The 72,089-nt window shown below is 40.1% G+C and overlaps 2 protein-coding genes, 1 long non-coding RNA gene and 1 pseudogene across 5 annotated transcripts in view; 2 read left to right on the top strand and 2 right to left on the bottom strand.

The window, feature by feature from the left end:
* LOC121394912 overlaps positions 1–315 on the bottom strand; it is a 12,290-nt gene extending 11,975 nt beyond the window's left edge. Inside the window, exon 1 of the long non-coding RNA XR_005962088.1 lies at positions 173–315. This is a non-coding gene — a long non-coding RNA (uncharacterized LOC121394912). The remainder of the gene's footprint in view (positions 1–172) is intronic.
* Positions 316–424: 109 nt separating this feature from the next.
* On the top strand, positions 425–4,417 carry c22orf39.L (chromosome 22 open reading frame 39 L homeolog). The gene is given in 3 exon segments (NM_001097796.1): positions 425–472; positions 1,084–1,251; positions 2,463–4,417. Coding segments are annotated over 3 exon segments (321 nt in total). The 5' UTR covers positions 425–448; the 3' UTR covers positions 2,592–4,417.
* Positions 4,418–4,457: 40 nt separating this feature from the next.
* On the bottom strand, positions 4,458–9,793 carry LOC108705549 (annotated as a pseudogene).
* Positions 9,794–18,693: 8,900 nt separating this feature from the next.
* hira.L (histone cell cycle regulator L homeolog) lies at positions 18,694–63,033 on the top strand. 3 transcript variants are annotated; one of them, XM_041567044.1, is made up of 25 exons: positions 18,694–18,921; positions 19,703–19,765; positions 20,421–20,531; positions 20,719–20,809; positions 21,460–21,554; positions 21,713–21,808; positions 22,240–22,400; positions 25,182–25,349; positions 27,577–27,690; positions 28,713–28,783; positions 36,571–36,676; positions 36,966–37,181; positions 42,411–42,496; positions 42,645–42,833; positions 43,010–43,168; positions 44,155–44,353; positions 45,125–45,229; positions 52,776–52,924; positions 54,029–54,190; positions 58,313–58,371; positions 58,450–58,555; positions 59,046–59,168; positions 59,878–60,041; positions 60,946–61,034; positions 62,238–63,033. In XM_041567044.1, exons 1-25 carry the CDS (start codon positions 18,885–18,887, stop codon positions 62,352–62,354), a joined length of 3,036 nt encoding a protein of 1,011 aa, XP_041422978.1. In that variant the 5' UTR covers positions 18,694–18,884; the 3' UTR covers positions 62,355–63,033. The 3 variants fall into 3 exon arrangements, with proteins under 3 accessions (XP_041422978.1, XP_041422976.1, XP_018097934.1); XM_041567042.1 differs by having other exon boundaries at positions 42,636–42,833; XM_018242445.2 differs by lacking the exon at positions 27,577–27,690 and having other exon boundaries at positions 42,636–42,833.
* The last annotated feature ends 9,056 nt before the right edge of the window (positions 63,034–72,089 follow it).

Below are 72,089 nucleotides of genomic sequence, written 5' to 3'. Positions count from 1 at the left end.
CACAGTAAATCAGAGGCACAGTGAAACCCCCCCCCATAGCCCACAGTAAATCAGAGGCACAGTGACATACAAATAACCAGTGACTCAGTAACTGCCCCAAAATATAGATTAAAGTTTGCAGTCTGTTCTAAACCTACATTACAATTTGGTGGCCGTGGCCATTAAAACTTACAGGATCTGGGAAATTTCCTCTGTCTGCATTAGCGCTTCTGTATGCTTGAATTTACCGCTCAATAATGGGTAATGCGCAATGGAGCGGTCACATGGTATCATCACATGACCGTTCACGTCACGAAGGTCCCTTCCGAGGATAGGAACTAGCCGCTACCTTTGAAGAAGGCGCCTCATTTGCGCCGAATGTCACGTGACGGAGACGTTCACGTGTTCGTGACGTTCACCCACGACCTCTTATCAACTGGGAACTGGCAGCTGCCCTGTAGAAAGTAGCATGGCTGACTCGGGTTGCTGGAGGGTGAGTGAGCTTGTGCCTATTTAGTTGGTTTTATTGAAAAACTGGAGGTTCAATAGACCCGCAGCAATTAAGTGTTGGGGCTCATCCTACCGCACCTGAGATGGGGTCAATTTTATAGTAACGCTCCTGTGCAACAACAAGAGCAGCAGGTTGGGAAGCCTCATAGCAAATCATTTCACAGTTCCTACGTAAGACATTTCTTTATAAACTCCGTTATAAGTCCGTCAGTGTGCCGCTGAGTCCATTCCCCGAGAAGCTCAAAGGCTCCTTCCTGGGATTCTGCTACAGTGTTTCATGTGCTAAATGCATTCTGTGTCATATTAGTATTATGTGGCGGGACAAACAGAATACCGGAAGTTGTATTCAACCTTATTTTGTTATAAGTTCAGGAATCATTTTGCTGCATTTTTCCCCATTTCCTCAGTATGGATTTGCATGACTGCTTGCAATGGGAAGAGACATTGGAACGTCCGTTCCACAGGTTATGATAATACCACATCTGCCCCACTCATTGAGGCTATTTTGTGAATGCTGCATTTAAACGAATGAACTCAGCAAGAAGATGCAGAAAATATGCATTGTTTATAATTGGACTTTTTTTATCCAATTAGCCACCACGCGACTGTGACGATTACTGGTCTGAATGGAAACACTGCAAGAGTCTGAGAAACCGCTTTCATAATTATTACACCTATGGAAAAGCACCCGAGTGTCAAGAGTGGAAAAGAGACTACATGACCTGCAGAGACTGGGAGAAAACAAAGAGCAATAATCTCAAGGTACAGCAGACAAAGGGTAGAGATGGAGAAAATGTTGGGATTATGTGCAATGTGTGGAAAATAAAGATACACATTATAAATCGAGTGCTAGTCTTGAAATTATTTCTGTGTATATATATAGAGAGAGAGTGAGTGTGCTGAAGGTGTTAGCAATAGACCCGTACTGGCACGTAGTGATACGCCGCTCTACATACTTCTTTAGTTTACTGTACTGGCACGTCAGTGCGTCTATTGCACCTTCAGCACTAAAGACGTATGTGAGAGCGACGTGTCACTACGTGCCAGTACTAGTCTATTGCCAACACCTTCAGCACACAGGCAGCAGTATAGACCAAGTTGCAGATCATTTCACTAATGTGCCCAAATATTACTGCTACAGCTACACGATTCCTTGTTTATGATGTTAACGGTTCAAAGAATGTCGGGTTTAATGTTCGGGCCCCCACACATTTTCAGTAGCACTTAAAAATAATACATTTTCAATTCAAGTCAAACTTATTGTTCTCCTGCTGGGACCCACAGGTTAGATGTAGGTCAGAGTGGGGAAGAACATTCCTCCTCTGCTCCCGAAGATTCCCTGTCTTGGAACCAGAGGGAAAATATGGGTTGACTGCAGGTCCTACAATGGTAACATTTCGTGTGTTGGGGATGGGTGCTGGTTGAGACTTTTTCTGACCCGCACGTCAGTACTGGAATCCCCTTTTACTCTATAGCTACAGCACAATAAGTTCGACATCCATACTTGAAAGGTTTAATTTACCCTTACTTCAGTTATGTATCTACACATTTTGTAATTAAGAAAGGTTGTCATATGATATATAGATATGTATAGATATATATATATATATATATATATATATATAGATTCAAACTGTATTCAAACAGATTCCAGTCTCTCATTCAAACCACTGCCTGGTTGCTAGGGTAAATCAGATCCTAGCAACCATATAGCTGCTGATGGTCCAGAATGAAGAGATGCTAAATAATCCAAAAAGTACAAAAAAATTTGATTCCTAATCATCACAGAATATCACTTATCTACATGATACTAAAATTAGACTACCCCTTTAATGATTGGGCTAGGACATTCCTGCCTCTCAATTTTATGACTGGTTTTATAACTTGCAAATAAATGACTACAGACTGGACAGCACTGCTTTATAGATTTGCTGGTGACATTGCACTAAGACTGTTGATTCTTTCTGATACAGGAAGCTTTGCAACAGAGTGAAAAGACAAGGCTCGAAGGCAAGCAGAATAACTCTCCTGTATGGACATTGAGAAAAAATCCCCCACCAGACTGGTACCTACCGCTAGACCCTGGAAAACCTAGACAATAAAGAATCATGAATTATAATAAGTTCTTGTTTTTGTTATAGTTTAGCAGAAATCTCACAGTTTCAAGTGTCTCTTTTGCAATTAAAGGACTACTCAACGCCTTGCTTTTTATAAATACAGATATCACATAGTGATTTACAAAAGCTGGTTTTAAGTAATAAGAAAGCTCCTCTACTCTTCTTGGTGTTGTAATTGGTCAAGTGCTTATCTAAATCGAACAGTGACATACACCTGTATGGCTGCTCATGCACTGTCCATCCATTAAGCAGATTAGAGTACAGTACAGTCTGCATGCACTCTGCCACATTTACTTACCGAGGCAAGACGTTCTATTTTTTTTTAACTTGTCTTCTCTTATCTGATACACAATGTTACTCAAAGAGGAGAAGATACTGTTTAAAAAATAAGTCCTCAGATGTGCACCAAAAGTATTTTTGATCTAATATGTCTTTGCACTCACATGAATAGCACCTGGCTGTGAGAGGCATTTAGAAATTGATTGTATATGAAGTTGTGTTTTTGCAATGCACCATCAAATCCAACTCTATTTCATTTGATCTGTTTTAATAATGATCTCTTGAAATATATACATGACATGTATATAGACATGACAAAAGCCAACTGCTGTTAAGATGGCTATAGGTCTCAATCTATTTTTTCCATCTGTTCAAAACTGCAGGAAGTGAAAAGAGTAGTTATGGATGAAACTGACCAGTTTCACTTTGCTGAAAAGTCACCAAAATGCATTCAAGTCTATGGACGACAATGTTTTTTTTCACCCATTAGAGTCTATGGGGCAAATTCACTAAGCGCCGAACGCTAGCATTACTTCGCTAGCGTTAGGCATTTTCGTTACTGCGCAAATTCACTAACGAACGATGGCGTAGTTTCGCTAGTGTTACTTCGCACCCTTACGCCTGGCGAAGTTTCGCTAACGACGTAACTACGCAAATTCACTAACGCGCGCAGTGTACTGAACGCTACCTTTTACGCTAGACTTCCTTCGCCACCTCAGACCAGGCGAAGCGCAATAGAGTAGATAGGGATTGCTTAAAAAAAAAAAATTTTCCTAAGTCCCAAAAAACGCTGGCGTACATTTCCTGACTCATGGCAACTTACCTAGACAGTGGGCACATGTGTAGGGCAAAATAAAAATTTTATTTAATGTTTTGAAGCTTTTCTAGCCATTTGTAGTGCTGATACGTATTCCTCCATTGAAATTTGAATTTGGCGCCGTATGCAAATTAGCCTTCGCTAGCTTAACTTCGCTTTACTTAGCGAATCAACGCTAGCGCAACTTCGCAACCTTACGCTACCCCTGAGCGCAACTTCGGATTTTAGTGAATTTGCGAAGCGCTGGCGAAACTACGCCTGGCGAAGTTACGCCTGGCGCAACTACGAATCTTAGTGAATTTGCCCCTATGGGTGTTCACTGCAAAACTTGGTTGAAAATTTCACTCATCACTAGAAAAGAGAGTATGGCTCCTCTTCACCTCCCAATGCACCCGCTGACCTGGGGCAGTGGCAGATCAAATTTTCAAACTAGACAGATCATTTGTGATGTGACCGGTTTACAGGATAGTCTGCTGAAACCAAGCCTCAATGTGCTATACATGGCTGCCCAGTCAGAATGGCTGCAGAACAGCTAAACTGCCCAACCACAACTGGGCATGTATAGTCACCTTTAGTGTGCAGTGGGACACCACAATGGAACACATTTTAAATAAGAATTATTAGCAGTTCTTTACTAATGTGAACAAATTATTGCTTGGCAATTTGTATGGGTGCTATTCTCCAATATGCATTAAACTGTATGTGGCTAATTGCACTTATTCTCCCATGCTTTTCTTCAATTTAAAGTGGATGAGTTTAAGAAATTGTTATAACTTTATTTGTTGCTAGCAATATTCATATACTGACAGAGGATTGAAGGTGAATATTTTTTGAGGCAGCTCTTGAGTCTCTACCTAGTCAGTGTGCTCTCAAAAAGTTTATGCTTTCCTGCTGAGATAAGGCATTGCCTCTAATATGAATGCATGCAGTCCTTATGCAGTTTTATTGTGTGTACACTTTAGTGATATCATTGTACTTCCCATCAGGTGCATTATATTGAGGTATAGGAGGAGTGTTGCAGGGCCCCTGACTCTCTAATGCAGTGATCCCCAACCAGTAGCTCGTGAGCAACATGTTGCTCCCCAACCCCTTGGATGTTGCTCCCAGTGGCCTCAAAGCAGGAGCTTATTTTCCAATTCCAGGCTTGGAGGCAAGTTTTGGTTATATAAAACCAAGTGCACTGCCAAAGAGAGCCTCAATGTAGGTTAAAAATCCACATAGAGCTACCAAATGGCCAATCACAGCACTTATATGGCACCTCAAGAATATTTTTCATGCTAGTGTTGCTCCCCAACTCCTTTTACTTCTGAATGTTGCTCATGGGTTCAAAAGGTTGGGGATCCCTGCTCTAATGGAAGTAATCCTGGATCAGCGAGTATAGCTGCATTGTACAACTCCTCTGACTCGAGCCGCAGTTCTCGAAGAGCCTCTTCCTGAGCCTCCAGGAGTGATTCCAGTCCACGGTTTTCTTCTTCATGTTCTTTTTGCTTGCTTAATGCCCATGTCTTCATTAACAGTGCTCTTCTTTCCTGTTCTTTTGGTGTAATTTGAGGTGGGGTCCTCACTCTGTCAGATCAAAAGCAGCATATGTTTAATAAGATACAAAAAGCTCACATCTTATTTACAAGCAGTTCTGCAAGAGTGTAAAAATCTCTAATTGGATTGGCTGTAGTATTCACTCAGAAAACGGTGCGCAAATATGCAATTTGTGGACAAAAGTTTTTTTATGCACACACAGAATCTACTATTGGTTGGAACAACCCATCATTCTGTGGTACAGAAATGAGATACATTTTGCATACTTGGCCAATAAGAAATTAGAGGAACCACTGATTGTTCCATGTATGTAGTTGGGATCTGATTAGCAACTGCTCTAAATGTGCTTTAAAATCCAGCGGGTAAATATTATCTTATAGAATAGTAGAATAAGAAAAGGATCTTCTCACACTCAAAATGCTTTAGACCATGTACAGTATGTAGTAACAGATCAATTGCTCTGTCCATGGCCCATTGTAAACAAATCGGTCATAAACACAGTAATAATTATTCCACTCAAGTTGTGGCTCTGCAATACTTTGGTGATATACCGTATATACTCGCGTATAAGCCGAGTTTTTCAGCACCCAAAAAGTGCTGAAAAAATTGACCTCGGCTTATACGCGGGTACCTCTTCTAGATGAAATACGGTAGGAAGGCTGCCTCACCGGTAAATTTCAGGAGGCGCCACCCCCGAGTCCTCAGCCCGAGTCCCTGGAAGCCCCACAGCTCGAGCAGCAGCCGGACGCCCCCCTCGCGTTTCCCCGCAATTTACACCCGATCCCCGGCCGCCTCTGCCTTGTGCTCCCGGCCGCCTCACCTCTCTCTGCTCTGAGCCATATCTGCGCAGCTCTCTCCACTTCCGCCGGGAGCGTCTGTGTCTCTCCGTGGCTCTTCCCTCGTCTCCAGCTGCTGCCGCCGGGTCTCACCTTCCGGCCAATGGGGGAGGAGGAGCCGGAGAGTCGGGGAGAGCGACCTCAGCAGCCCCTGGCAGTCTGTGTCCGACACAAACAACTACCGGTATTAGAAACTTTCTCAGCTCTGCATTAACATACCGGTATGTTATCAGCCTTGTCATTATTGTGTGGGGAGTGTGTGTACGGTATATAGTGTATGATGGTGTGGGTAGAGAGTTTGTGTGTGTATATAGTATATGTGTGGGGAGTTTGTGTGTATAGTATGTGTGTGTGATTATTTTGTGGGAAGAGTGTGTGTGTAAAGTATATGTGTGTCTATGTGTGTATAATTGCTAGTGGAAAGTATATTTTGTCTCAGCTGAAAAATATCTGTAATATAAATCCACTGGGGGGGGGGGGACAAATTTTCAGTGATTTCGTTTGCGCTGTAGTGATTGTAGCATAAAGGGTCTTAGTTGTGTCTAGGCTTATACGTGAGTCAATACGTTTTCCCAGTTTTTGTTGGTAAAATGAGGTACCTCGGCTTATGCACGGGTCGGCTTATACACGAGTATATACGGTACTAATAGAATTTAGAATTTATTATACCAGTTCTGTAACAATGTATAATTTATATTAATATGTTTTACATTTGTAATGGCCCTTTCCCTTCCTGCTGTTTTGGTGTATAGCATGGAAATACCACATTACAAACAAAACATGATTCCGGAGGATTTTGGGAGTTTAGTTCAGAAATAGCTATAGACCAGGTTCATTATCTTTCTCATAAACATTAAAGAAGAAAAACAAAGCAAAAACAATGCATTAAATTTGTCCATAAAAAACTGGGAACAGTGAAATCAACGTGCAAATCACCCCCAGCTGTTATATATCATTAGATGCTGGCTGACAGACAATGCAAAGAGTTGTAGCACACAAACACTATTTGAATATATGTATAAAATTTAAAGTTTCAAGTCGTATATACATAGCACCTCTTACCTGGTTTCATCAAGAAACTTTGCAGGCTTTATGAAGTCCTCAATGGGGATGAGTTGAGGTGGGGTTTCGCTCCAGTTTCTTTAACTTTTTCTTCATACGTTCCCGTATTGCTTGTTCCCTTTTAGGATCCACTTTTTTCTTCTTCTTAGGCTCTGCTCTGGAACAAAGAGCACATATAAAGATATTTATGACATGGAAACAACAAAATACTTATTTATGCAGTTGTGCTTATGTTACAGTTACTGAGCTATTATGGTTTCTGAAAAATATATGTTCATTTTAAATTTGTTGCCACATAAAGTTGGGACAGGGCCATATTTGCCACTGTGGTGCATCACCTCTTCTGTGAAAAAGAAATATTGTCTCACTCTTGCCTGATATAGGATTTTAGCTGCTCAGCAGTTTGGGGGTCTCCTTTGTTGTATGTGATTTCATTGTGTGCCAAATGTTTTCAGTAGGTGACAGGTCTGGACTGCAGACAGGCAAACAGATTGTTTTTTTCATTATTATGGAATGATGTTATTATAATATGTACATAATGCACATTGTCCTGCTTAAATAAGCAGGGGTTTTCTGCAGTCCTTAGAAGATTTGTGGATGACCCGGGTGCTGCCTTCACTGATCGCAGTATTAGGGAAACTAATCATGCTGAAGAATAATACAGGCATGATGAAAAACCCTTTCAAGTGCGGCAGTAACTGGCTTCCGGTTTTAGAAGTAGTGGTGCTAGCAGAACTGGAGTGCGCACATACGATGTAGCAGAGGGCATGTCGCCATATTGCACTATTTGTGAAGTTACTGCACAACCTGAAGCAGAGTTTTAGTAAGGTCATTTTTAATAAAAGCATTAAAATATTTAACTTGCAGGGTGGAGGTGTTACTGAAGGGGGGTTTTTTTTTTTTTTTACTTAAATTTTTTTTTAGTGTTACAGTTCCTTTAATGGTGCCTTCCAAGATGTGCAAGTTACCAAAGCCATTTGCACCCCAATACCATCACATATGCTGTCTTTTCCTCTCTGGATTATATTTTTAGAAAACAACTACATTTGTTTCAACATTTAATGTTTGCAATTATATGTGGGGTTTGAATGTGCATTTTACACAGTGTTTCACCTTCTGCTTCTGATATCAGTTGCAGGCTATTACACCAAGTCAATCATGCATCGGGGGCATATTTGGAGAACTTTTATGTCACAGAGCTGTTATAACTGGGTGTTGGTGCAGACACACTGTTACATGATAAATGCCAAAAATAAGTTAATTAATGGCTTCATTTGCCCTTTAATTTGATTTTAACAATAAATTATTTCACTGAAAAAGAACTACAACAATAATTAGTTTCATTGTGCTATGATATGTGTCCTATGTAACCTTGTGTGGCCAATACAAGTATACAATTGAGCTGCTCCATTAAAGAGAAGAATTACAGACATCCAACCCCAGTGTTTTGGCTTTATTATAAGGCAAGTCAAACCCAAAATAATAATGTTCCTAATAAAAGAAAACATAACTCTAAGCAACTTTCCAATATACATTTATTACAAATTTGCAGGGCTTTTAAAGTTATTTGTAAAAACAATTGAAATTGAAAGCAGTATTGGCTTAACTTCCAGTTGTTACTTTTTAAACAATGTTGCAACAGTCTTGGTTTCCCAGCAAAGACAGGTCTGTTAATCAGCTGCCTTGTCTTACATTGTATCAACAGTCTAAAGCTGTCCATAGATGCAAAGATCTGATCGTACGAACCGTGGACAGTCCTGACATTTTTCATCCGGCGGAGATCAGTTGTTTGGTTGATCGGACAGGTTAAAAAATTTCTGTCGGCTGCCGATAATATCTTTGCGTGTATTGCCGATCGTACGATTTTCAGTGGGAGACTGTCACTAGCTTTTGTCTGATATAACTTTCGTACGATTGCTGTCAGGGGCAGAACATCGGCTGATCTGTTCTTTTGTACTTTATTTAATCGGAATGGTTAGTGGCAGGTCGGGAGATGGGGAAGTCCAATCGTACGATGATTCGTACGATCGGATCTTTGCGTCTGTGGCCAGCTTTAGACATCAGGGCAGAGAATAGAAAGGGACAGACAAACACTGCTTTCAACAGCAATACATATACAAATAATTTAAACACCATAGAAAATGTTTAATGAATGTATATTGCATTATTGCTTAGAATAATGTTTTATTAGGCAAATTTTTATTTTCTGGTTGACTTGCCCTTTAAATAAAGATACACCCTTAATTTTTGGGGATTTTTTTTTACATTTTACCATTACCCACACTTTAGGCAGAGACGCACAGTCAGATTCGGGGAGATTGCCCTTCCGCCAGCTAGAATGTAAATTGCCGGCGGGATGGCACTCTGTGCACTTATTTTTCCGAAGTTGCCTCACAAGGAAAATTTTGGTGGCTTTGGAAAACTAAGTGCTCCGAGTGCCATCCCGCTGGCGATTTACATTCTAGGATTGTGTTACCCATAAAGTAAACAGTAGAAAATGCAAATTAAATGGTGTTCACTGCTGTTAAATCAGAGGTGTCACTATAATATAGACACACTCTCAAGAAAACATGTTTACCTCATAGGCATGGATAAGCGTAGGGTCAGCAGAGATGTTTGCCAGTGACTCTCTCGTCTCCATATCCATGGGGGACTGTAAAAAAAAAAAAAAACCAGAAGAAATGTTTGTGCTGATAATGAATGTTGTGTTACAAGTACATGTACCTTCAACTTTAGCAAAAAAATCGATTTTAGAACATACATAAAAATACAGTACTAAAAATGACCTGATATACTGAATATTCATTTGCACCAACTTTGTAATTAGATGTTGGGAGGGGCCCTATATTATCTATAAGACGGATGTTTAGCCCCATCTACTGTACAGAGTTGTAGAATATGGTGGTGCTTTATAGATACATAATAATACCCTGGTAGATTCTCCCGATGGAAGGCCCCATTTTGTCAGCTTTCAGGCAGTGCACCATTGTTTACACACAAGTAACCATGACAGCATCTTAAAGTAGTGATCTGACATAACTATCCATGCCTTTATTTTTTCCCCCACCACCTGGGTGGAAAATATTCTGTAATGTGCTCTGCACATACTGAAAAATAACACAACATATTAAATCTGATCGGTAAACTACATGACAAATGCACATCTGTCAGAAGGAAATGGTGTGTTTTGTTCTGACAAGATTAATAACTGTTTCTCATAGAAATACACTGACTGTATACACATGAGAACATGAAATTGTTTGATTTTGATGAGCTTTACACTAAAGCATCCCACAAAATGGTGTACTGGTGCATGCAGTTTGTGGGACAAATAAAAGTGTGACTACATTTTCCTTTGTAGTTCCACTCTTAAACTGGCCATTTGTGTGTGTGTGCCTGCTTCACCTTTCAGTTAACTTTTAGTATGTTGTAGAATCACCAATCCTAAGCAACTTCTCAATTGGTCTTCATTGTTTGTTTTTTATCATTTTTGAATTATTTGTCCTTTTCCTCTAACTCTTTGCAGCTTTCAAATGGGGGTAACTGACCCCATCTAAAAACAAATGCTCTGTAAGGCTACAATTTTATTGTTATTGCTACGTTTTATTACTCATCATCTATTTGGACTCCTATTCTAGTCTCTTATTCAAATCAATGCATGGTTGTTATGGTAATTTGGACCCAAACAACCAGATGAAATTGCAAACAGGAGAGCTGCTAAATAAAAAGCTAAATAACTCAAAAACAATAAAAAATGAAAACCAATTGCAAACAGTCTCGGAATATCATTCTTTACATCACTGAAAGTTAACTCATAGGTGAACAGCCACTTTAAGATAGAGCCTGTGTCTTATTTACCTCTGCAAGGTCCAATGGTATTATCTACCCATTGGTAAGAATACATTGACCAATTGAAGTGGCCATCTCCTGAGGGTCCCAATTATAATTAGATAGTTAGCCAGGGAGCAAACCATGGGATCAGCCTGATCAGAGATTGTAAGCTCTTTTGGGCAGGGCCTCCTGCATTGGGATATTGGTTGCTTTGTTTGTATGTTCAACTTATTATTGTTCAGCACTGCTGAATATTGAAATTATTAATTGAAATAATTTTCCAAGAGCAACCTTCCCAAACTAATATACCTCTATGTGTTACTCTGAACACAACACAGAGTTCAAATGTTAAATGGACCGCTATGAATAACGTTATGTGCAGATTGTTGGCTTTGTGTGACCCACAGCAGCCCATACACCCCCATGTTATCTGGGGATGATGGACACAGTACAGCTGACGGTGTAAGGGATTTGTCAGGCCTCTATTAACCAACAGTGAGTTCTACATGATGCTCTACAAGTCTCTTGCGAGGGCAAGTCTCCTCGGGATAAAATGTGGCATTTCAGAGCTATGGTTAAATAAACCAACCAATGTATGAGCTGCTCAGCCGTGTAACACTCACCAGCTCCTGCTGCCTTGTCTGCACACCTGCAACAGTGAGCCACACGCGGCAGAGTTCATGTCCAATTGATAAATGTTAAGGTTATAAAAATCGCTATGGGGCTTCCGTAACCTCAAGGTAGCTGCTAAAGCCCTCAAACACACTGCGTCTGTACAAAAGCGGCCCGAGCGGAAACGAGCAAGAGCTGAACAGGTTCCATCTTATTCAACGTGCGGAGACGACACTTCGGTTCTGCTGTTGCTACTGTGCGCTGGGAGATGTGTCCGAGGGGTGTTGTTGAGCCGCAGACTGAATATTACTTGTGAAGCAAAAACCGAAAAGACATGAATAAAAAATCTAGTATCCTGGATGCCCTGCCTAAAAAATAATTCAGTGTCCATCTCTGCCTCCGCATTCTGGGTGTACTTTGCGTCAATGGCTTGTGAAAAGGATAAGAAACATTGTGACACGTAACTTTTGCTTTCAGGCAGAAAAATACAGCAGTCGCTTTTACATAAACTATAAAATGTGCTACATTTATTCAGAAATTGTGCAACTATAACAAAGAGCTGTTATTAAATGATCCATAATTTATGTATTACTTTATCTCTCAGCTGTTTTTGCAGGATTCAGATTTATTCAAAATCCTTAGCGTTTGACCGAGTCAAACCTGAATCCAGGCCCGGACTGGCAATCTGTGGGTTCTGGCAAATGCCAGAGGGGCTGCAGTGAGGCCCCATAGACAGTCACTATTTAGTGGGCTGGTGGAGGACTGTTTGGGCCTCTGTGTACTAATGTCAGGGCCTATTTTGACTCCCAGTCCAGACTAACCCATAAGTCTATATCCTATATATTGAATAAATATTGTTTTCTCTATTCTAGGGTTATTCTCGTTTTCTCCTATAGCCTGTTGGCTATAGGAGAAAACGAGAATAACCCTAGAATAGGTTTTAAACATGACTTTTTATCATCCATGCAGTACAAAAGCAAAACACTAAAAATATGATTAAACGGGAACTAAAGTCTAAAATAGGATAATGCTAGAAATGCTGTATTTTGTATACTTATTAAACATAAACATGAACTTACTGCATCAGAAGCCTAATTAAACAAATGATTTATGTTTTCAAAGTTGGCCACAGGGGGTCATCATCTAATAACTTTGTTAAACATCTTTGCAAGACTACAGACATGCTCAGTGTGGTCTGGGCTTCAGTTGGGAGGCTAAGCTTAGGAATTGTCATATATTATCAAAACAGCATAATAACTGCCACAGAAGCTGATACAGCAGCAAGACTAATTAATCAGAATATGCAGACTGCACTGGGTCTGCAGATACAAATCTCTACACAGTCGCCAGCTGCTCTACAAGGAAACAAACAAATCTGCTCGAGTTCTGGGAAGTAAGGTGTGGGGGGGGGCTTCCCCCTGCCGTTTGAAAGTATGATCCTTTCAGCTAGGGACCGTCTGATGTTTCCTATCCTCAACAGTAAGCGCATGTAAAGAGAAGGGGGGATTTCACTGCATACAGTAAGGTTTCTTATAAAAGAAGTGGTAGACATGTTTTAATTAAAGTATATTGGAGATAGATTTCTTTTTCATTAAAGAAAGTTAGAATGGGATTTTATTTTTTTTCATTTACATCCCCTTTAAAGGAACATTTTTAAACTCTTTCTCATGTGTGTTTGAAAATATTTTGAGGCCAGTGCACACAACAGATTGTGGTGTGTACAAATTATTTAGGTTCTCACTTTGCCTCGTGGCAAGAGTCATAGTCAGACTGGCCTAACAGCAGAGCTGTCTACTCCTCCGATTATTTGGGGAGTTACCAGATTTTCAACTCTGTCCTCCAGTCTCCCATATCTCTGCTGCATCCCCCCCCCCCCGATTACAGATTGCTACCAATTTCCAGGCAAAAATCCGGTGTGAGAATGCGCAGAAGATTTCAGTGAGAGGAGAGGTTCTGCGCATCGCATGATGTAACTTCCGCTGTTGGCACATCCGCTGTCACAGCCCGGAAAATGTTTTAGCCCATCACATATCTCCTGACTCTCTTTATTTCAAAAGTTGACAGCTCTGTGATTTTTCCTAGTGGGCCTGTTTTGGAGCACAGAGCATTAACTCATTACTGCAACTTATTTTTTCATTTATTCCCAGCAGTGGGCAAGATAAGAAAAAAAAAGTTTAGGAGTCTGTGATGGGGTCAGTAAGGTCAAATGTATTGCCACAGATAAGCAAAAGAATCCAGGGAGGCTAATAATTATAAAGAGCTGGCAGGGAAAGTGTCTCATGAAGAATGTGCACAGTTCAAATGGAAGAGTAACAACTGAAACAGCCCCAAATAAAGAGATATTCAATTTACACACTGTGTGGCTGTGCTTTCCTCTGCAGTCTGACTGTATCCACATTGCATTTCTCTGTGTTCTTACATAGCATGTACCAGCAATAATGCAACAAACAGAAGACACAGACGGGCACAGATGCCCACACAGAAGACATATAGGATAAATAAAAAAAAAACTTCATTTTGTAGGCAATGATGGATACTATATGGTGCTCGTTTTACTATTGGGTGTAAATTAATATTACCTTAAAAAATGGCCCCTTTATTGGATCTCCCTATAGATCAGCTACAGTCCGTGTCTGAGTTTCAAATGAAGAGTAGTCTTGTCATTAAAGTCCCTGCCAGAAGCACAGTAGGAGGGAGAGAGTCAATCACAGCCCTGTAGTCACACAAGCAAAGACAGGCTTCAGTTCCCTATCAGGTCAGCCTAGCTGCTGATTGGTTCTTATCCTACAGTGCAATGTGTTAAGTGCAGCCTGCTCCCCTGCACAGCCTGGGAAAAGAGGGAACAAGAAGTGAAACAAATGGGTGGGACTAGTTGGATTTTTGCAGAAATTTTCAATAAAGTAATCAGAAACACAACTTTTTAAAGCACATTCCTTCTATATCTAAAAGATGTGAATGCAATGGCACATTCTTGCTTTTTTCCATTTAAATGTATCTTTTTAGAAGCTACAACACTGGCTGGTGTGATAAACATAAATGTCAGTGAACTTGAACGTAAACATAAACGTCAGTGAACTATTATCTAATGGGAAAAACATGTTTATTCTTGGATCATGTAGTTATATTTAAACAATTATCCTCTCAAACACTGGCAAGTGACATACCAGTGTTTTTTCCCAGCAAGAATAAAATATAGGGCACTGACTGATGCTCTTTGATGTCAGATTCTCTGGTGGGCCCTCTGGACTCTAGTCCCACCACCGGCAGGCAGTTCCAGGCCATTCCACCCTTTAATGCTGATTGCTTGCAAACCCTGGCCAATCACTTGCAACTTTCCTGCCACTGATTGCTTGCAAATCCACCCCACTCCAGCCAGCATCTAATTGCTCTCAACTCCACGCTGCTTCATGCCTCCTTGCTTGTAGGGCCATTTTTGCTATATAGGCACCCATGAGCCTATGCTTTAATGGGGTGGACCTCGGTAAAAATGTAATTAAAAAAAATAAATGATCTCCCTAGCTCTCTAGCCGTCGCCAGATCTTACTGTCCAAATCAAGGGGGCTCATTTATCAACAGTGGGCAAATTTGCCCCATGGGCAATTACCTGTAGCAACCAATCAGTGATTAGCTTTTTAAAAGCCAGCTGCAAGTAGAACAATGAATGCAGCAATCTGATTGGTCGCCATGGGTTACTGCCCATGGGCAAATTTGCCCAGTGTTGATAAATGACCCCCCTTGTCTGAATTCTTGCTCAGTTTGCTGACTGTGGGGGCATCCTTAGGTCCAGTGCCTTGGGTGCACCGGACCAAAATACAGCACTGCTTCCCCACTGGCCTATTTACTCACTCTCTCTCTCTGTTCCAGCTTGTGACTTCCAACCTGTTGTGCCCTAGCCAGCTGACTATGCTACATAGCCCTAGTTCTAGCCGTTCCAGCCCTGTCTACGTTACACTGTTGCTTACATAAAAATCATCTGCATGGAAAATTCAGGAGGAAGCCTTACCTGCAACCTCATCACAAACTACAATTTCCGAACTATGCAAACCAGCATCTAAACATGCCAAAGACTTTTTGCAAGCAAGTGTTTTGGGACCGATGAAGTAAAGGAGGAGCAGCATTTAATTAAAAAAAAAACTTCCCAACAGTTAAACATGGGGGTGGATTAATTATTTTTTTGGTTTGTGTGGCATCCAGTGGCACACTAAACATTTTATGTGTAGAGGGAAAACATGTTTTTTACTAAAAATCAGGAAAAATGGATTCCACTAAATTTCAGGGCTCCTACAACAAAACAATGATCTTAACGAAAAGAAAACTAAAGGTTTGAAAATTATCCTTACAGTTTACTGCCTTAAACATCACTGAAAATCCGTGAGTAAATCTTAAATATGCAAGACTGCCCAAAAAGATCTCAGAATTATTAGTGATCTGCAGTGGGCAACAGTTGCTACAACAAAGACAGAACTGAACAACTGTTAGCTGGATACAAAAGGCATTTACAAAATGTGATCTATGCCAACTGTTAAACATGGGGGTGGATTCATTATTCTTTTGGTTTGTGTGGCAGCCCGTGGCACACTAAACATTTCATGTGTAGAGGGAAAACATGTTTTTATACTAAAAATCAGGAAAATGGATTCCACTAAATTTCAGGACTCCTACAACAAAACAATGATCTTAACGAAAAGAAAACTAAAGGTTTTGAAATTATCCTTACAGTTTACTGCCTTAAACATCACTGAAAATCCGTGAGTAAATTTTAAATATGCAAGACTGCCCAAAAAGATCTCAGAATTATTAGTGATCTGCAGTGGGCAACAGTTGCTACAACAAAGACAGAACTGAACAACTTCTTAGCTGGATACAAAAGCAATTTACAAAGGTCCATTAACCTTTGAAAATCTGTTTTTAACACACTGATTCCTGCAGCATTTTATATATATATATATATATATATATATATATATATATATATATATATATATATATATATATATATATATATATATATATATATATATATATATATAGATATATATTCTTTTTTACCATAGTAGATGCCAATAATGGAACATATGGATATGCCACTTGATTTGGTTATAAGGAAGAAGGGAAACTTTAGATCTCCAGTGATCTTCTTCACAGGAATATTAGAGATACAGTCTTAAAAATCAACAGGCATTGCCTTAATGTTTCTTAATGTTTCAAAAGAATAAAAAAAACTTTTATTTATACATGCAAATTTTATATACTTTTTTTGGGATAAAATACACAAGATCAATGACAGAACTGCAAATAATATTCTTATAAATGCTGTTTTAGTATGATTTAGAGAGTGATATTCTGATAAAACAAGCTGCTGTGTAGCAATTGCGGGAATTGAAAAAGGCTATATGACACAGGTTAAATAGTAGATACCAGATAACACCATTATGTTTTACAGAGCATACCTGCTATCTACTGTGTAACCTGAGCCTTTTCTCCTTTCAATGGCTGCCCCCATTGCTACACAGCAACTTATTTATATTAACAATTGTAGTGTTTTTGAAGCAAACACTGCAGTTTTACCAGTGCAGGGCCACGCTGCATTATATTTTTATTACTTTAAAACACTTTTATTTTTTGATGTTACTGTTCCTTAAAGGGGTCCCTTGTGGTGGAATGCATAAAAAATGTACCACCAGGAAAATATATAGTAACTTCTAGCGAAGGTCAGACTGGGGGGCCCACCGGGCTGCTGTTGCAGGGCCACCCTTCACCGCTGCCCCACTCCAACCCCCTCCGCTGCATGCGCTATTGCGAGAGAGCGCAATTGTGCTCTCCGCAATAGTGTTCCTGCCTCCCCTCCCGACAGGTAAGTCGGTGCGGGGGGCGGCATTGCAGGAGCCGCCTCAGGCAGCTCCTTTGCCAGAAACGGCGCTGTTCTCAAGCTAACCTTTGTCACTAGTACCCTGGCCTTGAGGCAAAACCACTTTTTTGTCTCAAAGAGCATTTCTTTGTTTTTCTTTGGTGTGAATAGATATCTCTATGCTCTACCACTGGTAACTCCCTTTTACTCCTGTACATTCATGTCATATGTTCCCATTGCCAAGTCTATAAAACTCTGTGATTCCTTTGTTTGGGGTTCTGACTCTTTGTGAGTCCAGAATTCATGCAGCATGTTTCAAATAAATGTTGTCCCTTACCTCAAGTGGTCTCAGAGGTTACTGAATTTCTATGACATCTCTGACTCCTGAAACAATACAGCAAAAGCCAGATGATGATAGGTTTAACTTTTTTTCTCGAAACAAATACTTGCCTTGCAACATTTATATCTTTCTTCCCTATTAACATAATGGTAGTTAAGCATCATTTTTACCAGCCATGACAGTAAAATATGGGCCAGGTGGCAACTCAATCTGTTTAACAGGACCTGACAACATACCTCCCAAAATTTTGAAAGTAATAAGAGGGACAAAAAATTTTTTCTCGCATATCGCAGCCAATTTTTTGACCACGCCCCTTACGGTCGCCACACTCCCTAATTACCATGTTCATTTCACAAAATTTGGCAGGTTATGAAAGTTTGAAAATATTTCTCCTTATCTAAACAGTTTTTTTTGTGCCTCAAAATTGTTACAAAGTATCTTATTTGCACCTGTTTGCTGTTCCGTGCTCTCTGTTAAAAGCCAATTTAGTGAGAAACTTTGGTTCTTTTTCTGGCTTTTCAGTGCAGAGAAAATAGGGACTTTCCAGTACAAATGAGGGACTGCGGGTTGAGGTGTCAAAAGAGGGACTGTCCCTCGAAAAAAAGGGACAGTTGGGAGGTATGCCTGAGAATACTGACTAGACTGCTATAAACCAGACAACTGAAAGAAATACACAAAAATACCGCTTTCAACCAAGATGACATGTTCCATTGACAATGTTGAATATATATTGGAATGGTTAGAATGCATTTTCTTTGCTTATGGAGCAGAGCTCTTCGTTACTGACAGCATACTTTTTGCTTCACTGTCTTTATTACGGAAACAAATCAATGCATCAGTGTGCGCAGGTTAATCCAATACTTTCTGGGCACCAATTAAGACCCTGAGCCTCGTGCCCCCTTGGTTATAGAGGAACGCGTGCTCTTAGCTCCATGTTTCCGGCGGGACATTTTTGACCTGTGCATCCCGCGGGCTTCCGGTCTTGGTGGTGTTGCCGGAGCGGGATGGAGCGACGCTGAAAGGCGGCTCCGAGGCGGGGAGAAGCCGGCAAACAGGCGGGGAAAATCCCCGTGGCTCAATGGGCGGCTGGAGCTGACATATATCCCACAGTGGGACAATGAAGCTCCTGAAACCGACCTGGGTTAATCATAATGGTGAGGGAGGAAAACGTCCCGGGGGGGGGGGAGTTTGAGGTGCTTCTAGGTCAATGCTAGTTATCATAGGATGCTGTTACCTGCAGCTTCCGTCTTCTTGTGGGAGTCCAGCAGTTCCTGAACTATAACTTGCAGTATGCGCTATGTATTACTGGATGCTGAGATGTATAGTTTAGCAACAGCTGGTTACTCACGTCACAGGTGGAAGATGAAGGCACACGGCTACTGAAAATACCTTAAAGAGCCTTAATACTGATGGAATGGATTGCTCTATTATGAAACGAAACCAAACGAAAGTGACAGCAGAAATAAAAATAAACCAGAGGCTCATGAGTTGGGGACAATCAATTAGCAGTGTCTGAGCATCTCCTGGAAGCTGCATCAGTGCAATGGAAGAAGGAGCATGTCAAGTGAGCCTCTCCAACCCAGGCCTCACTCACAATATGCACATTCATCTCTGTTGTACTGACTCCATTGTTCTGATCTGTCACAAACCAGTTGGCATTGTAGTATTTCATTTATAACAGCAGCAGCAAATAAATACACAAATGGAAGCACAACAGGCTTGCATCAGGCATCCCAAGCTGCATCTTTCCATTCAACCTTATGGGACTGCCAGAGAGCCCTACCTATGTTCCCTAGTCACAGATTTTTTCAGTTTTGACAACAGAAAAACCTGAATTTTATAGAACTGAAGTTAGTCCATGACTGACCAAATACAGATAGTTACATATACATCCTGAAAGAATTCAGAGTAACTAAGCTGTTTTTTGTTTTCAAGGCAAGCCCATTTTTTCAGTGGACATTCACCCAGATGGCACAAAGTTTGCTACTGGAGGGCAAGGTATGTTTTCAACAGATGTATAATATTGATTCAGCATATATTTATGTGAACGCTACCCCTCATATGTGATAAATGGTATATAGTGTGCCCTGTTGCAGTAACTTAGAAACCAATAAAAAGGTGAGCAGTAAATGTACTTTCTGATTGCTTACTTTAGATGATTAGTAAACAATAGATGTTTAAAATGACTCGCATGAAAGTGACCAAAAAGATTCTTTGTACAACACTGTTGTATGCAAGTCTTGTGTACATGCTTTGTGATTTGAAAAGTATAAGTGTTTTTTGATATCACTGTCCCATGAGTCTACGAAAACATATAGAGTGCAGAATATTAGTGTTTTTTTTTATTGTATTTATACCTTTATTGCGGGGATTGTCTTTAATTTTGGTACCTATATGTTGTAATTATTTGAGCTGGTTTTTCCTAGGTTTTTTTAGTGCCTTCCACTAATTGTAACCTTGAGCAAACTTTGCACCTTATATTGCATAACTCCCTGAATATTATTTGTGCAATACGGTACAGAGTAAGTGTGCTCAACCTACAGCCCTCCAGACACTGTTGAGCATAAGCTCCCAGCTTTATCCTTTGGTTGACAAGTTCAGGCATCCATTTAATACAGTGAGGTATATCTAATTGTCTTTTTTTCCCCCCTAGGACAAGATTCTGGGAAAGTCGTTATCTGGAACATGCCACCTATACTGAAAGAGGAAGATGAAAAAAATGAAAATATTCCCAAGATGCTCTGCCAGATGGACAACCACTTAGGTACCATTCAAGAGGGCATATAACAGCCCTGGGGGTTCAAAGCTCTAGGAGAAAGTTATAAGATGGTGACACATCCCTGGGATGGGAAAATAGAGATACAAAGAAAGGACCAATGCAAGCAATATGTTAATCCTCAACAAGTGCTGTGACATGGAACAGGAATAATCTTAAATACGCTCTGTTTCAGCCTGCGTGAACTGCGTCCGATGGTCCAACAGTGGAGCCTATTTAGCATCTGGAGGGGACGACAAGCTTATCATGGTGTGGAAACGATCAGGGTGAGCCGAGGATGTCTACACTGCTTCTTGGATTGTGAACTGTTCACTGGAGAATAAGAATAACATGCCTAAAACATTCCTATCCTAAGCACAGTACACTAAAGAAGAACCGTATGCTTTTAAGATCTACAGCAGGAGTTATTTACTGATTGCTTTTCTCAAGCAATCAGTAACTTAAACATACCACAAGTTGAATGCACTCACATAAACACCTATTAAGTGGAAACACTTTCTCATTGTGCCAACAATGCTAGGTTCTATATTTAATAGAGTTTTTTTTTTTCTGGCAATTTAGTAAGATATTGCTTTTGTCAGTGCAGTCCATGGTGTAGTTATGTTTAACTGGGTTACTCTTATACATTTACAGTAATTTGAGCTAGCATCATGCTCAAGCTCTTCAATAGTGGATGGGTAAATAATGTGCAAAATGAAACCACTGTAATTTTTTTCACTGAAATCCAAATGGGTTCTGGCGCAGGCTTTGATTACAAATATGATTCCCTTGATATAACTGAAGTAGAAATAACTGATGGATTTGTTGGCTGAAATCTTTGTTTTACTGTAGCCAAAGGCATTGGTGAGGGGTGTAATGATGGCTGATGCACAAGTACATACAACAGTCTTTTTTTTTTTTTTAACTCATTTCTCAGATACATTGGACCCAGCACTGTTTTTGGTTCCAGCAGCAAATTGGCTAATGTAGAGCAGTGGCGTTGCCTTTCCATTCTCAGAAGTCATTCTGGAGGTGAGTAATAGTTAATGAAGAACACAAGGCTGTATTTTCTGTCATAGGGTAGCATAGCAAAATAATTCCAAACCACAATTACTGACTTTGGAACTTTTATTGAACATGTGGTTCAATTAACCTATTTTCATACTTGTGCTGTCCATCTTTCCCATCAGATGTAATGGATGTAGCATGGTCTCCCCATGATGCTTGGTTAGCTTCATGCAGTGTGGATAACACAGTGGTTATATGGAATGCCTTGAAATTCCCAGGTAGGAATAATACATGTATTCTTGGTTGATTTGAGAGTGTTGTTTTCACAACAATAATGGTATCTTTCTGCTATTTGCCATACTGCTATACTGGCTGCTTTAAGGCACTTATGAGTACACCGCAAACACCCCTGTATCTAAGCTTCCTAAATTCTTAGCTGTTGGTTTTCCTATTGGCTTTTGCTAGTAGACAATTTGCAAACCTTGCTAGAAAATTTAGACAGGCCTGACAATAAATCTCTTGATCACCAATTTGTCAATAGACCCTATTAGAATATGATTCCCAGACTTGTCTCAATTTCTAAGGGATTTTTTGACATTCATGTAATTCTGCATCTTAAATGAACTCAAGCAGATGACCAACCATTTGTGGTTTCTCAAGTAGCTTATTAAATACTGTGCTACCTTTAAACGATCTCTTCTTCTTACAGAGATCATTTCCACATTACGGGGCCATTCTGGGCTGGTAAAGGGACTAACGTGGGATCCTGTTGGCAAGTACATTGCTTCACAGGCAGATGACCGTAGCATCAAGGTCTGGAGGACCGTGGACTGGCAGCTAGAAACAAGCATCACTAAACCATTTGATGAGGTAACTACCCTATTAACAATCAAAAACATAAAAGGAAACCTTTTATCAACCTATTCAGTTTACACTATATTGAATATGGCCTAGTATACATTTATAGTACAGGTATGGGATCTGGAAACCCATTATTCAGAAAGCTCCAAATTGCGGCAAGGCCGTCTTCCCTTAGACTCAATTTTATCTAAATAATCCACATTTTTAAAAATTATTTCCTTTTACTCTAAAAATAAAACAGTGGCTTGTACTTGACCCAAACTAAGATGTAATTAGTCCTTATTCGAAGTAAAATCTGCTTATTGGGTTTATTAATGTTTACATGATTTTCTAGTAGACTTCAGGTATGAAGATCCAAATTACGGAAAGATCCATTATCCAAATGCCAAATGGGGGCGGCAAAAACCAAGACCGCCTTGGGACGGCAAATTGGGCAGGATCACCCCTGAATATAGTACAAAGACAGCATATCAGATGTTAAAACTGAGCACTTTTTTCGGAAAATATATGCTTATTTTGAATTCAATGCCAGCAATGTTTCAAAAGTTGGCATGGGCAACTGTAAAAAGTGTGTAATGCAGAGCTCAGAGAAACAGAATCTCTCAGAATTAAAGATAAGGAGGGGTACACCACTCTGTGAAACACTGCATGGACGAATATTGCAACAATTTAAAAGTAACATTCCTCTGTCACTGAACCCCAAGCAGTTGCTTGTGAGCAACATGTTGCTCAACAATCCCTTGGATATTGTTCTCAATGGCATCAAAGCTGGTACTTATATTTGTATTCCTGGCTTGTAGGCATGATTTTGTTGCATAAAAACCGGGTGTACTGACAAATAGAGCCTCTGCCAGTAGGCTGTCCACATAGGGGCTAACAAGTAGCAAATCACAGCCTTTATTTGGCATGCCCAGGAACTTTTTTTCATGTTTGTGTTGCTCCCAAACTCTTGTTACATATGAATGTGGCTCACAGGTTAAAAAAAGGTTGGGGACCCCTTTTCTGTGTGTAAACTTTTCTTGACATATTCTATAACCAGACATTTCTAGCTACTTTTGTTTCCTGCTGACATGTCACTTAAATTTATAAAAACTTTTATAAAAGTACCATTCCTCAATGTAAATTTAATTGGGGATTTCATAAACTACAGTACATAATATCATTAAACAATTCAGAGAATCTGGAGAAATCTCTGTACACAAGGGATAAAAACAGTATTGGATAGGCGTGATCTTTGGGCCTTCAGACAGCACTGCATTAAAAAAGGACCCCATTCTGTATTAGAAATCATTACATGGACTCTGGAATACTTCTGAAAACGATTGTTTATGAATACAGTTGGTCGCTGCATCCACAAATGCAAGTTAAATGCAAAGAAGAAACCGCATCCAGAAACACTGCTGCCCTCTCTGGTGTTTCTGCCTTTATTTAAGATGGACTGAAGCAAATTGAAAACTGTCTTGGGGTCTGACAAATCCAAATTTTAAATTAGTTTAATCATGGGGAGAAAGCTCATAATGTTTATCAGCGTACAGTTCGAAAGACAGCATCTGTGATGGCAAGGATGTGCATTAGTGCACATGGCATTGGTAACTTGCACACCTGGAACACACCATTAATGCCGATTGATGTACAGTGAATACAGCTTTTGGAGCAACATTAGCTGCCATCCAGACAATGTATTTTTCAGGGAAGGTCTTTCTTATTTCAGCATGACAATCCCAAAGCTGCATTTTGCATGTATTGCAACAGCATGACTCCTGAGTCCAGGTGCTGGACTGCGCGTAGTACAGACCTGTCACTCGTTGAAACCATTTGGAGCATTTTTAAAGAAAAAAAGTAAAACAGAAGAGGTAATGAAACAAAGTAGGAAACATGCCCCCCTGTCCCATATTTTTGAAACATGTTGCTTGCTTTAAATTCAAAATGAGCATATATTTTTCAGAAAACAAAATTGCTCAATTGATATGTTGTCTTGCATCCATTTACTTGTCTCAATAAAGTCCCCTTACTCTCATTGTCTTACAGGCATTTGAAACAGCAGTGTAGAAAATATTAATGAACCTTTTAGAGTGATAATCAATTTTGCTTTGTGGTGTTGGATAGTGGCTTTGATCCTGAGAGTATAGCGAGACTCCTTCTATGAAGCAAGAAAGGGTTTCTGTTTGGTAGAAAAGAAGCAGTCACATGTACCAGGAAATAGGTTCTTTAGAAAAAATAGCAGAATTGTAGAAGATAATGTAAACAAACAAGATTAAACTAAAGTTAGGCAAGCTTTCATTAGGCAAAGTAAAAATATGATTTATGCCTTTGCCTCTTGCAAGTTTGCCTAACCTCTGCGCACATACATTTTGTATCAGTTCTAGAGAAATCTATCTCACCAAGATAACTTAATATACAACTTCATAATAAAGTGACTGTGAATAATACAGCACCTACACTTTGATCATTAAATGTAACCAGTATACTACAACAATGTGACATTAGCTGTTAACATTGCATAGGGGATCGCCAACAGTTTAGAAAGTTAAAATCACTGGCGACGTGGAATTAGGGGAATTCGGAGAGCAGAGGCACCTTAAAAAGTCATATACTTTATAGGCTATAGGATACATGTATTAGTCAAACTAATAAATTATATAGACAACCCCTTTTCATAAGGAGTGTAAGCAGTATTCTGTTGCAATCCAAATAGTCTCAATAATTCTGCTGGTAATTATGAACACAAACATATAGCAGACTTTTAGATTAAGCAGTATCACCAGATTTTTAAAACCATAATTTCCATAGTGTGGAGGAACAACTCATGTCTTGCGACTTAGCTGGTCTCCAGATGGGCATTACCTGGTATCTGCTCATGCCATGAACAACTCTGGTCCCACAGCACAAATCATTGAACGTGATGGCTGGAAGACAAACATGGACTTTGTGGGACATCGCAAAGCTGTCACAGTGGTGGTAAGCAAATAATAAATGGGTCATGCAAAATATGCATTGCAAAGAAGACCTCTTTTTAAAGGGGTAGGTTACTTTTAACTTTTAGTGTGAAGTAGACCGTACTGAGAGTTGCAATTGTTCATTTATTTATTTTTTTGATTATTAAGCTTTTTTCAGCATCTCTCCAGTCTGGAAGTTCAGCAGCTATGTGGTTACCACACTCCTGAGGACCTGATTGAAAAATATATAATAGGACATTCTAAACAGTAAACTGTAACTACCTAAATGGATAACAATTGTATATAATGCTTATTTGTGTGTAATGCCTATATTACTAGTAACAGACTAGCATTTAATGCCTATCAAGAATGTCTTATAGCTTTTGGGTCATTGAGACAGTCTCTTCCCCATAACAGTATAATCCTATTTATTATTTAAAACCAGTATCTTATTAGTAGCTAATTTAGTACTTCCTGCTGCTATAGTGCACTACATAATAATACAGGCTTGCAGCATAAGGCAGCATAACTTAAGTTAGGTTGTGATGTACCAGTAAATCTTAAAATGGTGACCGAAATCCAAAAGCAGCGATGTCCACAAACACATCACCCTTCTGTTTACTTAACGTTATTAAAATTCTTTATATGAAATCTTCAGAAATTTTTATTTTTTGTACACCTACCTGTTTTCTCTCTACGTAATACACTGAAGTTATATTTCCATGGTGGTGCAAGCACTGATGCAATAACGTCACCCCCAGTAGACTACAAATTATTAAAGAACATTTGTCTTTCTTCTGCTTGCTAAAATAAAGCAGGCAGCAGTGTAAATCTGCAACGTTTCCGATTGTCCATGGGAAGGTACAAATAATATGGGAATTGGCTTTGTTCACAAGCAGCACCATTTTAAAGGAACAGTTCAGTGTGAAAATAAAAACTGTGTAAATAGTTAGGCTGTGCAAAATAAAAAATGTTTCTAATATAGTTAGCCAAAAATGTAATGTATAAAGGCTGGAGTGACTGGATGTCTAACATAATAGCCAGAACACTACTTCCTGCTTTTCAGCTTTATAACTCTGAGCTAGCCAGCGACTTGAAGGGGGGCCACATGGTACATATCTGTTCAATGAGTTTGCAATTGATCCTCAGCATTCAGCTCAGATTCAAAAGCAACAGATATGACCCATGTGGCCCCCCCTCAAGTCTCTGATTGGTTACTGCCTGGTAGCCAGGTCAGTGTAAACCAAGAGAGCTGAAAAGCAGGAAGTAGTGTTCTGACTGACATGTTATACATCAAATCACTCCAGCCTTTATACATTACATTTTTGCCTAACTAACTATATTAGAAACATTTTTTTATTTTGCACAGCCTGTCTATTTACCCAGTTTTTATTTTTACACTGAACAATTCCTTTAAAGGAAAACTATACCCCCAAAATGATACTTAAGCAACAGATAGTTTATATCAAATTGAATGACATATTAAAGAATCTTACCAAACTGGAATATATATTTACATAAATATTGCCCTTTTACATCTCTTGCCTTGAACCACCATTTCGTAACTCTATCTGTGCTGCCTCAGAGATCACCTGACCAGAAATACTACAACACTAACTGTAACAGGAAGAAGTGAGGAAGCAAAAGGCAGAACTCTGTCTGTTAATTGGCTCATGTGACCTAATATGTGGTTTGTATGTGTGCACAGTGAATCGTATGATCTCAGGGGGCGGCCCTTATTTTTTAAAATGGCAATTTTCTATTTAGGATTACCCAATGGCACATACTACTAAAAAGGTATATTATTATGATAATGGTTCATTTACGTGAAGCAGGATTTTACACATGAGCTGTTTTACTCAGTATCTTTTAATAGAGACCTACATTGTTTGGGGGGGTATAGTTTTCCTTTAACAGTTTTTTTTAGAGCTTTAGGATCTCTCTTCCGGGAAACTGTTCAGAAATCTCCAAATTACAGGAAGGCCTAAAACTCCCTTAAAATAGATTTTAAATAAATAGTTCTAATTTTATAAAATGATTTCCTTTTTCTTTGTAATAATAAAACAATAGATCCTTTACCTGTACTGGAGATTGAAAATATGGAGATTTTGTAAGTAAGAAGTGCTCTGGCTACTTGGAAAATGCTTTACAGTGTAGCAAGAATTGAATCAGTACTTTTTGCACACTAAGAACAACATTACATCAATATGTATATATATTTATATATATATGTGTGTGTTCCATCTCAGAAATTCAATCCAAAAATCTTTAAGAAGAAGCAGAAAAATGGGAGCTCCACAAAGACCAACTGCCCTTATTGCTGCTGTGCTGTTGGAAGCAAGGACCGGTCCTTGTCAGTATGGGTGAGTATGCTGCCTTTGCTGGCTCACTACATGGCACTCACTCAAAACACATGGCACAAAACATATATATATATATATATATATATATATATAATGCTAATTTCAGCCAGATTGAGGATGGGGCTGAAACGTTGAATAAAAAGCTCTGTTTGTTTTCATAAAAGTCCTGTTGGTGTGGCTGTATTTTTTAATATATATATATATATATATATATATATATATATATATATATATATATATATATATATATATATATATATAATGCTAATTTCAGCCAGATTGAATGCCCACTAGTTGATCAGTTGGTTAAATCAAAACAATCAAATTGAATACTTGGCCCTTGCTGGCAAATAAAAGGGTACTATCTCCCTGATCTGTGAAAGTATGATACTGCACTTGTCCAGTGATCCATTTTTTCCATCCCATGGGCCAAACAATCTGGTTTGTTCAATTTTGTTTAAATGTGTGGTCCTTATGTAAATAGATTTTCGGTTCAAATTTACTACATTTTTACTATTATAGAATCTGGAGCATCACCCCTCAATGTAAACACTTGCCAAGGTCCAGTATATTGCTTTAATAAAAGAAAAATAGTTCCTTTAAGGTAACCATGGACAGTGCAGTATTTTCTGGCAATTTGTTTTGCGACTGCTATTGTTGCCACCCTTTCTGGAAAAAAATACAGGCCTTCCTATATTCTTGCTGGTTTTTCCTATTAATAATGTTGGCATCAAGCATTATTTTTACCGGCCAGGTGGCAACCCTAGCGTCTGTTTTCGAGGCAATCCCCATTGTAGTGCATAAACTGACCTGAAAGGAGCCTGTACTATCTGGTTAGACAGCCTGAAGTTAAAGAGTCGGGCAATTGTGATTTGGCCAACTACATATGCGACCATATTATTAATTATCCAGGTTAAATAAAAACACATCTACAGTTGGTCAACTTTAGTCTGTACTTTTGAAAGTTAATTTTGTATTAAATATATTACTGGTGTACTAAGCACATATATTCTTAATTGCAGCTAACTTGTCTCAAGAGGCCTTTGGTTGTAATACATGAACTTTTTGACAAATCCATAATGGACATTTCTTGGTAAGAACCATTTATTTTTGTTTTAGCAGATCCTTTGTCAGTGCTGCTATGTCATAGTTTCATTGTGAAAGTTTGTTGTTTGTTCAGCTTAAAAATTGTTTGTAATTTATTTTCTAAAAGGGAAAACTGGTAAAAGGAAAACTCCTCTTCTTTATTTTCTGTCAGCCATTTGATTTCCATCATGTTTTCGGATAAGACAAATAGTGAACCTGTAACCACACATGCTGATTACCATTTTTTTTAATTTAACTGCATTTCTCTTTACCTTCCTTTATTGGTTGAGGGGTTGGTGGACTTCTTTGATTATTGTTAGGGCACACATAGATCACAAGCAAGCATAGTATTTAATTGTATTTTTTTATAAGTAATATTTTTGACTTTAAGGGAAGGTCTAATGCCCTTTTATCTCCGTTGCTCTTAATTAGGCATACCATCTATTCTGCCTGTTTGTAAATGGATCCTAATCCCATGTCTGTATGCACCAAAAAGGCCATTTACAAAGTTTTTTTGATTTGTCTTTCTATTAGTTTGTTCTTCACTGTCTTTTTGTGAAGGTATGATGGTATTTACATTTTTTTAAAGGTAGTATTTTATTATTTTAATCATATTAAAACAAACAAAACACAACTCAACCACTCATGTTCATTGCACCGAGTCCAGCATGAAGTTTAGATTGACACATAGAGTAGTGAAGAACTAAAAAACACATAAGAATTAAACACAAATTTCTTATTCACATATGTATTTGGTCAGGATATGTAGTACTGTCTTACATTCTGTATGCTTAATAGAATACAGTGTCAATTGTTGTTGTACCAGCCTCCTTCTCGTGGGGCAGATGGTCATGGGATGCTTACTAGATTTGGCTATGGTGATCCATGTTAGAAAAATAACGGTACAGAGTACCTCAGACCTATGTGTGGTTAGCTAGACCGTCCAGGTCACACCAAGGACCCCAAATCTTATCGAATTTAGTGTTAGACCCTCACTTTTGGTAGGTCAGTTTTTATAGGGGAATCATTTTGTCAACTAATTCCCTCCAGGTCTTTACTGTAGGGGGTGTTGTGCCCATCCAATGCATAGCAGCTGTCTTTTTTGCATAGAAGAGAAGTATTCTAAAAACTTTTTTAAGGTATCTCTGTGGGATGATATCATCCAGCACACCTAGAAGGCATGTTGCTGGAGCAACCACTCTGGGAAAGGCCAGGTTGGTTGCTAGGAATTCTATTACTGTACACCAAAAATGGTGGGATTGGGGGCAGGACCAAATCATGTAGAAGTGTGTGTACGACACCTGGGGCAGGAGTCAGTGGGTACTCGAGCCATTTGGCAAAGCTTCATAGGAGTTATATTTAGGCAGTGGAGAGTTTTGTATTGGTCAAACCTGTCCTTTATCGAGATGAGGACATTATAGCAACTCTCAGTCGCTTCTTCCCAATCTTCTGATGTATGGTTTGGGACCTGTGAGCATAAGGTTTTGATAGCTATTAGATGGCAATTTAACTGAAGTGGGGTAATGGAGTATTTCCTCTACCGTGAGGTGGGTCAGCTGAGGGGAAAGAGAGGCAAACTGGGCCAGGAATGCATGTTTCAACTGCAAGTATTTGTAGAAGGGAAGTTGTGTTTTTTGTCTTATTCTTAATTTGCGAGTATGTTGGGAAGAGTACCTGTTGCAGGAGGTCCCCAGGTACTTGATGATAATTCTAGGCCAGAAAATAAAGTCCTGCAAAAATCTGAAGTATGTGAGATATGAGTTGCCCCAAAGAAGGAAGTAGCTAGACTTTAATGGAGGGGAGTGACCTAGCAATTTGAGCGCCAGAGTCCAGGTCTTGTATGGGGTACCTAGTGTAGTTGGGAGTGGTGACACATCCTTGGGTCAGCGGTACAGAAAGTTTTGTACGGCCTCCAAGGATGCCAAGATTGCTGCCTGGAGGGGAGTGTTGGGGTTGTGGGGGTCAGGAATAAATCACCAGTATAGGTAATGAATTTGCGATGCTAAATAGTAGAGTCGAAAGTGGGGGAGAGCCAGACCCACTTCCGCTAGTGCAGAGGTCAGTTTGATCCAGGCTACCCTTGGTGGTTGGTGGTTCCATATAAAAAGGGATTCGTATTTTGTTGATCTGTTTAAATATCAATTTGGGGATATAGTAAGGAGCATTATGTAACACATACAGGAATTTGGGGAGATAAACCACTTTAATAAGGTTAACTCTGCCCCAGAGTGAGAGTTTTGCTCATAGGGCCAGTTTAGTCCTAAAGGATGTGAAGATTCGGTCTAGATTCAGGTTGATGTACCTGCTTGGTTCTACGTGCACCATGATCCCTAGGTAGCTGAACTGCTGGGTCCTTTGGAGGGGAATCCCTGGGGTTAAAATTTGTGGTTGGTCATTGTCAATTGGGAAGAGTACCGATTTGTTCCAGTTAATTTGACGACCTGAGAAGTTACCAAATAAATTCACTGGTTGGACAAGGTCCAGGAGTGAATCTTTAGGGTCTGCAAGATAGATCAACAGGTCATCATCCCCAGCATAGAGGGAGACTTTTTCTGTATTGTGTTGTATGTGAGGCCTCTTATTCGGTGTGGGGGGGGGGTTCCTGATGGATATTGCAAGTGGCTCAATAGCCAGTGCAAACAGGATGGGGGATAATGGGCATTCCTGTCTTGTACCTCTTGTAAGGGGAAACGGGGGGGGGGGGAGAGAGTTAGTCCATTAACCCTGATTCGGGCTGTGGGCTATTTATAGAGCATTTGGATCCAATTCATTATTACTGGGCCAAACAGGGCAGGACCTTCCACAAGTAGTGCCGTTCCACAGAGTGTAGGACCACCTGCTGGAACCTGGCCACGATGACCTTGGTTCAAATTTTGGTGTCGGTATTGAGGAGAGAAATGGGATGGTATGATGAGTAGAAGGATGGGTCCTTGCCAGCTTGAGTATGACAACTATTAATGCTTCTGCAAACGAGGGAGGGAGTGACATAGGCATCTTGGATAGTAAGTAGGAGTTTGGGAGCTATTTTCGCGGATAGGGTTTTGTACCAGTCTGCAGGTAGGCCATCCAGCCCTGGTGTTTTATTAGCTGGGAGAGATGCGATTGCAGTGTATCTCTTGTACAGTAATAGGGGCATCTAGGAAAGCCCTGTCGCTAGGTGAGAGAGGAGGGATTGGGTCTAAAAAGAAGGATAGCTGTACACTAGATGTAGCTAGTGTATTTGGCCTGAGCAGAGTATAGGTTCTTGTAGTAAATTGCAAATTGTTGCACAATATGTTGAGGCTCCGTAGTTAGGACTCCATTGTCTACGCGTTTATATGTCACAGCAGTATTAATTGTTTGGGGTCTGGATAAGTAGGCCAGGAACTTGCTATTCTTGTCCCCATGCTAAAATATATTTTGTGATTGGTTTAGCAGGGCTTTTCTGTTGAGGCCTATCTCTACTCTGCTAAGGAAAGCACGGGCTGCAGATAGATTCTCATATGAAGCATATGTGGGGTTAAAGTTATTTTCAGACTCAGTATTTTGTAAATTTCTTTCCACTTCCTCTACTTGCTTTTCGGTATCATTCCTGGCTTGGGAGAGGGTTCCCCTCATAACCGCTTTGGAGTCATCCCATAGGATACCGGCTCCGCATTAATGTCCCATTATTCTGTATAGTAGCTATCATTTAAGGAGGCAACTGCTTTATCTTGCAGCCAAAGTGGACTTAGCCACAGCCTGGCCGCACAGGGAGGGTTCCATCGAAGTGTGAGTTGAAGAGGGGAATAGTCAGAGAGTGCCTGAGGCAGGTACTGGACTTGTGTTACTGCGGAAAGAGTTCTGGGGAGGCCAGGGTCTGGTCTATTCTAGAGAATGTCTTGTGAGTGATATGAGTATATCTTCTCGTATGAGTGTTTCCACCTCCACACATCTGTTAGTTGTAGGGCTTCCGCCCATTGTGCAAGTTTAGTGGGGAAAGCTGAGCCTGGGTTAAATCTGTCTAGAGATGGATTCATACAGCAGTTGAAGTCCCTTAGTTTAGCATTAATTTAATCTAGGATGGACACTGCAAATGGTGGGGGTATGTAGAAGTTTATAATTGTGAGTGGTTTATTAGCCTATGGCATTGCAGGATCAAAGACCTGCCATAGTGATCTGAGTGTAATTTAATTAAGGTGAGGGTTTTACATTTATTTCATTTATTAATATTGCTACTTAATATTGCTACTTATCTTGTGTACATTGAATAAGTAGTGATAGTCCCACCCCATGGTGGAGTATTGGTGTTAAATGCTAAAATAATATAGAATAAAACAATGTTTGTCTTTAGTGATTTAGGATTTGAAAATATTTGTATTTATAGTGTTTGATCTTGAAGCCAAATGCATTATATAAAATATAAAGTCCAACACAGGAAAAAGCAGTGTCATAAATTATTATTAACATGTATTTTTAGAGTGCCAACATATTGTGCAGTGCTGTAAAATAAATGTGTTTATACAAAGAAATCACATAAATTACATACATAGAACATACAGAGTTACATACATAACAACCAGTACCGGTACAAAAGGTAAGGAAAGCCCTGTGCAAAACAGTTTACAATCTAATGGGGAAGGGAATGAGACACAATGGGGGGGAATTCACAAAAGTGGTGATATTGAGACAAAATAAAAGTGGAGATAAAAGTGTTGGATTTCCCACCAAATTCACAAACCTCTATATCCACTTTTGTGAATTTGTCTTTTAAACAGACCGTTTTCAGATTTGGTCTTTTGCACGACATTTTAAAGACATTTTTTCTGAATTTGTCTTTAGCGCTTACTACACCTGTCAGCCATAAAATTAGATTTTTTGGGTCAGGGGGTTTATTTTTTTCAGGATAACCTGGGCTTTCTAAATCTGCCTACATGTTTGTGTAATTTCACTTCTGTAACAAGATACAAGAAATGCTATTTTGCATAATATTGGGATTTTTATCAATATATCATTGATAAAAATCAATGTTTTATTATCTTAGGTCAAGTGTCTAAGTGCTGCTAAAACTAAAAAATGGCGGGGAGGCTTTACTTTTCCTTGAAATAATATATTCACTCAAATTGCTAATATTCCCTCATTCATTAAGCTAAAACTAGTAAAATAATGCAAGTGTGAGTTAAAAACTTTTTACATATTAAGATGTATAAAATACACTTTTTTTGTGTAATTAGTGTTTTAATTGTTTTGTTAATGAGGCTTTTACACCTATAGCGTTAGACAGAAACTTGTGCCCTGACTATGAGACACTAATCCCCATTAATATGATAATTCCCCTATGGGGCACCTATAAGAGGTGTGAAATGAAGATTGGCTGAACCAAAATATTTTAGAATTGATCTGACACAAGGGGAATAGTTGTACTGAGCTTTACTTAATTTTAAAAATGTTGGGAGAAAATGTCATTTAAAATGTCGTTTTGCGCCATTTTTATGTCGTTTGAAAGACAAATTCATAAAAGTGTCTGTAAACTATCTTTCTTTCACTAAAATATGAAAAGTGGTGGTTGAGTCAAAATTTAGGCGGATTTCTGTTTGCGAATATGGAGAAAGTATTTAACACCAGTTAACCACAACTTTTACTCCAAAAATGGTGTCTCTCCACTTTTGTGAATACCCCCAAATGTGTGGGAGTGGGCACAATCAGAAATAAGCAGGTGAGATATGTAGCATATGATATTGCATTTGGTAGCTAAACAGAATGAGGGTAGACTTCTCTAAATAAGTGTTTTAAGAGATCTTTTGAAAGCAAAACGGTTGGGAGAAAGTCAGACAGTCTGGGGGAGAGAATTTCAGAGGAAGCTTGCAACCCTTGCAAAGTCTTGAATGCGACCATGTGAGGAGGTAACGAGAGAAGAGTTGAGGAGCAAGTCAGTAGAGGAGCGTAGCAAGCGGTTGGGTGAGTATATAGAGATGAGATCAGAGATGTAGGGAGGGGCAGAGTTGTGAAGGGTCATTAGTTTGCATTTTATTCTGAAAGGCAGTGCAGGGATTGGTAGAGTGGCATGGCAGGGAAGAGCAGTTGTTCATTATGGACTGGAGAGGTGACCGTCTATGGCGGGGAAGGCTAATTAATAGAAAGTTACTATAGTCTAGGCGTGATATGATGAGAGAGTGAATAAGAATTTTGGTGGCATCTTGGGTAATAAGTGATCGTATTTTGGATATGTTCCTTGAAAGTAACTTGATAGAGTGAAGGACATGGCAGAATCTAGGATAACCCTAAGGCACCGGGAGGAGATGGATCGGCTTTGAAAACAAGTGTTGTGAGATATTATCGTTTTATAGACGATTTAATAGTGATCTGTGAAAGAAGATGAGTGACAGGGGAATTTGTAGAATATTGTAATAACAATCCATTTGGTATAAAGTTTATATATAATATTTAGGGATGCACCGAATCCACTATTTTGGATTCGGCCGAGCCCCCGAATCCTTTGCTAAAGATTCGGGCGAACCGAATCCGAACACTAATTTGCATTTGCAAATTAGGGGTGGGAAGGGGAAACCATTTTTTACTTCCTTGTTTTCTGACAAAAAGTCATGCAGTTTCCCTCCCCGCCCCTAATTTGCATATGCAAATTAGGATTTGGATTCTGTTCGGCTGGGCAGAAGGATTCGGCCAAATCCGAATCCTGCTGAAAAAGTCCGAACCCCGAACCGAATCCTGGATTCGGTGCATCCCTAATAATATTGGAAATAAAAATATAGAATTTTTGGACATAATGTTTTCCCAAGAAAATAGAAGGTTGGCGACAGATGTATATAGAAAGTTAATTAAAAGAGAGGTCTGGTGGATGTTTACAGTGGAAACGTGAGCAACGAGTGGGATTTAATAGACTGGGAAATAAAATATTTTATAGACAGAGTTTTTTAGATGTGGAGAATGTGTGCTACATTTAGAAATAGAGAAAAAGGAAAAATTTATATTGAAAAAAAATGATTACACTGAAGTGAATGGGGGAAGTCACACACCCCACATTGTTTATTTTAAACAATATTATATTTTATATAAGATATGAAATTAAATGTAAAAGTATCAAACTTCACCAGGATGTACTAAAAAGTGAAAGATATTAAGTATTTTTATGAGTGAGTATACCTTTAAGAATGTTTTCAAAATGGTATGTGGTATTGTCTATAAAGTTGTGCATTTTGTACAATGTGATTATACTCTGAGGAAGTGATCAATGTGCATCATGAAACGCATCAGTAGTTTGTAACTATTGTACTATGCCATTTCCGACTGCTTTTAAAGAGAAATTAAATAAAAGGAATATGATTTTATCGCCAATTTGAGGAACCGTGGTGTTTGATCTGGGTCAATAGACTTTTGAAACAGAATACTGACCTCTGCTTAAACACTCAAGTTGCTTAATCATTTAGAAATGCATACGAAGGCTAATTGTTTTAAGGGGTCTCCTATTAGAATGTTAGCAGCACGTGACAAAGTAAATAACCTGACATTCTGGACAGGGTGAGAACCTTGAGAGTAAATCTGAATACATGTAACACATGTTATTATTTGCAGCCCCTGGTTCTGGGAACTGTTTCTGTAAACTTGAGAAATTGCATTCCCGTTCTCAATGCTTTCTCTAGGGTTTTATCACAGCTAAATGATTAAGACTCAAGAGACATTAGCAGCTTTTTATCATGTCACAAAGCTTTACGTTGTCACCAGCCCCCCAACTGCCACTTTCTCCACTCCACTGTCTATACTTTAACCCCAGTGCTATCGTCTCAAAATATTGAACTGTGTGTTTTCTCTGGTTTACAGGACTTTAAATGGGCTGGGCATTTTGGTATGTTCTATGGATGGATCAGTCGCTTATCTTGATTTCTCACAAGATGAACTTGGTGACATATTAAGTGAGGAAGAGAAGGTACTAAGAGATTTTACACTGATTTCTGATTTCTCTTCTTTCTGTATTGTGTTTTGGGCCTTTTGATAGAAAGACATTGGTTTTGCTTGTCTTTTTTGAGACCGTAAAGTGTTAAAATGCTGAGCATTGCTTGCACACTTATCTGCGGAGTTTTTTTTATTACTCTTGATGATGCACTAAATTGAGCCATCTAATGTTTTGTGTCAAAAGAGATCTGCAAATTCAAGCTTCTCTTGTTTATACATTAATTCACTGACAATTCAGAGGATTCATTGCTTCTGCTTAACAGAATAATATCCACCAAAGTACATACGGGAAGAGTCTGGCCATCACAACAGAGCCCCAGCTGTCTAATACTGTAATAGAGAACCCAGAGATGCTGAAGTTCCAACAGAGGCAGCAGCCACAGCAGGATGGGGAACATAGGGTGCAAGCACAGAGTGAGCCTCCTACTCATAACGTGGCCAGCATGGTGAATGGGGAGAGCTTGGAAGACATAAGAAAGGTAAGACATCTTGGATTGATATTAAGACTTCAGTTGCAAAATGCCATTTCATTGTTTATATAGCGTATTTTAAAGAATGGTCTAATGTGAACACCGAGGTCGCCAACATGAATGCTAATATATACTAAAAAGTAAAGAGGCCCTATTAATATGTACACCATCATTTATAAACAATTATTCAGATCTTAAGCCAATTTTTGAAACTGCATATTGGGATTTCCACCCATAGCAAACTATTGACTCTCATAACCCCTGTCTAGTAGTCTTTTGAAATATTGAAGTGAACTCACCCTAAATGAGACTTTGGTGACTAAAAAAAGGCATAGGAAATATGGACAGCTGCTCAATCTCTATTAGACACATAAAATAAAAGCCTTAAATATCTAGTAAAATATTTGGGCATGGACAAGGTACTCAAATTATCCGACTATACATTAAACAATTGGATCTTTAAAGGTTTGCCTTCCCCTATATTCTCACCACGTTGTATAATGAGGTACACAGCCTGTGTCTAGCTTACATATATAGAGCAAGAAAACCACATTATTATCCTGGAGATAATAACCACTTAGCAATTCTGCATTAGAAAGTGACACCTTTATTCAGTGCAGATTAGATTATTTGTTCCAGATATTAGCAACACACATTTAAAAAATGAAGCAGGAAGGGGTGGGACCCTTACTATCAGAGGGGGGTCAGTTGGTTGATGAAAACAAAATAAAAGCGCAGATTCTGAACTCATATTTTTCATCTGTCTACACAAATGAGGAACCAGTAAGTGAAGGTTTCCTTCTTAACAGTCCCAATTCTAGTAATACAACTAATGATGCATGGTTCACACATGAAGAAATTCAAAAGAGACTAGAACATGTTAAGATTAACAAAGGTCCAGGGCCAGATGGTATTCATCCCAGGGTAATTAGCGAGCTTAGCTCTGTGATTGCCATCCTCTTTACTTAATTTTTCAGGATTCATTGAGATCTGGCATAGTGCCGAGAGACTGGCGAATTGCTAATGTGGTGCCTCTATTCAAAAAAGGATCCCGTTCTCAGCCTCAAAACTATAGGCCAGTTAGTCTGACGTCAGTGGTAGGAAAGCTTTTCGAAGGGTTAATAAAGGATAAGATACTGGACTTCATAGCAAATCATAATACTATGAGTTTGTGCCAGCATGGTTTTATGCGTAATAGATCTTGCCAGACTTAACTTAATTTATTTTTATTAGAATGTAAGTAGAGACCTCGATTCTGGGATGGCAGTGGATGTGATTTACTTAGACTTTGCTAAAGCATTTGATACAGTGCCACACAAAAGGTTACTGGTTAAATTAAGGAATGTTGGCCTGGAACATAGTATTTGTACCTGGATAGAGAACTGGCTAAAAGATAGACTACAAAGAGTGGTGGTAAATGGAACATTTTCTAATTGGACCAGTGTTGTTAGTGGAGTACCACAGGGCTCTGTACTAGGTCCCTTGCTTTTCAACTTGTTTATTAATGACCTGGAGGTGGGCATTGAAAGTACTGTTTCTATTTTTGCAGATGATACTAAATTGTGCAGAACTATAGGTTCCATGCAAGATGCTGCCACTTTGCAGAGTGATTTGTCTAAACTGGAAAACTGGGCAGCAAACTGGAAAATGAGGTTCAATGTTGATAAATGCAAGGTTATGCACTTTGGCAAAAATAATATAAATGGAAGTTATACACTAAATGGCAGTGTGGTGGGAGTTTCCTTAAATGAGAAGGATCTAGGGGTCTTTGTAGATAACACGTTGTCTAATTCTGGGCAGTGTCATTCTGTGGCTACTAAAGCAAATAAAGTTCTGTCTTGCATAAAAAAGGGCATTAACTCAAGGGATGAAAACATAATTATGCCTCTTTATAGGTCCCTGGTAAGGCCTCATCTGGAGTATGCAGTTCAGTTTTGGTCTCCAGTCCTTAAGAGGGATATAAATGAGCTGGAGAGAGTGCAGAGACGTGCAACTAAATTGGTTAGAGTGAAGGAAGACTTAAATTATGAGGGTAGACTGTCAAGGTTGGGGTTGTTTTCTCTGGAAAAAAGGCGCTTGCGAGGGGACATGATTGCACTTTACAAGTACATTAGAGGACATTATAGACAAATGGCAGGGGACCTTTTTACCCATAAAGTGGATCACCGTACCAGAGGCCACCCCTTTAGACTAGAAGAAAAGAACTTTCATTTGAAGCAATGTAGGGGGTTCTTTACAGTCAGGACAGTGAGGTTGTGGAATGCACTGCCAGGTGATGTTGTGATGGCTGATTCAGTTAATGCCTTGGATGATTTTTTGGACAGACATAATATCAAAGGCTATTCTGATACTAAGCTCTATAGTTAGTATAGGTATGGGTATATAGAATTTAATTAAAAGTAGGGATGGGTGTTTGTATGGATGCTGGGTTTTCATTTGGAGGGGTTGAACTTGATGGACTTTGTCTTTTTTCAACCCAATTTAACTATGTAACTATGTAACTTACCTTCTTAATTGAATAAAATGATTTAGGTATTGAGGCAGTTATACTATTTCACATATACAAGTATTACTTACATATCTGGTGTGTGCTGGTATGTGCACCACTTCTTTTTGAAATTAGAACAAAAATATAAATATCTGCAATCATATGCAAACATAAGTACACCCCAAGTAACTATCTTTAATATGGACATATCAATATTTCACCTTCATTCAAACAATATATAGAGATACAGGTGAACTGAAACCGGAATTTACTTTTACCATAATTTATTCAACAAAAACATTAACAGATGTAGGTGTTTTTTATAACTGTGAATCAGTCTGACATGGAGAAAAGTTTACCTACTGCTCCATGCAGTATGTGCGATGGTTAAATGGGTTTTCTTGCATACATAACCCCATAGCATCTTGATGGGATCTATATTTGGGCCACTTCAGAACACTCCATTTATGCTTTCAGCCATGCCTTGGTTGATTACTGCAGTGTTTAGGGTCATTGCCATTTTGCAAGGTCTGCTTGAGCTTAAAATTTTCTTATAGATGGCATCACATTATTCCTTAAGGGATCCTGTCATCGGAAAACATGTTTTTTTCAAAACGCATCAGTTAATAGTGCTACTCCAGCAGAATTCTGCACTGAAATCCATTTCTCAAAAGAGCAAACAGATTTTTTTATATTCAATTTTGAAATCTGACATGGGGCTAGACATTTTGTCAATTTCCCAGCTGCCCCAGTCATTTGACTTGTGCCTGCACTTTAGGAGAGAAATGCTTTCTGGCAGGCTGCTGTTTTTCCTTCTCAATGTAACTGAATGTGTCTCAGTGGGACATGGGTTTTTACTATTGAGTGCTGTTCTTAGATCTACCAGGCAGCTGTTATCTTGTTCAAAGCAATCACGGAGTCTGGCAGATTAATATCAATATAATGGCTTTATTGAGCGCATTATTAACTGCTAAGGAGGGTGATCCCCCTCCTTAGCAGTTTATAATGCGCTCAATAAAGCCATTATATTGATATTAATCTGCCAGACTCCGTGATTGCTTTGAACAGCGCTCTGCAAACGGTAACAGAAGTGTGCAGTGGAAGCCGGCTAGAAGGAGCCGAACTATCGCGAGAGCTGCGGCTTAGCAGGAGCTGGCGTGCAAGGGAAGCGCTCTGCCATCAGCCACATCACATTCGTTTGTCCGAGCTGTTATCTTGTGTTAGGCATATCTGCAGGGTTGGACTGGGGGGCTTGGGGCCCACTGGGGCTACTACCCCAGGGCCCCGCTCCGGCGTACTTCATTGGGCCAGTGTGCATGCATGCGGCTCTGCGTTTGTGCGCATGCGCGCACGCTACCTTTGTGCGCATGCGCAGTTCTTTTATTCTACCGCGACCACCGACAAAGTGGGGTTGTGCCGCCAAACTAAGTAGCGGATCTGGGCTGGCGGGGCTCACCGGGTTTTTTCCTGGTGTCCCGCCGGCCCAGTCCGACACTGGCTATCTGGTTACCTTCCCATTGTTCTTTTGTTTGGCTGCTGGGGGGAAAAGGGAGGAGGTGATATCACTCCAACTTGCAGTACAGCCGTAAAGAGTGATTGAAGTTTATCAGAGCACAAGTCACATGGCTTGGGGCAGCTGGGAAATTGACAATATGTCTAGCCCATTTCAGATTTCAAAATTGAATATAAAAAAATCTGTTTGCTCTTTTGAGAAATGGATTTCAGTGCAGAATTCTGCTGGAGCAGCACTATTAACGGATTCATTTTGAAAAAATGTTTTTTTCCCATGACTGTATCCTTTTAAGCAGCCTCTGTTACAAGTTAGAGTTCATAGTGGGTTATATAAAAGTGAGCTTCCCAGGCCAGATGAAACAATGGTAAAATGCTGCCTTCTGGTACTGTGAACAAATAACTTGTCCAGGACACACTGTTCCAGAAGGCCTATTTATCATGCTGTGTTAAATCGGAAAAAAAAATCACCAGTGGTGTTGGACGCAACAATCAGATCTTTGCTTTTGTTTTCTAACTTGTAGGTGACAGTTAAACTCTAATAGCTGATTGGTTGCTATGGGCAGCATCATCAGTGATGATTTTCCTGCGATTTTTACACAGCATGATAAATATGCCCCTATGTTTTCAGAGCAAAACTTCAGTCTTGCCCTAATGAACTTTCTGCAGAGATTTCCTTCTGGCAGACCTTCCATGTAGCACTAATTTGTGCATGCTCTTTCTAATGGAGTTATCAGTGGCAAGAGCTACATGTAGGTCCTATAATGAATTTGCAGGGTTATTGAAAAACCTCTTAGCATCTTGTGTTCTGCTCTCAGGATGAACTTGAGCTAGTGATAAATATAGGGGTGTACTTACTTCCACACATGTGAAACATTTATGTGTATTTAAATAACACAATGACTAAAAAAAAAATGTAAATGGAGCATGATATGTATTATATTATGACCTTTACTCTTGAAATTAAGTCACATATCTGTGTGCCAAAAATTTGACTTGCTTTTTCACATGACTGTATGTACTAGAACAGCTGAAAATTAAGGTAACTAAATTCATGGGTGAGAAGCTAAATCTAACATTATATGGAAAAGACATTTATTTTTAAAAGGCAATATGTTGCTGGAATTTGAGGATTATGCATTGTGACAGTCTCATGGGACAAAAGCTTATGCAATTTAATGAAATTGTGCTGATTGGCAGTCTGGCCTTTTTAATAAGTTAGCATTTTTTGCACCCCACAGAACCTCTTGAAAAAGCAAGTGGAGACACGAACAGCAGATGGACGGCGAAGGATCACTCCGCTCTGCATTGCTCAGCTAGACACTGGGTATGTTCTCTTAATCAAACTAAACCTGTGTTTAAAAGTGCTGGCAGTGCTGCAGTGTAAGAATAAACTAATTCTAATAAAATTACATTATACCTTGGGTGATGCTGGTTCAGATGCTAATTTTTCATCCTTTTGGGAGATTTTTCAGGGACTTTTCCACAGCATTTTTCAATAGTATTCCAATATCTGGTTCACTTCCTGGCTTAATGCTGTCCCAAAGCAATCAGCAGCTTATTTCCTTGGATTCCAACACAACCAGCTCCTCTGGAGCCCCCAAGTCTAACGTGGAACTTGTAGGAAACACTAAACCAGCTGAGGAAACGGCCAACAAAGAGAGGTAATGATGGAGGATGAGGTTAGATTTTACTTTTCTAAAATTAAGGTGCATTCTGACATATTCTCCATTTTGTGTTTGTTTTATGCTTTTACTGTCAGTCTAAAACAATTTTAGTTTTGTGTATGATTTCAACATGCTTGAGCAGTCTAAGTAAGAATTCACCTTCTCCTCTCTAGCGGTAATGCTTCATCTTCCAGTCCTGTGGCCCCCACTAGCCTCATTGCCCAGCCAAAGATTGAACCTATGAAAGCACTTGACTCCAGATTTACTGAACGTTCAAAAGCCACCTCAGGAACAGCAGGACTTGCTCATTTAAACCAGACAGCTGTAGACAGGTATGGCTGAAAGCAACAATTAACATCATCAGTGACATTTATATCTGCAAACTGCACATGTGCACTATAAAGTTCATGTAATCAAGAGTGCAAACTTAAACAGACAGAACTTTGATAAAAAGTCCTGCTTTGGTTGTAATGGGTGAGCACAGGAGAGACGATTAGGAGGAAAAAAATGGTAGCAGATAGCCAAGACAGAGTTTCTATGGGAACCAGCAATGCCATGTCTTTATTTTTGGCTAGACTGGAGTGGGCGTATTTTATAATCTGAGCTGAGGCGTTCACTGCCTTAGCTTGGAACTGAGCATGCTCAGTAGCCAACAGTCAAAGAATATTCCTGAAGTAGGGCCCAAGTGGGTTAGAGGAGGTAATTGAATCCTAGGTGATTTTGTGGCTGCTGCAGCCATGCAACTAACGAAAACCACCCGAGTGGCATTTATTTAAAGACGTCAAAGAGGCTGTGTTGCAGATTAAACTGTTTTTGTGGGGGGGTTTTCATGACTTTTAAATGCAATCTAGATTTTGGTTGATATTTAGGTCAAGTACATTGGTCTGTACTTCCTTTGCCTAGACAATTTATTAGAACTAACTGTTTACCATAACCAACTCCAACTCAAAGTTGCACACAGAGAAACATTTTTCTGAGAGGTGGATAATGAAGAATAACTGTATTCTTTAAAAACCGTGCAGAATTTTGAATTGATTCTATGTAGAAAGATTCCTACCCTTAACTCACTCACTATGTCCAGCCAGCTGAAATGTACTGCACCACCATTTCATTTTCATTTTGTTAGCAAAGGAAAACTATCGTCTTGAAAACTAGAAAACAAAGTGCTCAGCAATTTTACATTACCATTTACATTAAGGGGATATTCTAGTTAATGGACTGTATTTTCAGAATATCACGTTATTTCCTTGGCTAAAATGAGACCCAGCAAGTTCGTAAAATAACCAGGGTTAAATCTTTTTTTTCCTAATCTGCACAGACTAAAAGAGCAAAATGCTACAAAGGATTCAAAGCCACAAGAGGCCCTTGAGAGCAGCAGTGACAGTGAGGAAAAGATTCCTGCGTCCAAACAACTTTCCAAACGAAAAAAAGAGGATGATGCTGACCTTGGTGAGAAGAAGAAGAAAGGAAGGCCTCGCAAAGAGTCCCGACTCATGTCAGTCTCCCTCACTGTGCAGGTTAGTTCTGTGTTGTTTAGATGCACAGATATCAATGCAAGATATGTAGTTTGTTTTTTTACTTTTTAAGGTGTATAATTCAGGAGTGCCCATACTTTTCTAATGCTAGGTCCGCTTTTTGTGAGGTTGTCCCATTATGATCTACATTCATAAAATCATTGTTAGCATTCTCTTCAATGGGAAATATTACTTAAATATTGATTTAGGAGAAAATATATCTTGCTATATCTAATAAACAACTATTTCTTATGTAACCTTAATGTAATAAATATATGAATGAAAAGTATGAAACAGGAGGATGATATGGGCAAACTGATTGTTGACAGTGACTTGAGATCTACTGATCCCCAGCTAAAGGTCTACTGGTAGATCCCGATCTACATTTTGGGCACCCCTGGTATAATTCATTATTTTCTGATAAATGGGCAAGAAGTGTGTCTTTACCAATTTTTCTAGAAGTCAGCACTTACCCAGACCAAAGTTTAATCAGGTGCATTCTCTTTGATGGCAATTTTCATTGATGATTATAAATCATTTCATATACAGTGAGCACCGTACAGACAATGGCAATGGTTTTGTCCCCTGTGGTAAACTTGTGCTACTCCCTTATTTCCTTCCCTCTGGCAGTAATGTGCCTGTGGGAAAATGTATTCGACTTGTGTGTGGTGTGTATAACTATACAGTATATGCATATTTATTATATATATTTTTATTTTGGTTGCCACAGTTCAAACTTTTAAAATAAATAAAAAATCTCTTTTGATTCTTCAGTCTCAGGTGGCATCAACCTCTGACAAGGAATTAACATGTGTAGCAACATCCTCGTTAACCCTTAAGCTTCCAACCCCCACTCCTCAAAAATCTTTTACTGTACAGGTGAGTGCAAAAACAAAAATGGAAAATGTTTTGTACGAATATCATTCATAGAATTAGCAATCATTAGCACCTTGTATATTTTTAAAATATAATTGCATATCCACCATGGAAACATACAATTCTATGAATAAAAGTTTTGTCTCTTTTTAACCTGATTAAAAATTCCAGCTGCTAGCTTAAACTACTTTCTAAATTCCCATATCTTTCACAAAACCCATACCTCGCTCTCCAGATTCACCATTTTGCATCACATACATCAGAAGCAGACAAACCAAACCCCCTTAATTATCTGTGAATAGACGCCACTTCAGTAAAATCAACCTCTCTATTATAAAAAAATTGTCAAAATCCGATGACAACTGTCTACGCTGTCACGCTTCAGACATAGATCTGGAACACTGTCTCTGGACCTTCCCAACAATACAAACCTCTCAATTATACAAAATATTCTGTACCTCTGTCTTTAATGAGGACAGAGATAAAACTTTAGCCAAATGCACAAGCATGCCTTCAGACACAACTACCCAAGACATGCTTAGGCTCCATAATCACTCAATGCGACTACTCACATCAAGCAAATATCAAAAAATTGCACACCATGTCTTACACAATTCTTATTTAACCCCACTAAAACGACACAAAATAGTAATCTCTCCAATAACTGTCTATGCTGTCCTGCTTCAGATGTAGATCTGGAACACTGTCTCTGGACTTGCCCAACAATACAAACCAGTAGGTGTTTACTAGACTCCAACTACTTTTGTCTTTCGAATGGGCCCTCTTTAGCAAATTATCTCAACCTACCCAACTTGCTAAATCGGAAAGAGCCCTAGCAGAACATTTAGCTGCAGCTGCCCACAAAACAATCCCACGGGTTACACCGACTCACCGTCCTTGGATCTGGTAAAGCAAACATTATTTCTCTAGGTCTGCTTGGGGGACACAGGGACAGTGGGGGTATAGCTGGAACCACTAGGAGGCAGGACACAATAAAAAAATAGAAACTTGACCCCTCCTCCTCCTGCTATACCCCTCCTCTGTAGGCAGAGACACCCAGTTTCGTTGTGTCCTCAGGAGGTTAGGACCGTCTCCTGCATTCAGGAGTATTTTACTATTTATTTTGCTCTTTTATTTTTATTTCATTACAATTCCTTCACGTCATATGGAGCTGGACGGCTACACTGAGTAGTCTGATCCATTACTTGAGGATGTCACCGGGGTCTCTTGTGCTGTGCACTGACCATCCAGCATTGATTCCCTCCCTCTGACATACAGAGAGAGGATGCGCTGGCCGGGACACAGGGCTGAGGTATAGCCAGGTTCATCCTGTTGCTCAATCCTCCTTATATGCCCCAAGGATCCCTACACTACAGTCTGGGAACTCCTGCCGTGGCTCATTTAAGGTAAGCATATATCCTTAATAGCAGCCTATTCACTCTCTGAGCCCCCTCCCCCTCTGCACAAACCATCTGCCTTGCACAGCAGTATAGGAGACTTTGTTGCAACCTGCAGGTCACTAGTTCAGACCCAGGCAGTATGTTAATCAGCCTCCAGCAAACACACAGGCACTTGATAAAGGGCTTCTGGCCCGAAACATGTTGTGTGCAATAAAGAGCACCTAGCAGCAAGTTCTGCCTTTTCACTTGCTTTCTCTAGCAAGTTCTCTAACTAATTGGTTAATTTCCTACACCTGTAGCGGGTGTGGCTTACTGAGATTGAGAGCACAGCTGCCAAATCATCTCTACAAATTGTCCAGAATGGGAATGGCACTTATGTTTCCTACTGTCCTCACTGTCAGCAGCACAAGTGAGTTATTGTTGGCTTAGCACCTGTTGCGCACCACTATTTTACAAGAGACTTCACCAGGGCTGTCTTTCACTCCACCTGGGGAGGCAACAGCTGGGGCAGATTTTGCACTTACTGTACGTGCACCCTGTGTGCAACCCAAATATTGCATGCCAGTGCCTTATGCACCTTTTTTCTAAAGTGTACGTCTGCGCCATATGTCACTGCTAGGGGAGGGGCCATTCTTCACACTCTCCATTGTGCGCCGAGGCAGCTACTTCCCATTGATTCTGGAGGAGGTTCCATTACTAGCAGACTCACCACACTGGGCAGAACTCTTTCCCAGCTTCTCTGCAGCGCAGCCCCCCCCCCTGTTTATACTAAGAACACAACAGGGCAGTTCTTCTGACACAGTGAGGTTTTTAGCTAATGCCACAGGGCAGCAGGCTTTGTAATTACTGCCTTATCAGCTTTACTCGCCTCCAAGGCTTTACTCCCAGCAGTACCCTGGGGAGGCATTTTCAGTTATATATGTATATATCCTACATTATATATATTAACTTAATTCCTCTCTTACAGGAACAGCTTGTGTACACCATATCTGAAGGTACAGGTGATAACCTTTTTTCCAGGCCAGCAACTACTTCATCGGTTAAGTATTTAGCTTGTGCCAAATGCCGCATCTGGTCACAAGGACCCTCTGTGTTCCACGTGCAAGCCACCTGATGCAGTTTCGGAAACATCAGAACTCCGTCCTCAGGTAAGCCAAGCCTCCCATGGGGACCCATCAGGCCAGCCCCGGGACTCCACCCCCCTGGACCCCCAGCCTCCCCCAGAATGGGCATCTAAGCTTGCCGCCGGCATTCCTAAATTGGTGGAGTCCCGTGGCTAGATAAGCCTCGGCCTAAGCCTCCAAAATGTAGAGCCCCCTCTCCTTCCGAGGATGAGTGTGAGCCGGAGTCCATCACTACTTCATCCCTGCCGCCTGACTCCGAGGAGGATCCGGCTCTGTCTGATGGTGAACTATCTCACAGTTCCGACCTAGAGTAAGGGGAATCCCCCCAAACTCTCCTCCGAGGCCATTGATTCCCTCATTTCAGTATTGGAGACCCTTCACTTAAAGGAGCCTGAACCTAGTTGCAGTACCTCCTTGTTTAAGCGCCGCAGCAGGTCAGCAGGTCCTCACATTCCTTTCCTCTCTCATGCTCAACTCGAGCAAATTATACAACAGGAATGGTTCAAGCCAGAGGGACGTTTCCAGGCTAACCGCAGTTTTTCTCAAACTATATCCTTTTCCACAGGAACTAACGGAAAAGTGGACCTCCCCACCTTCAGTGGACGCGCCTGTCTCTCGACTATCTAAGGGCACTGCTTTACCAGTTCCTGATGCAGCCTCCTTCAAGTACTCCATGGACAAGAAGCTTGAGGGCATTCTAAGTTCCCTCTTCTCTGCTTCAGGTACCTCCCTTCGGCCTGTTCTAGACTCGGCTTGGGTAAGTAGAGCCGTCCAAACTTGGTCGGACGCCTTATGCCGAGCGATTGCCACAAGGGTCCCCCATGAAGAACTCGCTCATTTGGCCTCGCAAATCAAGGAGGCTTACTACCTATGTGAAGCCTCCCTCGATGCGCTACAGGTGATTAGCAGAACTTCAGCCGACTTGACTTGTCGGTATCGGTTCGCAGATCTCTCTGGATGAAACTGCGGACTTGTCTTCAAAAAAGTCTCTCACGACACTCCACCACCTGCAGAGGACGCTTCAGTGGAAGGTCCAGGCCATCCTGGTAGTCCCGCAAGTCCACGTCTGCATTACTCACCCCTTCTTCCCTTCAGCGACTCAGCCGTAGGGGGGGGAGACTTTGCAGGTTTGCCGACTCCTGTTAGAATCTGACTCAAGACGCCTCGGTACACAAGGTCGTGAGTCAGGGCTGCCACCTAGAATTCGCTTCTCTCCCGCCCCGCCGGTTCTTCATGTCCAGATATCCTCAGGGGCATCAAAAAGGCTCAGGCACTGCACGACGCGATCGGCAAGCTTATCCGTTCAGAGGTCATCATCCCTTTTCCGACTGAGGAGAGATTCCGAGGCTATTACTCAAACTTGTTTGTAGTTCCCAAGAAGGATGGATCTGTTCGGCCAATCCTGGACCTCAAGGAACTCTATATTCGACCGCGAAGGTTCAAGTTGGAATCCCTCAGGTCTGTCATCGCGGCCCCAATTTTCTGTCCCCATCAGAGATTCTTGCGATTTGCCTTCCAAAATCGCCACTTCCAACTCAGACCTTCCCCTTGGCCTGAACTCGGCCCCTCGTGTCTTACCAAGATCATGTCGGTGGCCACTGCTCTAATCCGCACCAGGGGGATCTCCATAACTCCTTATCTGGACGATCTCCTGATCAAGACACCTTAATTTGCAGTGGCCCAGCAGGCGTTGCACTTCACCATGGTTCGATTACAGGAGTTTGGTTGGTTCATCAACCTGGACAAGTCCTTGTTAACCCCAAGCCAATCCATGGTCTTCCTCTGGATGCAGTTCAACACCCAGACACAAACTCTCCCAGTGACAAGGTCCAGCATTTGCGGACCCTCGTGCGGTCTCTCCTCTCGAAGTCCCACACCGCGAGATTCTACATGAAGGTGTTGGGAGTCATGGTTTCGATGATAGAATCAGTTCCCTTCACCCAACGTCACCTCAGGGAGCTTCAGTGGAATATTCTTGCGGCCTGGAGGCACAAATCCCTTCTCCTGGAATTTCGTTTATCCCGCATGACTCGAGTCTCTCTTCTCTGGTTGATGCAAACCAGTCACCTGACCAGGGGCAGACCCCTAGGGGATCCACAATGGTGACTGCTCACCACAGATGCAAGCCTCTCTGGTTGGGGAGCAGTGCAGAGGGTCGGTCAGCGCAGGGTTGCTGGTCTCTATCGGAACAATGTCTTCACATCAACCTTCTTGAGATACAGGCAATCCGACTCGCCTGTCAGCCATCTTCATTCCAGGTCTCTTAAACTGGGAAGCAGATTATCTCAGCAGACATCCCTAGATCCTTGCAAATGGCCTGTAAAGGACAACATCTTCCACAAGATCACTCAAAGATGGGGGGCGCCAGAGGTCGAAAGTTCCTCTCTACTTGCAAGGTCCAGGGACCCTCTGGCGGCAGACGCCCTCACCTCTCCCTGGGACTTCCATCTTGCGTTCATTCCAAGAAAGATCAAGAAACTTCAGAGAGAACTCATACTCTCATAGCTCCAACATGGCCCCGTAGATCCTGGGTCTAGGATCTAGTACATCTCTCAGTAGAGGAACCTTGGCCTCTCATCCTAGACCTTCTCTCTCAGGGTCCAATCCTTCACCACTGTCCTGCCACCCTCAATTTGATGGCGTGGCTACTGAAACTGCGATCCTAAGACGGAAGGGGTTCTCTGACACTGCCAAATTGGGACTTAACCCTAGTCCTACGTGCCCTGCAACACACTCCCTTTAAACCCATGGATTCTATTCCACTTCAGTGGCTCACATGGAAAACAGTTTTTTCTGCTGGCTATTGCCTCAGCACGGAGAGTATCTGAGATCTCTGCCCAATCCTGTAGGTCTCCTCTGTTGACCTTCCACAACGACAGGGCAGTACTTCATACTTCTCCCTCTTTTCTTCCCAAGGTGGTTTCCACTTTCCACCTCAACCAGGAAATTACGATTCCTACCTTCTGCCCATCCCTTTCCAATGCGAAGGAAGCAGCACTGCACACCCTCGACCCCGTTAGGGCCCTCAAGTTTTACCTGCACCGGGTCGAGGACATCCGTCTATCGGACTCCTTGTCCTTAGACCACCATATCCTGATGGATACAGCAGGCCATCCAGAGATCCTATTCATCACAGGGTCAGGTTCCCCCAGATCAATCAGGGCACATTCCGCCAGAGGGCTTTTCGAAAATAAGCCTCAGCTGAACAAGGCTGCAACGTGGACTTCAATCCATACTTTTGCCAAATTTTACCAGTTTGGCACCTTGTGGCATCTGACACCCACTATGGCAGGAAGGTACTTCAGGCTGCAGTGGCTGGTTCCACGTAGGCCTCTACTTCCCGCGCTAGATTCAGGGGACAGCTTTGGTACGTCCCCACTGTCCCTGTGTCCCCCAAGCAGACCTAGAGAAAAGGAGATTTTGTGTACTCACCGTTAAATCTCTTTCTCTTCAGTCGCTTGGGGGACACAGGGCTTCCCTCCCTGAATAGAGGCCTTCTCTTGGCTTCAGACTGTTCTTCTTGTAATTAGTTATCAGATTTTCTGTTGCTTATTGATAACCTCCTGTTTCTCCTTTGGTACGAACTGAGTGTCTCTGCCTACAGAGGAGGGGTATAGCAGGAGAAGGAGGGGTCAAGTTTCTATTTTTTTATTGTGTCCTGCCTCCTAGTGGTTCCAGCTATACCCCCACTGTCCCTGTGTCCCCCAAGCGACTGAAGAGAAAGAGATTTAACGGTGAGTACACAAAATCTCCTTATTTTCTACATGGACTGGCTAGAAACAATTGAACATAAGGAACAAAACACAGCAACATTTTTCTCACACTGACTATTCTGCATTGCCACCCTATTTAGACACACACAATATCTAACAATACACTCCCTACGAAACACTACCTAGTATGACACTGAACTTTTGTGGCACAATTCACTCATCACAGAAACACAAAATTACATGCAATCTTTTGTGCGGAAAGAGATCCAGGCCTGGACTGGCAATCTGTGAGTTTTGGCAAATGCCAGAGGGGCTGCGGTACAATGCAATAGACATTCACTATTTAGTGAGCTGGTGGGTGATTGTTTGGGCCTCTGTGTAACTGAAATGCCAGGTCCTATTTTGACTCCCAGTACAGGGCTGAAGAGATCCCATCACGAAATGAGCTCTCCAGGAGTCATCAGTTAACTCGATTATTATTAACATATCGTAATTTCTCCTGAATATAGAAACACACTGAATTTTATGAGGCACTTTGTTGAGACTGTATAGCAGAAAACCATGATAACTTGTATCTTTTGAATGCTTAATAAATACATTTTACAAAAAAAAAATACCTGCCGCTGCTTCAGACCTATTAAAACAAAGGACATATCAAATGGAATATAGACGAATAAACGTTTGTCTATTGGTCTGGAAAATCTATTGAACTTTATGTATATGAAGTGACGCTTTATTTGGAGCCTGTGGGCATATTTGAAGCAGTGATGAGGTAGCAAGAAAAAAGCATGAAGATAAGGTGCAAATGGAATTTACTTTGAACTGTATTGTAATAAAGTTACTTACATCCTGTCATATAAACAGTATTATGACATTGTTAAAAGGTAGGACAGAATACCTGTAAGCATAACAAGGTACCTGTAAACCAGAAATTAAATTACTAGGCCATGATAGTCCAGATAAGTCCCACAAAGAGCTTGTAACAGAAACCAAGATTACTGAATGCAATCTTCCAATAATGGTACAGTGTGTGGTGTTTTAACTCCTCTGGCTGCCTGGCAGATGTATAGTCCACAAATGCAATGGGTTCCATTTATAGCTTAGGCATTGTTGATGGGGCATCAGGGATCCTAATCTTTGTCCTTTTTTTGCCCTTTTACTTTCTTCTCTTTTAGGAAGGGTATCCGTATGTTGTTTGGGGGTTTTCTTTAGTTTAAATGTATAACATTTATACCAACGACTTTAGTTCTGCTTTAAATCATCCTTTGGAAACAATGATTTATTTCTGTTTCTCTTTCTTTCCTCTGTTTAGTTAAGCTCAGACCCTTCCATGTACATTGAAGTTGAGAATGAAGTGAAAACAGTAGGTGGAAACAAACTCAGCCAGCTCAAGTGTCACCGAGAAGGGAAAGAATGGGAAGCAGTGCTCACAAGTCGAATTCTGGCAGCAGCAGGCAGCAAGTCAGTGTCATTAGAATGTATCCCTGTAGAAACATGAAGAAGGACTCTGCTTAATATAAATCACTGATCACATTTTACTATACATGCCATTAGTACTTTTCAAGAATATACTAGCTGACGTCATGCTGTCATTCATTTACAGTACCTAATGGGACACTTTTCTGGTTTAAATGTGTACCACTGGATAACTATAACTTTCTTTAATAATATATTTATTCATTTTGTTTGTTCCTATTGTACCATGATTCACTTCACTTGGAATTTTGTGTTGTTACCATATTGACTCTTTAAAGGGCACCAATCATAACTAAAATCATCAAAAGTAAATACACTATGTGAAAGTTCAAGAAATACGATTTTTAAAATAGTTGGAATTGTTTGTATAATGTAAATCATCAGCTCACTATATCTTCTGCAAAATCTCCCGTATCTCCACTGCAGTTCTAGCCGAGGCAGGCATCTTGGATTTCCCTGCCTCCTCCTACCTATATCTTCACAGCTCTGAAATCTCGCACATGCTCAGAAATTCATTGGTTGCCTAGCAACCCTTTTAAGCTATTTTCAAATCAGCCAAGCTTCTGTGTAAGCTGCTGTTCAGTAGTGCTGCCATCTGTCTGGAAGTTAGTGTTTGCCCTTCATTTGTATAATGACATCACCAGCAGGAGAGAAGATAGGGAAATCTCATGATACTTCTAGTGGAGGAGTTTACTAAAGCTAGGCATTCTGGGTAGAATACTCAGGGCAGTGCTACAATCTGAGCATGCTCGTGAACTCATTTGCATGTTAGTGTCGCAGTATGGACTCGCTCAGTGAATGAACCCATTTAACAAAGTAAGGAGATTTTTTAAAAACTGCTTTTTTCTTCAAAAAACTGGATATGTAGTTTGATTAAACGTGTTTAGGTTGTACTGGTCAGATTGTTAATATGTGTTTGATTTTGGCTGTGATAGGTGTCCTTTAAGATTTCTCTTTGCCTCGTCCTAGCTAATCGGAGTTGTGAAAATGGTAACAAATGTATTTTATATCTGTATAACTGGTATTATTAACTAACATTGTTTTGCCATTTGGCAAAATGCTCATTATTTGTTTGTTTTGCTTTTTTAGTGAAGTGGTGTGCGTGGCCTGCGAAAAAAGAACGTTGTCCGTTTTCTCAGGCAGTGGAAGGAGAATCTTCCCACCTATTATTCTTCCCTCGCCTATTTCCACACTGCAGTGTACAGGATCCTATGCTATGGCTCTCACAGCTGCTGCTGCTCTCTCTGTCTGGTGAGGTTACAACCATGAGCTCTAAACTAATTCATTGTCAGAAGAAATAACATAAAATTAGCTCACAACAGGAGGTTGGCACATGTTTTATATTTGGCAGCAGTGCTCTTTATTTCTGTTATTCAGTTACATTTTCTTAATTGGGGCAACATTCTTTACTTTTGATGGTTTACAATTTTTGTTCAGTATACACATTTTATTTAAAGGGATACTGTCATGGGAAAAAATTTTTTTTTCAAAATGAATCGGTTAATAGTTCTGCTCCAGCAGAATTCTGCACTGAAATCCATTTCTCAAAAGAGCAAACAGAATGTTTTATATTCAATTTTGAAATCTGACATGGGGCTAGACATATTGTCAATTTCCCAGCTGCCCCTGGTCATGTGACTTGTGCTCTGATAAATTTCAGTCACTCTTTAGGGCAGGGCCACACTAGGCGATAGAGCGGCGATTTGACTCGCGGCGACTTTTAATCCGCAATCGCTGGCGAAACTTTTGCGCTGCCGTCTATGGGGAATCGCGACAAATCGCCAGCGTAAAAACACACGCGGCGATCTTTTTTCTATTGTCGATCGAAATCGCCTCGGCGATCTTTTTTCTATTGTCGCTCGAAATCGCCTCGCGATTTCGAGAGACAATAGAAAAAAGATCGCCGCGTGTGTTTTTACGCTGGCGATTTGTCGCGATTCCCCATAGACGGCAGCGCAAAAGTTTCGCCAGCGATTGCGGATTAAAAGTCGCGGCGAAAAGTCGCCGCGAGTCAAATCGCCGCGCTATCGCCTAGTGTGGCCTTAGCCTTACTGCTGTACTGCAAGTTGGAGTGATATCACCCCCCTCCCTTTTTTCCCCCAGCAGCCAAACAAAAGAACAATGGGAAGGTAACCAGATAACAGCTCCCTAACACAAGATAACAGCTGACTGGTAGATCTAAGAACAACACTCAATAGTAAAAACCCATTACCCACTGAGACACATTCAGTTACATTGAGATGGAAAAACAGCAGCCTGCCAGAAAGCATTTCTCTCCTAAAGTGCAGGCACAAGTCACATGACCAGGAGCAGCTGGGAAATTGACAAAATGTCTAGCCCCATGTCAGATTTCAAAATTGAATATAAAAAAATCTGTTTGCTCTTTTGAGAAATGGATTTCAGTGCAGAATTCTGCTGGAGCAGCACTATTAACTTTAAACATAGAAACAAAAGATTCCCTCTTGCAATTGTGTCTTTATATAGTCGCAGGTATCAAAATATTTCTTCTTTTATTATTGTTAAGTGTTTTTTAATGATATTTAATTCCAGAAGAACCAAGATTTTTGGAAGAATGTAATAACAGGTCTGCTATCATAATCTTCACCCAGGGTGCACATTGATTATTAGTACAGGAAAGCAATAAATTTGAAATGATAAAGTGAAGGGTCTTTATTTAAAAGATAGCAGTAGCAATATGCAATATTTCAAGCAAATGCACACTTAATGGACAACTTGGGAAGAAAAATGGTTTATGATATTACATTGAAATCATTAGAGAATACACTGAGATCGCAGTAACAGCAATATGCAATATTTCAAGAAAATGCACACTTCAATCCTTGGTTTTTTTTTATCGCCATCTAATGGACAATTTGGGAAGAAAAACAGTTTATTATATTACATTGAGATCTTTCGAGAATACACTGAGATTGTTGATTATGTTTACTCCTGTACTACTAATAGAAATAATAAAAGCAAATGTCTGATTGTTTGATGTGAGCTACCAGAGTTGTAGAAAGTAACAAATAAAAGTCTTGTGACAGGAATGCGAAGATTATTATACTGGTCAAGACTGCATACCTTCAATCCCCAAGGTCCTATTGGGGATAAATTTCATACAAACAACAGATAGAAGGTGGATTACGAAATCAGTATATTAAAAGTACAATTTATTACTTACAAGAATGAAAGTTCAGACCAAGGAGTGATCTCACCTGGATACTGCAACGCTTTTCGCCACACTAGGAGAAAGCCCTAGTGTGGCGAAATGCGTTGCGGTATCCAGGTGGGATCACTCCTTGGTCTGAACTTTCATTCTTCTATGCTTTTAATTCAAACAATGAAAAAATCGTGAAAATTTGTAATCTGCCGGTACTTCGTGATCCGCTAGTTCGTGAAATCGGTGAAGCAGTGTAAGATCGTGAAAAGTAATCGGAGGTTGCGTTCCGCTGTAAAGCGCACACACTAAAATAGACTGTGTGCCATTTTGGATCCTCGTGAAAAGGACATCTGCAGAGAAGCAAATTCGTTAAACAGGCTTGAGGCTGCTGAGAGTTCAAATGCGTCTGTGCCCTTGAGAAATTCCGGAACTTTGAATCTGGTGAAACCATTCAAACTTCTTTTTGGGGGGGTTCTACAGCTGGCAAGGAGGAGGGAGTGGGGGACACCCCAATACATCCCCTAAAAAACCTGCTCTCTATAATTAGCCATTCATCATTCTGCCTGTTAATTTACTCCGTAAACTCAGTAAAGCACTCTGCATACTTCATTGCTTCACCATATTGGAAAAATCTGGGCCATAATCCCAATTGAAATAACTTTTCCGTCTTGCTGAACTACAACTCACAACCTTCTTCTTGTCTTTTAAATTACAAGCATACACCACAACCAAGGAATAGCTATTATGATTAGCCACCTGCATTGATTTTATTATTGGTTTTATGTATATTTATTCTTAAATTATTCATTGTGCTTCCTTGGCCGGCCAGTGTTTTAGAGATTATATAAGCAATAAAATGTACTTTTAATATACTGGTTTCGTAATCCACCTTCTATCTGTTTTTTGCAGAGTTGTAGAAAGCTCACATTTTGTTTACCACTGAATCATTACCAAACCTCTAAATCTGTCCCTCTATATATATATATATATATATATCCACCATTAAGGTCCGCACTCGTCGTTAAGGACTGAACTCGGGTGCTGTGTGTAGATCGTGAAATCCAAAAGTCCAAAGGTTTACACGCACACCGATGTTGATATAAATGTTACTTTATTAGGAAATCATTAATTTATTGCATCAACGTTTCGGTTCGGAATCTAGAACCTTTCTCAAGATGCTTTTCCCTCTGAGGGAAAAGCATCTTGAGAAAGGTTCTAGATTCCGAACCGAAACGTTGATGCAATAAATTAATGATTTCCTAATAAAGTAACATTTATATCAACATCGGTGTGCGTGTAAACCTTTGGACTTTTATATATATATATATATATATATATATATATATATATATATACAGCACCTACAAAAAACATTTCCATTGCAGGATAGCTGTGCATTATATGTAATTGTACACAAAACCCTTTCACATTTTGGTGTTGTTATTACTTTATTCCTGAATTGATGGCTGTGCTAGGTGTTGCCCATAGAAACCAATAGGAAATTTGTCAGTGCAGTAGTTAAAACAAAAAAGCAAATGTGTAGTAGCTGTGGGTTTCTGGACCAGGAAGGTTTTGCCTGCGTTAGTATTTATACTCACGACCCTACCTGTCAGTGCAGGATGACTAGAGTTAAGTTGCTTCTCTCTGGAGGTAAGACAAACTAATAGATTGCTTTGGGTCTCATCCTCCGTGCCATCTACACGTCCTCCTTGGTTTTTTAGTTTGTCCTGCCTCGGAGGCAGCTTCTTCTCCTGCAATAATACTAATCTTTGATGGAGGTCTGACCCTCACAACAACAGCCTAATTATGTGAGTGCTCTCTGGCTTCCATACACGGTAGCGGATTGAGACCAATAACATATATCATTAAGGTGAAACAAGTGTGCTCCTTATACTACAGTAATTCCACCATAGTGATTTCAGAGCACAAGACTCATCTAGGAGCAATTGCTCATCATTGAACAAGAACTGGCACTTGGAGGCATTTTGTAGAGCCCCAGAGAGTGAAAACAAAGAGCTTGACTATTAAGAGGATATAGGTGTGGGAGAAATGATATCTCATTAAAAAAATATTGTGCAGTGTGATAACTGTCTAAATACAGTAGTATGTAACAGAATCTTTGTATTGAAGATATATTGTTTAATGGGCTATTCAGATAGAGTTTACTATTTTAAAATAAAGCGGATTGGTTTACATTATCACTTTTCCTACAGGGATGTCCAGAACCAGAAGGTTGTAATCAAAGATGAATCTTTACAACCACTTTTATCAGGTAATTGCACTCTGTCAACCTATTTCATACAGATTGTCTCCACTGCAGTATCATAACATATAGCTTGACTTTCTACAGGTAACGATATGACCGTTTCTCAGACATTACTGACAAAGAGGGGTATACCAGTGCTGAGTCTGTCCAATGGGAAAGCATATTGCTTCAGTCCCAGTCTTTCCACGTGGTAAGAAATAGTTGAAATTCTTCTTGAATTTACAATAGTATGGGTAGAGGTGCAAACCAGTGAATTTTTGGTGTTTGTTGGGCTGTGTACTCCACCCCAACGTAAGAGAGCGGGTTATCTCACAAAAAAATTACAGGTATGTGTTTTTGGCTGTATTTGCTCATTTATAGTCATCAGGTTGGTGGTACAAGACAATATGACACACTGAATATGTCAGACATTATGACTGACATGAGTGAAGTAAATATCGTGCATCGTTGTCTGTCTCTGCCTTTTAATCATGCTGGCAAATTGTGAAACACATTATGCTCCACATTTAGGAGTTATCTATTTTAGTCTGCACTACTCAATGTGGTATTCCTACCATGCTGTTTCATCTTTAGAAATTCAGTGTTGGTCAGATATTGTGATTCCTGTAGGAAAGCCTGTTGGACAGCCCTATCTAGGTTATCATTTTACTGTAACATTTATTGTTGACTCTTTGTTCCAGGAGTCTGGTCTCTGACAGGCAGGATTCCTTGGCACTGTGTGCGGATTACCGGAACTGCATGCCCTCACAGGATGCTGTCATGTGCTCTGGACCATTAGCCATAATTCAAGGACGAGCGTCTAAGTAAGATACTTAAGACAAAAAAAAACAATATGAGGGGCTAGTGATGCTTGCAGCTTTGAGATTGTGCCCTATTTAGCATAGTAACATGCTCAGAATTATAGGGTGACATTAAAGGGATACTGTCGTGGGAAAACATGTTTTTTTCAAACCGCATCAGTTAATAGTGCCGCGCCTGCTTTTTTTTTCTGCTTGGGTGCTATTCTCATGTCTACCACTAGTAAACTATAAAAATCATGACAGAATCCCTTTAAATTACTACAAAACATAAATGTGAGATTTAAATGTTCTTCATCCTTCAAAGAATGCTCTCTGAAACATTACAACTTATCATAGCTTGAAAATGGTCAGCATTGTGTTATGTTGGGATTTAGTATTCTATAAAATAATTTAAAGGATATATTTTGGTACATAAGGCATTTATATTAGGACATTAGTACAAAAGACTGTGTATCATAGTGAATCTTTAGGTATATGTTTCTCTGCCCTTCTGCTTCTGTAAGTGCTTGAAAAGAATTTGCTGAGGCTGATAAAAATGCAAAATTTTAAATATATTTGTTTAATGGCTTTATGCACTAGGAGTTGCCCTTGTAGTTGAAAGCATTTTACAGGATAATGAAAGCAGGTTTCACACAGTACAGTTCTGTTATCTGTTAATAAGGTGTTATCTGTTAATAAGGTGTTGTGCAGCAATGTGTTTTTCCTATTTCAGTGCTGGCAGACAGGCTGCTCGCCTTTTCACAATGCCTCATCTAGTGCAGCAAGAAACCACCATGGCTTACCTTGAGAACCAGGTAGCAGCTGCTCTTATGCTGCAGTCTAGCCAGGAATACAGGCACTGGTTGCTCATCTATGCACGATACCTGGTCAGTGAAGGTAAGGCCTGACTTGCAAAAAGTATTTTATTTGCTTTTGCAAATGTAATCACAAGTATTTGGATGTAAGAAGGAAAACTAAAGGGGTAAGTATTTTGCCCTTTTTTTACTTGGTTATTTAGTGGCCTTATGTAGAAACACTGTCTGAACTTAAAAATAAACATAAATATGTATTTTTTTCACAGATTTAAATAGTTCCAGATTGAAATGGAAACCATGATAGCTCATCTTTGTGTTTAAAGGAACATCAACAAGTGTTTTAAAGTAATAAAAATATAATGCAGCGTTGCCCTGCACTGGTAAAACTGCTGTGTTTGCTTCAGAAACACTACCATTGTTTATATAAATAAGCTGCTGTGTAGCAATGAGGGCAGCCATTCAAAGGAGAGAAAAGACTCAGGTTACACAGCAGATAGCAAATAAGCTCTGTAGAACATAATGGTGTTATCTGTTATCCACTATTTAACCTGTGCCATATAGCCTTTTTTTAATTTCCACCATTGCTACACAGCAGCTTGTTTATATGAACTATAGTTGTGTTTCTTAAGGAAACAGATTAGTTTTACCAGTGCAGGGCAACACTACATGATATTTTCATTACTTTAAAACATTTTACATTTTTGGTTACTGTTCCCCCACCCCTTAGACTCGCAGTGATCCAACCCCTCCATCACCTTGTTCTATTGTGAAGTGATCGAGTCTCAAACTTGAAGTCCGTCTGCTTTCCATAGAATCTGTGCACCACCCATTATGGAAAACAGACAGTGTGGGGGAGGGGTTGTATCACTGTGTGACTAATGGGCATAGGAAAATGGTTCAACTAAATTAGTTACATCAAAAGGGGAAGGGGGTAATATTTTCCATTTTAGCCATTTAACAGACGCATCTCTCTTCATATCAATCAGGTTTTGAACAGAGGCTACGAGAAGTATGTCAGGACCTTCTAGGCCCAGTCCATCATTCTAGTGATAGTCAATGGGAATCAAGAATTTTGGTAAGTCGTGAAGTATTACAGTACACCAACCAGCTATTTCCTAGTTCCTCTTAATGTGGCTGATTATTGGATAAATCGAAACATTAGTTGCGTTTTTTTGCAAGAGGTTTAAGCAATAAACACAAAATAAAAAGGCCTCCCTTTTTTTTCATTGTACATGGTTGTTCCAGTCAAAATAGATCTAGAGAGTCTAGGTGTGTGTAGGTTACACACAACAATGACGACCACATTCAAAAATCATTAGTACGACTAATGCCTTAGACATAACAGACAATATTTGACAAACATGGGTTATTATTTATTCCTGTCAGATATATTGTCATGTAACTTGGGTGGATCGTTTTTTGAATAATAAAAGAAAAAACGAATTCTAACCAACTTTATAATATACATTATTTTTAAAAAAATCCATCTGATTGGTTATTTAAATTCTCTGCACTACTAGTTCCAACTCCTGAAGCAATCTAGCAAAAGTCAGTTGATTTAAAGGGGGTTGAAAATTCAACCCACTAAGTTTAGGGATTCTGTTAGAATCCATTTAAGGAAGATATTCTGAAATAGGCATTCATGATTGTTCCCCTAGCATTTAAAAATATATAGCCTCTGGTGCACCTAGCTGTATCAGACAACTCCAATGCTGCAGAAGTTAAACTTCGTTGCCAATCAGAAACAAACGTACACATTAACACAGGAGTGCCCATACTTTACTAATGCAAGGTTTACTTTTAGCGATGATGTCCCATCATGATCTACATTCATAAAAGCATTGTTAGCATTCTGTTCCATGGAAATATTACTTAAATATTAGTGATTTATGAGAGAATGTATACTGCTATATTTAACAAACAACTATTTCTAGCATGAAAAGCATGAAATAGGAGTATGATTTAGATAAGCAGTTTGCTGACAGTGTCTTGAGATCTACTGATCATCAATTAAAGATCTACTGGTAGATCCCGATCTACCTTTTGGGCACCTCTGCATTAACAGGTATTGTAGATCAGTGTGAGCTTTCCTTTAAGCTGGATATTAACATTATCTCTAGGTGGTTAGTATGGCAAGGAATGACCACTCTAATCACTGTACACAGTACTACAGCACAAATTTCATTAATGTCCTTCAATTTTTAAGTGCTGGCAAAGAATTTGCAGAGAGAAAAAAAAATCTGATTTATTTATTCTATTCTATCTGTTTCTTTGTCAGGGTTTGCGGAAGAGGGAGCTATTGAAGGAGCTTCTCCCTCTGATTGGACAGAACCTGCGATTCCAGCGACTTTTCACAGAGTATCAAGAGCAGTTGGACATTTTGAGGGACAAATAACATTACTTGATTCACTTCACAATCCTCCCTGGTTATTATTTTTGTCTCCTTTTTGTGAAAACCAGCTGGTTAGGAGAGCAGAAAAGTGAAGCAACTTGCAAAGCAAGAAACAGTGGTGCTTAAGGAAACATGGTTAAGTATGAGGAGTAATTTAGGAATCTGCTTCGCTTCCTACAGCCCTTTTTAGCATCCATTAGAAGCCCTGGCATTCCAATTTGTTTCACGTTTACTTGAAAAATAGCAGGGGTTTATTAAAATGTTATAATTGAGAATATTGGCCATTGTTTGCAAGAAAGCACACAGTACATTACTAATACACTTGAAAAAGCAATTTCCCCCAAAGCCTGGGTTCTGTCCAGATACTGACAAGACCTTGCACTATTTGAAACTTGATAGCTGTTATGCAGCCAAACTTCACCTTTGAATACAAAATAATACAAGTCTATGCTGCCCAACAAGACTATTTTTGTACTAGACTTTGCTAACTTGTGATACTATCCATGGGCCAACAATCAAAAAGCTACTTGTCCACTGAATGTAGGAAGTCCAAATCATGACCACGGTGCTGAGCGATTCTACAACTAAACTGTCCTCATTCAGATGTTCCTCTAAACATTTGTAAAACTGTTTTTTTTCCATTCCTTTTCTAATTGCTGAATTAAAAAGAAAATCATTGGTAGCTGTTTCCTTTGGTGTGTGAGCAGTGAAAGGTACTGAACAGTTAACTGGTGCAGATTATTCAGATATCTACTATAACTTTGCCAAAGAAGAACATTGTTCATAAACTTAACCTGAACAGAAATAATATACAGGCAGAAAGTCTATTTGCTCTCCTAGATACACCTAAAGCCCATTTTGAAGGTCAATTAGGGTGAGATTCGGGGTAAATGTTTATTTGCTATCTTAGATATTGTTGGAATTGGCTGATACACTGATATTCTTCTATATCTGTAACATTGCTATGAGCTAATGGGCCCTGACCAAAGGCTTGACTTCCAATGGGGCTCAAAACTGAAGGAGTCCGACAAGAACTGTTCTAGAGGAACAAAAATGCACTGAAAAACACCATGATTTTATTTGGTGCCGCAATAAAAGGGGATTTGTTTCAATAAAAATATGTATAGAAGTTGTATACCTTACATTTCTTTTGTAGATGATTTTTCTTACAGTTAACAGGAATTCTGATTAAGTACAAATATGATAAGTAAAAAACAAAACAGAATTACATTTTAGTTAAAGGACCAGTAACATCAAAAAATTAAATTGTTTTAAAGTAATAAAAATATAAGTGTTGCCCAGTTATTCAAAGGACAAAAGGCTCAAGTTACACAGCAAATAGCAGATAAACTCGGTAAAACATGGTATCTATTATCCACTATTTATCCTGTGTCATATAGCCTTTTTTCAATTTCCACCATTGCTACTTAATGTAGCAATATAGTAGTGTTTCTGAAGCAAACCGATCAGTATCCTGTAAGTAGTCCCTATGGCGAATTGTATATATACCAACAGTATGATGCATTATACAGCCTATTCTGGCAAAGAGAACAGGGATCAAAGGATGTTGCACATCTGTTTCAACAGCTAGATCACACTATGACAGAATAGAGGCCACATGGTGACTGAAACCTATTGCAGCCTAGTGTGGAGCCATCTTAGAAGCTAGATGCTAAGAACCTAATCCTCAGCCAGAACAATGGCTAAATTGATCTAGACACCTGCTTTGGTTGTTTCAACGGGCCAAGCTAGCTTGGACACCTCTTCTGGTACCAAGAACAGCCAAATGGCATGGGTTACCCTTTTGGACAGTATAAAACAGATGTGAAATGTACCCTGAATGAAAAAAAAAAACCAGAAAAATTTGTAGATTACCATTAGGCACTGCTTCTGTCACCTAGAATAGAGATTATTATGAATAGTGTTGAAAACTTATTCTGGAGAGTAATGACTGCAAAAATAAATATCCATGACACTTAGTTTCCTAGTCAGTCAGCCCAGATGATTACTAGAAATTAGATGAGAGACCAAATGTTGGTGAGCAATTTGTGTGGTGCTTTTTCTGGCAGCCAGAAAATGTGGCAGACGCCTGTTCAAGCAGCCATCACAGGTGCCAAATTGCCCTAGGTACTTCTTCCTTAGACATACCTCTTGGCCACCTGTTACAGCATCCACAGTAGTGTAAAAATACAAGGGATCCGTCCCAGCACTGAGACAGAACAGTGGGTGCCACACTTGCTCCACAAATCACTTTATATTTACATGTTCAAATGTTTATCTGTACCAATACATTTTCAAGGCAGGGCTCCCTAAACAAGGACCTGGGTATTTTTTTTTGGCACCAAGGATGGACCGTAAGCAGGCCTGGGCTGGCAATCTATGGGTTCTGGCAAATGCCAGAGAGGCTGCTTTAAGTAGCCATAAACAGTCACTATTTAGTGGGTTGGTGGGGGGCTGTTTGGGCCTCTGTGTACTTGAAATGTCTGGGCCTATTTTGACTCCCAGTCCGGTTGTCATGCACCTGTTTTAGGACCGTGAACAGGAGCCACAGGTAGGGTTGCCACCAGCCTTCTTGTATATTTATATTTTTTCCCCTATTGGGATCAAGCATCATTTTTACTAGTAAAATACTGGCCAAGTGGCAACCCTAGCAACAGAGCCACGTAACCTTGCTGGCACTAAGACTAGGGGTCAGGATGGCATCATGGCAGGCATTTATTCCAGCTCCAATAATAGGGTACCAGTTAATTATGCCAACAGTCTAAACATGAGCCTAAGTAAGGCATGCATTTAGGCAACTAGAATAGCAGGGATCTGTTCTCTGCCCATAAAAATGGGAGCCAAAGAATGCCAGGTGCCTGTCTGGGTAACCAAACATATAACTAAACAGTTCCTGGCACCTGATCAGATACATAAGGTACTGGGCAACGGTTACATGGCCTGTGTTCTAACCATCAGAATAAGTACTTAAGCCAATATTATAATAGCCAGGACCAGGCAATAAACCAAATTACACTGGCCTGGCAGTAGTAGCCAGTTCTGGGACCTTGGTATACAGTATAGCACTCGCCACCTATTTCACTCAATGACGAGCTCCCTTAGCATCGATTCATTCTCCCCTCTTGCTGTGCCGCCTCATCGCCTTACCCCTTCTTTCTCCCTGTATATATATACTTTTTTCCACCCCCGAATCCACTCCTCCCACCATATACCCTAAACCCTTTCTCACTCCGTGCCAGATCTTTCCTCCCCCCTCATTTTCCCATAATTCCCCTCTCTGACTACTTTAAAATGCCCCTCGACTTTGGTCGTTTCTTTTTGCTTTAATGTGTATTAGGCCATTATTTTATGAATTACTTGGCTACATTAATTGGCTAGGCGTGGGCTCATCTGCACCAGCCCTATTTTATTGTTGTCGAATGCTTCTATCTTGGCATCCCTGCATCATGAGCGTCGCTAGATTCCGGTTTTCTACTTCCGGTACCCGAGTCTTTCAATAGCCGAATCGGACGCCATTTCTGAAAGAACCATCGTGTTGAAATAGAACGGGGTTTGTAATAGATAAACAAAATGGGGTAGCGAGCCTAGAATGCGACATATGGATATATACAGTGGCAGTGTATTTATTCTTGCTGTGCTGTTTCTGTATGCGCTGGGTAACGTGTTTCCAGTGCTCCACACACAGCATATCTCTAACCATGATCCCATGAGTGAAAGTTAAACCCTATGAGGAATACTTCAGTTAGAAGAAAGCCGTACTTATTGCATAGTGGAAGGGCTTTGTTACTGGTTCTTGTATGTAGAGGAGAGACTGGTAAGCATTTTACTCATTATGGTTCACTGCCCAATCCTCTTTAGGATCCTGTGACTAAGCAGAAAGGGGGGTTGTAGCAGGGGTGCTTCGCCAATGAGGCGAGTTGAGGCTGTTGCCTCAGGCGGCAGCACCCCACTAGATACCAGGGGCAGCAAAAATGCTGCTCCTGGTACTTCAAGAGCCGTAAATTCTGCTCTTCTAGCGTAGAGAGCGCAGTTAGGCTCTCTGCGCTAGTGTACTGGCCCTCTCTGTCACCCTTGTGGACCCCCTCAGGCGCAAAAAAGGTAAGTGCACGGGGGAGGGGGGCAACTGCTGCTGCCTCAGGCGGCGGAGGGGTCAGGATCGCCCCTGGGTTGTAGGTAGGGTTGCCACCCGGCCGGTATTTTACCGGCCTAGCCGGTAAAATACCTGCCAAGGCCAGGGCCGGTATTACAAATTTACCGGCAATGTAGCTGCCGGTAAATTTGTAATACCATCAAAAGGAGCCCTCGGCCTGCCCCAATCCCCTGAATCGTACCTTTTTTTTTTGCCTCTTCTAGCAGCCGCTGCGGGTCTCCGTTGTGTGGTCCCGCCCCTTTTGATGTCACGCCCCTTTGACATCATGTCACGCCCATTTGAGGGCCCGCCCCCAGCAGCCGGTAACATTTTTTATAAAAGGTGGCAACCCTAGTTGTAGGTGGCACATTAATGCCACTTTGTTGCCCCCAATGCAGCCATATGCCACTAGTTATCAATATATTTTTTTAAATGTTATAACATTATTGTTTGCAAAATGTGCGTTGCTATTTCCAGGACCTATGTTGTTATGATGCCATGACAAAAATAAATACTTACCAAGAAAAAATGACTATGAAGAATAGGCCTTTATATACCTTTACACATTCAGTCATATGAAAAAGTTTGGGAACCCCTCTCAGCCTGCATACGGTAATCATTTACTCAGCTTTCAACAAAAAAGATAACAGTGGTATGTCTTTCATTTCCCAGGAACATCTGAGTACTGGGTTGTTTTCTGAACAAAGATTTTTAGTGAAGTAGTATTCAGTTGTATGAAATTAAATCAAATGTGAAAAACTGGCTGTGCAAAAAATTGTAATTTTGCTAATTTGAATCCATGTAACTGCTCAATACTGATTACTAGCAACACCAAATTGGTTGGATTAGCTCGTTAAGCCTTGAACTTCATAGAGAGGTGTGTCCAATCATGAGAAACAGTATTTAAGGTGGCCAATAGCAAGTTGTGCTTCTGTTTGACTCTCCTCTGAAGAGTGACAGCATGGGATCCTCAAATCAACTCTCAAAAGATCTGAAAACAAAGATTGTTCAGTATCATGGTTTAGGGGAAGTCTACAAAAAGCTGTCTCAAAGGTTTAAACAATCAGTTTCAACTGTAAGGAATGTAATGGAAGGCCACAGGCTCAGTTGCTGTAAAACCCAGGTCTGGCAGGCCAAGAAAAATACAGGAGCGGCATATGCGGAGGATTGTGAGAATGGTTACAGACAACCTAAAGATCAACTCTAAAGACCTGCAAGAACATCTTACTGCAGATGGTGTATTTGTACTTTGTTCTATAATTCAGCGCAATTTGCACAAACAACATTTGTATGGCAGGGTGATGAATTTTTTTTAAATTTCTGACAATTACTATTGAAAAAAAATCTGAAAATCTCTAAAAGTCTGAATGGTTAACAAAAGGTCCAGTAGGATCATTGACAATCTGAATTTTGTGCATGATTTTAAAGGGGTTGTTAACTTATGAGTTAACTTTAAGTATGATGTAGAGAAGGATATTCTGAGACAATTTACAATTGGTTTTCATTTTTTGTGCTTTTTTAGTTATTTATCTTTTTTATTCAGGATCTCTGCAGTTTGCTATTTCAGCTATTTCTGGTTGCTAGGGTCCAAATTATCCTAGCAACCATGCATTGATTTGAATAAAAGACCGGAATATTAATAGGAATGGGGCTGAATAGAAAGATGAGTAATGAAAAGTAGCAACAACAATATATTTTTAGCTTTACAGGACATTTGTTTTTTAAGATGGATCAGTGACCCCCATTTAAAAGCTGGAAAGAATCAAAAGAAAAAGGTAAATTCAAAAACTATATATATGTAGCCCAATTGAAAAGTTGCTTAGAATTAGCCATTCTATAACATAGTAAAAGTTCCCTTAACGGTAACCAGGCAGGCAGAGGAAGGCTCCCACCACAAAGCCAACCTCAGCCTGGCACCCAAAGTAGAAGGGCCCCTTCCCAGATTCCTCTCCTGCTGGGAAGCACACATCACAGACAGTTGGGTTCTCAAATTTCTTTAACAGGGTTAAAGAATAAACTTCACCACACTCCCACCAAGACGGTTTGTCACATTGGTTGTGTCACCACACAAGCGACATACCTTACTCCAAACAGTAATGTCCATGCAACAAGCATTGACAAGCTTTGACGGTGTGCCAGAATGATGGCACTTGTGAAGGGTTGGCAGAGTGTGTGTCTAATACTGGGTTCACACATGAAATTAAATCGCCAGTAATAATAAGACTGCCCTTAGCTATTTCTGAAATGAACCCATCTGTTTTATGTCAGAGGGGTACCTGCCCTTTGTTAGGAGCATATAATGTTGCTAGAGTGATTGGGTATCGGGTATCCATTTAGATGACCTGCCAAAACAAAATACGACATCAGCAAATAAATATCTGAAAAGGTTGGTATGTGTTGCTTACTTTTGAGTATTGCCACATCTCTCTTTTTTATTGGGTAGGAATGTGTAATACTGATGTGGGTAAGATGGCATATTTAGCCTTTAGGTTCACTTTTTCAGGTGTGTTTCTTGGAGACAGAAAAAAACTTCCCCGTTCAGAGCCTCCGCAAGTAGCTGGTACAGTTTTTGGAAGGGATTGATACGTCTTGCCGTAAAGGAGAACAAAACCCTAAAAATGAATACGGCTAAAAATGCCATATTTTATATACTGAATTTATTGCACCAGCCTAAAGTTTCAGCTTCGAAATAGCAGCAATGTTCCAGGACTTTAAACTTGTCACAGGGGGTCACCATCTTGGAAAGTGTCTGCACCACTAACATGCTCAATGTTGAGAAGCTAAGCTTAGAAGTCGTCACAAATTATCAAGCAGAAAATGAGGTTGGTCTGTAATATAAGCTGATGCTTCAAGGCTGATTATTAAATTCTGATGCTTATTGCACTAGTTTCTGTGCTGCCATGTAGTAATTATCTGTATTAATTACTAATCAGCCTTATATTGTGACATTTCTATTCTATATGTTCTGTATTTTGAGATTGGGTCCCTAAGCTCAGTAAGTGACAGCAGCACAGAGCATGTGCAGTGAATCAGCAGAAAAGAAGATGGGGAGCTGGTGGGGCATCTTTGGAGACACAGATGTTTACTGCTAAAGGGTTGTGGTTGCCTTGGGCTGGTACAGAAGCACAAAACATCATGTACAAAATTTCTACCTACTTCTTTAGTTAGACTTTAATTCTCCTTTAAGGGATGATATACTGTATTAACTGTCAGCTAGTTGATGTACGAGTATGAAGGCGGCACTTACATACTTTGCAGTATATATCAAGTGAAGCTCTCTACTTCAGGAATGGAAATAATGACATGTTAATGGAACCGGGGAGACCGAATAGGAAAAGAGAGAAAGGATAGACAAAAACAAACCTGAAATATATATAGTACAACCGTTAAAACTGGCCAGTAAACAACTGGTTAATGCAAAGCAGTAGTTGAAATAACATGGTTATAAAACACCCATAGTCACTTTACAGCTGGGGGATCGGCAGATTGTGACCCCCAGCTGTTGTTGGGGAGAGAGCTTTATCCTTTTTAGGAGGCTATTGTGTTACTTGGTGGTGTTATAACTGGTTGGCTATATCTAATTTTTTATAGGATTTGAGGTCTCAAAATGTAGTACCTGCCAGTTTGCTAGTAGCTGCTTTATATCCTTGCTGTATAGTCATAAAGATGTGAGCAGCATTATTGTACACTGCTCATGGTTAAGTTGGATATATATCCAGCAGTAAGGGATGCCATTTTGACCTAGAATTTACAAAGTCACAGGTTGGAGGTCTATTATCTTTTGTATTGTGACGGCTGAGAATTCTACGTATTTACACAGTGTGTGATAGTTCTCTGTGATGGAGGTCTGAGTACAAAACGCTGCCATTAGTTCTTCCTTGATATGATAAAAATGTACAGTAGCCTCACAATTACATTGTGCAGGGCCTTGTTTCTTCGTATGGTCCAAGAAGACTACATCACATTGTAATATCCTTATTATTTACAGTAGGGGATGCAATATCCCTAGTAATACATAAGTGATAGAGTTCCTTAACCTGCATAACACTACACTTTGTTTATTTTATATGGTCACAGAACTCTTCAGTGTCTTCCTAAATCCTTATAATTTATAGTAGAGATGCATTGTGCCTTATAATACATGATGTACACTAGTCCCTTGACCCCTATAACTCTGTAGCCTTGTGCCTTTAGAGTAGGGGGTATATTATCCCTTAGAATGCATGAGTGATACTGTGAGTTCCCTGTATAACACAGCCTGTAGCTTGTTTCCCACCATGTGGTTAAATAACTCCTCAGTTAATTCTATTACCATTATTATTTATAGTAGTGGGTACATTATCCCTTATAATACATGAGTGATACTCTGAGTTCTCTGTATAACTTAGCCTGCAGCCGTGTCTCTTTATATGGTCATAAAACTTCTCAGTGACTTCTAATATCCTTATAATTTACAATATGGTGTTCATTATACCTTAAAATACATGAGTGATGCTACGAGTTTCCTGTATAACTCAACCTGCAGCTGTTTTGCATCTGTGTGGTTAAACAATCCCTCAGTGACTCTTAATATCCTTATAATTTACAGTAGTAGGTACATTATCCCATATAATACAAGTGATGCCCCAAGTTCCCTGAATAACTTAGCCTTCTGCCACTATGTGTTTAAAGAACTCCTCAGTGACTTCTAATATCCTTCTAATTTTCATTAGGCGGTACATTATACCTTAAAATACATGAATGATACTACGAATTCCCTGTATACCTCAGCCTGTAGCCTTTTTTCATCTGCGTGGTTGAAGCATCCTTCAGTTACTTGTAATATCCTTATAATTTACCGTTGTGGATACATTATCCTTTATAATACATGACTGATACTCTGAGATCCTTGTATAACTCAGCCTTCAGATATTTTTGCCTTTGTATGGTTAAAGAACCCCTTAGTGACTTCTAATATCCTCATAATTTACATAAGTGGGTACATTATCCCTTATAATGCATGAGTCCGTGATACCCCCAGTTCTCTGAATTTCTCAGCATGTATGAGTGATACTTCGAGTTCCCGGTATAATTCAGCCTGCAGCCTTTTTAACTCTCCATGTTTAAAGAACCCCTCAGTGACTTCCAATATCCTTATAATAGTGGGTGTATTACCCCTTAAAATACATGGGTGATACCCCGAGTTCCCTGTTTATGTCAGCCTGCAGCCTTGCCCCTTGATATGATCACAAAACTCCTCAGTGACTTCCAATATTCTTATAATTTATAGTAGCATTATCCCTTATAATACATGAGTGCTACTACAAGTTCCCTGTATAAATCAGCTTACATCCTCAAAGGGAAAAAGATTCTGAAATATGCCCTGATTGGCTGCCCAGATGACCCCTTGTATTGCACACTGCTGTGTCTTTAAAAGCCCAATTGATAGGCTGCCCAGATCATCCCTTTACCTGGTGGGCAATGATGTACCTTTGTGGTAGGTGATCATGCCTTTAACTTGGAATACTGCTGCTAATGTAAGTGCTCGTATCATAGGCTGCCCAGATCATTCATTTTTCATTGTACACAGGGCAGATGTACATTTACGCAAAACTCTGCTGTATTTAACA

Source organism: Xenopus laevis, chromosome 1L, assembly GCF_017654675.1.
Source record: "Xenopus laevis strain J_2021 chromosome 1L, Xenopus_laevis_v10.1, whole genome shotgun sequence".
Classification (NCBI taxonomy): domain Eukaryota; kingdom Metazoa; phylum Chordata; class Amphibia; order Anura; family Pipidae; genus Xenopus; species Xenopus laevis.
The sequence above is the reverse complement of the archived record's forward strand: the minus strand, read 5'-3'. Positions and strand labels throughout refer to the sequence as shown.

Bases quoted from the DNA above. Each gene is read 5' to 3' on its own strand.
- hira.L (XM_041567042.1), top strand. From the start codon at position 18,885: ATGAAGCTCCTGAAACCGACCTGGGTTAATCATAATG. The intron at 25,350-27,576 runs GTAAGCAAATAA...GTTCCATCTCAG, and splicing joins GCAAAGCTGTCACAGTGGTG to AAATTCAATCCAAAAATCTT. The intron at 45,230-52,775 runs GTGAGTGCAAAA...TCCTCTGTTTAG, and splicing joins AAAAATCTTTTACTGTACAG to TTAAGCTCAGACCCTTCCAT.